This window comes from Triticum aestivum, chromosome 3B (genome assembly GCF_018294505.1).
Source record: "Triticum aestivum cultivar Chinese Spring chromosome 3B, IWGSC CS RefSeq v2.1, whole genome shotgun sequence".
NCBI lineage: Eukaryota > Viridiplantae > Streptophyta > Magnoliopsida > Poales > Poaceae > Triticum > Triticum aestivum.
Window position 1 is genome coordinate 557,866,841 of NC_057801.1, and position 71,898 is coordinate 557,938,738.

Genomic DNA, 71,898 nt, shown 5'->3' on the forward strand with positions numbered 1-71,898 from the left:
CATAGGGCCAAAGGTACGGTGGGGAGAGATTAGACAGTCCAAGATCTTCTGAGCCAACATACTAGGAAACCCCTCCACTAATAGCCAGGACGCATCAAATTGGAATCTTTGGCAGCCACTGGGACGAAATCCGTCGTCTAGGATAAGGGGAGCGTGATCAGAGCCAATAATGGGGAGGGCACGAAGTGAGCATCGAGGAAAGAAACCATCCCAAGCAGGGCAGATAAAAACTCTATCAAGAACCGAGCGAATCGGACACGCCTGTCGATTAGTCCAAGTGTAACGGGCCCCAACCCTCGGAATTTCATGAATAGCCGTATCCCTGATGAAGGCATTAAAGGCCGCAGCCAACACCCAAGAAAAATTGGCAGAGCTCTTATCAGAAGGGTATCTTAACAGGTTAAAGTCACCCCAATTGAGAGGGGGAGCTGACAGGAGTCTATTTTAGTAAAAATCTCATCCAAGAATATTTGAGACAGGGAATGATCAGCCGGACCATAGACCACCATAAGTTCGAGAAGGGTATTGTTGGAACGAAGGGAAACTACCACAATAGCCCAGTAAATGCCATGGTCAAAAGCCACAAAATCGAAAGTATCATTATTAGTGCCCAAGAGAAAGCCACCTGACTGGCCAACGGAGGCCACAGAATTCCACCTGAATTTATCAATCCCAGCAATAGCCGAAAGTTCAGAAGGAAAGAAGGATGGTTTAAGGGTCTCAACGAGGCCAATAAAATCAATTTTTTCGGCACGCACTAAATCCTTCAGTTGATCCCTGCGCCCCCTAGCGCAGAACCCTCTGATGTTCCAAAATAAAGCCTTCATCTGAAGGAGAGGTTTTTAATTCTAAGACTCGACCTGCACGGAGCCTTGCAGGTTTTAGCACGTTTCCCAGCACCGCGTTTCTGAACCGGAGGCACCTGACCCCTGTCAGCCTCCTCCGGTGCCCCTCCGGCCACAACCAGAGGGGCAGACACCCCAGCACCAGCCTCCTTGGCCTTTGCAATATCAGCCTGGGCACGCTCATTAGCATGGATCAGCTGCAACAAAGAGGAAGGGGAGCCCAAGCTAGCGTCTAAACAAATCCCCACATCATCTAATATCGTAATGAGGTGCTCATCGGATTGAGAGGGTAAAACTAGCCGCCAAAGGGGGGGGGCGGAGATGGGAGCGAGCCCGAACCTGAGGGAGGAAGATCGCGCGCCGCCGCACGCCGAGCCGCCCGATCCACCACACGTTCGCCACTGTTGGAGACACGGCCACTCTTGCGAGCGGTGGAGGCAGGGGAGCGAACAGGCACCGGGGGGGCCCGACCAGGAGAAGCAGCAGCCGAAGACGGGCCCGAGGCCGCCCCCAGATTCACCTCCAGCCGGCGACAGAGCCCAGCCGCGGACTGCCTGGAGTCCCCCGAGGTCCTACTCTTCGCGGAGAACTTCTTCACCGAGGACTTCTTCCTCTTTTTGGCCGCCGAAGGGCCCACCGGAGGTAGGTCTTCAATGCCGGAGAGCGAAGGGGAGGTGGGGCGAGCGGGCAGGTTGGAGCACGCTACCGACAGGGGGGTGCCCTTCGGTCCACCCGCAGCCGCCGGACCACCCTCCACACCAGGCCCCGAGCCCCGAACCCCACCACCCGCCGGAGCCGGAGCACAATCCTTCATCAGATCTTGCAGAGCAGGAGACAGCCCATCCCACGCAGACTGGGTGAAACGAGGATCCGTACCATTCAACGAGTCCTCAAGACCCCCACCACCCTCCTTGCTTTTATCATCATCACCCGAAGCCGGGGGGGAGGGGGAGGAGGAGGGGAGTCAGAGCCTGGGGCACCCTCCACCCGAACCCGAAGACGAAAACCACCAGCCGCCGGGAAAACATCAACAGTGCCACTAATGCATATCGGGTCCACACACCACACTCGAAGCCGAGCTGGTCCAAGAACAGATAGCGAAGCTAGGTCAACCTCAATTGGTTTCCCAATCAGCACCCCAAAAGCCATCAGGAAAGACGAGGTGCGCATGCTGGGAGGCACATCATCCACTAACACCCAAACATCAGATAGAGAGGAAATGGTCTTTGACCCATTGGAAGCAGCTTTGACCGAGACCACAAGTTGGTTCAGAGGAAGTGTGAAGTTGGTGCAGGAAGACATCATGCGAAGACTCTCTTTAGAAGGAAAAGTGGCCGCAAACTCGAAATCAGAGAGTTGGCAAATCTGCCAATCCCAACCACCTTCATCCCACAAACGGAGTTCGTCCAGGAGGGCTTGCGGAGAGATGCGCTTGTCCTGAACAGAAATGACACCAACATTGGACAGCGAGGGGTTGGGGGCAGCAACAGGAACTTCCTTGTCTAGGGCAAAGAACGAGCAGCCAGGGAGGCCGATACCGTAGTGGATGAAAGAGGGAGGCTTGACCCTACTTTGGCAGTCCACCGTGAGGTGACCGTCCTCCCTACAGATGAGACAGAACAGAGGATTCTCGCAACGGGATTGAAAGTGGCCAGGGCGATGACACGCGAAGCAGGTGAGGATGGGATTGGAAACCTGGGAGTGAGAGGAGTTGCGGCTCGCGCCACGAGAGGGCGGCGGGGGAAGGATGCCATCACCAGGAGGACCACCACCGGCCCCAGCGCCAGCGCCACGCCCCGCAGCCGCGCCGAACGGCCGCCGGATAGGGGCCCCCGAGCCGCCACGAGGGATGAAGCGGGAGGCCCGCCACCGCCCACCGCCGGCGCCCGCGGCGGCCCACCCGAGGGGGCAAGCGAGGAAGGAGACGAGGAAGGTCCCGAAGAACCCGCCCGGCTCCCCCGCGCCGCCTGTTCCCAGGGATCGGCCACAGGCACCGGAGCAAAGGGCGCCAGGGGCGGAGGTGCCGACGGCCCGGATCCAGACGCACGAGGGGACGCGGCGCCCGTCTCCGACCGCGAGGCCTGGAGCTTAGCGCGGAGCGATGCCTCATACTCCAGATCCGCAGCGGCGTTACCAGAACCGTCCCGCCCCCGCTTGAGACCAGAGACAGCCTCACTGGAGGACCCGCGGGAGCGATCCATCGCAGCCACCGACGCGAAGGGGAGAAGAAGGGGAGGAGGAGGCGTGGATCTGATGAAGCGGCGGATGGGGGAGCGGCGCCGGCGCAAGTCCGCGACAGAAGCAGGAAACCCTAGAAAAGGGGGAGCCGAACCCCTCCGGACCCATATAAAGCCAGTGCCAGACAGGCCGGGCTCACCCAGAGGGGCCGAAGGGAGAGAGGGACGCAATTGGGCCGGCCTTGGCCCAAGAGTCACGGAAACGAGGGGGGGGGGGAAATCGACCACGGAACCCAGTGGAGGGACAAGCACAGGCCCACACGACCCAGCACCAACCTGAGGAGCCCGACCCACGGCCCGGGGCACCAGCGCCAGCCCCGATCCCAGATCTAGGGTTAGCGCCGGCGCCGCCGCCGCCGGGGAGGGGAGGCCCACGGACGGCGGCGAGCCAGGGCGAACTGCCACCGGAGGGGAAGGAGCCGGCGAATCAAGGACAGCCACCCCAGGGCCCACCAGAGAGGGATCCGACGACCGCCCACGGCCAACACGGCACCAACCATCCGAACCCACACCCACCACGACCGGCCGACCCCCCGGAGCCAATTTACACCGGCGACCCGCCGCCATTAGAGACGACGACTCAGCCACCGAGGTCGGGCGGGGAAGGGGAGAAGGGACCTCGGAGTCGGATTCGGAGCCAGAATCAACCGAGCCCAAAGCCCAAAACCGGTTAGCCCGGGGCGCCTGCAGGGCCACCGGGCTGGGAGGGGGAGACACGGGAGGGAGGGGGTCGGGCCCCGCTGCCGGCGGGGAGCCCGGAGGGAGGCACGAGGGAGGAAGGGGGCTGGGGTTCACACGGAACTTGGACGCCGACGGAGGGGAGCCGCGAGCCGGCGGCGCCCCAAGGGGGGGAGCGCGAGAGGAGGGGAAGAGAGCGCCATCCAGGAAAAGAAGCCAGTCCTATTTTGTCCAGCTTTGATATTGTTTCCTCACCAGCAGCCTACATTTGAAAATCCATGCATCAAGGAGCAAACAATCCACAACCGCTAGAAAGAAAAATGAAGGAACAATATCATCTGTTGTGATCGTCCTTGGTGGCACCAATACCGATGAATTGAACGACACCCAGGGAGTGCATTGCCTCCCGGCGGTGCCACCCACCGTCGCGGTCATCACCAGCGTTGCTCCTGCCTCCCGGCTCCCCAGAAATACAATCGGATCTATTGACACACCAAAAACAATAGAAAGATCAACCAGTTACATTCACTAAGCACAAAGGAAAGAAAGGGAACATGATTGATAACTGTGCCAATTGTTCTTACAATTTCCAAGAAGGTAGCATGCTTCGAGGTTGCTGATGTCCACGCATAATCTGACAAGATTTTGGCCCGGACGGTGATGCACAACAGTGATGGTCTCCAGAACGACCCTACTTTGCCCAACTTCCTGAATTTCTTGCACCTGCACGCACATCCAAACAACTCCACATGAGAACTCCATCCCAGTGGCGAGCCAGAGGTAGCATGACAATGATGTTGGCATGGTGGTAGACGCCGAGCAGGGTGAGCAAGCGAGCATCAGAGGATGAGCAACCTGTCACCAAGCTCGTAGATCTTAGAGAGGTAACGCACGTGCGCCAAGAGGAAGACCGGCCCCGGCCTTTGCCATCACCTAACCAGCTGTCGGCGGCCCGGTGTACTCCCCAGAGCCCAGGGTGGTGTCAGCTGGAGGCGGTGTTGATGGTTCAAGATACCCGTTAGTTGCGCTTGAGAAGTCTCCAAGGACAAGAACTGCATCAAATAGTTTATTATATGTGAAATCAACTATATTCATAATAGCAATTTTGAGCTGATCCAAGTCAGGTGTGTTACCTAAAATGACTTCCCTAATCTCTTCCCCGCTGTAATAACTTTATAAATTCAAGGATCCTTATTAAGTATCTAATCTTTGGATCTACATCAAGTGTAGTAAATTTTAGCCAGATTCTTGAAATAGATGCATCACATTACAGAAGCTGGACACAGACATATATATAATATACAATCTCAGTACAGGTTAACACATACATGAGCAGCAAATAAATTGAGAAAATAATTGAACACTGGATGAGAAATTTTAATTTGTTAAATAGATTTTGCTGGACCGAAGATGATCCATATATTAGTTTAAGCATCTAGTAAATGCACACAGGAAAGGGGATAATCTGAAACTAACAGTAAAAAATTAGTAATGCAAACTATACTTCCTTCATCTAAGGAAAACAGTTCAAACAGCGCATTCGCCTATCAACGAAGAAGTACGTAATAGATAAATGTTTCTCTACCACAGCAGTGAAATATTGATAAGGAAACAATAGTAAAAATAGAGTAACACCAAACCATCATTCAATCTTATCCAACAAAAATCAAGCCCGAACTGTTAATGTAATCCTTGTTGCAATCCAGACACTGTATAGACCATGCTCGTGTGTAGTAGCACGCTGAGTTGACAGTAGGCTGCTGTGTGTGTCCCTGCACTGTAGTGACGTCTGTGTGTGCTGAGGATGTCTGAGCATGGCTACAGGCCGTACATGTGTGTGTGTGTGTGTTTGTGTAACTGCGCACAAAAGAAAGGGAGCCGGTGATGTTTCTGGCCAAAGCAAAAGAGAGAAAGGCATTCGTTGCCTGGAGAGAAAACTGAACCTGTGTGTGATATCTAGTTTTTCTCTAGCTTTCATTCCGTCGAACACCTCCTGACTGCACTGAGTGTTGGGAACCGAAGTAATTTCAAAAATTTCCTATGCACACAAAAGATCATGGTGATTCATGGCAACGAGAGGGGAGAGTGTTGTTCACGTACCCTCGTAGACCGAAAGCAGAAGCGTTAGCACAACACGGTTAATGTAGTCGTACGTCTTCACGATCCGACCGATCAAGTATCAAACGCACGGCACCTCCGAGTTCTGCACACGTTCAACTCGATGACGTTCCTCGAACTCCGATCCAAGCCGAGCTTTGAGGGAGAGTACCGTCAGCACGACGGCGTGGTGACGATTATGATGTTCTACCGACGCAGGGCTTCGCCTAGGCACCGCTACGATATTATCGAGGTGGATTATCGTGGAGGGGGGGGGGGGGGGCACCGCACACGGCTAAGAGATCCAAGGGATCAATTGTTGTGTCTCCAAGGGATGCCTCCCTCCCCGTATATAAAGGAGTGGAGGATGGGGAGGGGGGCGGAAACCCTAGGCGCGCCCCATGAGGAGTCCTACTCCCACTGGGAGTAGGACTCCCCCCTTCCAAGTGGGAGTAGGAGAGGAGAGGGAAGGAGAGAGAGGGGGAAAGGAAAGGGGGGCGCCGCCCCCCCTCCTTGTCCAATTCGGACTGGGGGGAAGGGGGCGCACGGCTGCCCTTGGTCGCCCCTCCTCTTCTCCACTATGGCCCAAAAGGCCCATTAATCTCCCCGGGGGGTTCCGGTAACCCCCCGGTACTCCGGTATATGTCCGATACTCCCCGAAACCATTCCGGTGTCCGAACATAGTCGTCCAATATATCGATCTTTATGTCTCCACCATTTACAGACTCCTCGTCATGTCCGTGATCACATCCGGGACTCCAAACTACCTTCGGTACATCAAGACACATAAACTCATAATATAACCGTCATCGAACTTTAAGCGTGCGGACCCTACGGGTTCGAGAACTATGTAGACATGACCGAGACACATCTACGGTCAATAACCAATAGCGTAACCTGGATGCTCATATTGGCTCCCACATATTCTACGAAGATCTTTATCGGTCAAACTGTATAACAACATACGTTGTTCCCTTTGTCATCGGTATGTTACTTGTCCGAGATTCGATCGTCAGTATCTCAATACCTAGTTCAATCTCGTTACCGGCAAGTCTCTTTAATCGTTATGTAATGTATCATCCCGCAACTAACTCATTAGTCACATTTCTTGCAAGGCTTGTAGTGATGTGCATTATCGAGAGGGCCCAGAGATACCTCTCCGACAATCGGAGTGACAAATCCTAATCTCGAAATACGCCAACTCAACAAGTACCTTCGGAGACACCTGTAGAGCACCTTTATAATTACCCAGTTACGTTGTGACGTTTGGTAGCACACAAAGTGTTCCTCCGGTAAACGGGAGTTGCATAATCTCATAGTCATAGGAACATGTATAAGTCATGAAGAAAGCAATAGCAACATACTAAAAGATCAAGTGCTAAGCTAACGGAATGTGTCAAGTCAATCACATCATTCTCCTAATGATGTGATCCCGTTAATCAAATGACAACTCATGCCTATGGTTAGAAAACTTAACCATCTTTGATTAACGAGCTAGTCAAGTAGAGGCATACTAACGACACTATGTTTGTCTATGTATTCACACATGTATTATGTTTCCGGTTAATACAATTCTGGCATGAATAATAAACATTTATCATGAAATAAGGAAATAAATAATAACTTTATTATTGCTTCTAGGGCATATTTCCTTCAGTCTCCCACTTGCACTAGAGTCAATAATCTAGTTCACATCACCATGTGATTTAACACTAATATTCACATTTGCATGTGATTAACACTCATAGTTCACATTGTCATGTGACCAACGCCCAAAGGGTTTACTAGAGTCAATAATCTAGTTCATATCGATATGTGATTAACACCCAACGAGTACTAAGGTGTGATCATGTTTTGCTCGTGAGAGAAGTTTAGTCAACGGATCTGTCACATTCAGAGCCGTATGTATTTTGCAAATATTCTATGTCTACAATGCTCTGCACGGAGCTACTCTACCTAATTGCTCCCACTTTCAATATGTATCCAGATTGAGACTTAGAGTCATCTGGATCGGTGTAAAAGCTTGCATCATTGTAACTCTTTACGACGAGATCTTTTATCACTTCCATTATCAAGAAATATTTCCTTAGTCCTCACTAAGGATATTCTTGACCGTTGTCCAGTGATCTACTCCTAGATCAAAATTGTACTCCCTTGCCAAACTCAGAGCAAGGTATACAATAGGTCTGGTGCACAGCATAGCATACTTTATAGAACCTATGACTGAGGCATAGGGAATGGCTTTTCATTCTTTTTCTATTTTCTACCATGGTCGGGTTTTGAGTCTTACTCAACTTCACACCTTGCAACACAGGCAAAAATTCCTTCTTTGACTGTTCCATTTTGAATTACTTCAAAATCTTATCAAGGTATGTACTCATTGAAAAATCTTATCAAGTGTCTTGATCTATCTCTATAGATCTTGATGCTCAATGTGTAAGCAGCTTCACCGAGGTCTTCCCTTGAAAAACTCTTTTCAAATACTCCTTTATGCTTTCCAGAAAATTCTACATTATTTCCGATCAACAATATGTTATTCATATATACTTATCAGAAATGCTGTAGTGCTCCCACTCACTTTCTTGTAAATACAGGCTTCACCGCAAGTCTGTATAAAACTATATGCTTTGATAAACTCATCAAAGCGTATATTCCAACTCCGAGATGCTTGCACCAGTCCATAGATGGATCACTGGAGCTTGCACACTTTCTTAGCACCTTTAGGATTGACAAAACCTTCTGGTTGCATCATATACAACTCTTCTTTAATAAATCCATTAAGGAATGCAGTTTTGGCATCCATTTGCCAAATTTCATAAAATGTGGCAATTGCTAATATGATTCAGACAGACTTAAGCATTGATACGAGTGAGAAAATCTCATCGTATTCAACACCTTGAACTTGTCGAAAACTTTTGCGACAAGTCGAGCATTGTAGATAGTAACACTACTATCAGCGTCTGCCTTCCTCTTGAAGATCCATTTATACAATATGGCTTGTCGAACATCGGGCAACTCCACCAAAGTCCACACTTTGTTCTCATACATGGATCCCCTCTCAGATTTCATGGCCTCAAGCCATTTCGCGGAATCTGGGCTCATCATCGCTTCCTCATAGTTCGTAGGTTCATCATGGTCTAGTAACATGACTTCCAGAACAGGATTACCATACCACTCTGGTGCGGACTGTACTTTGGAAGACCTACGAGGTTTTGTAGTAACTTAATCTGAAGATTCATGATCATCATCATCAGGTTCCTCACTAATTGGTGTAGGAATCGCTGGAACTGATTTCTGTGATGAACTACTTTCCAATTCGGGAGAAGGTACAATTACCTCATCAAGTTCTACTTTCCTCCCACTCACTTCTTTCGAGAGAAACTCCTTCTCTAGAAAGGATCCATTCTTAGCAACGGATATTTTGCCTTCGGATCTGTGATTAGAAGGTGTACCTGATACGTCTCCAACATATCTATAATTTTTGATTGCTCCATGCTACTTTATCTACTGTTTTAGGCAATATTGGGCTTTATTATCCACTTTTATATTACTTTTGGGACTAACCTATTAACCGGAGGCCCGGCCCAGATTTGCTGTTTTATGCCTATTTCAGTGTTTCGAGGAAAAGGAATATCAGACGGAGTCAAAACGGAACGAAATCAACTGGAGAAGTTAATTTTGGAAGGAAACCAACCTGATGGGCTTGGAGTGCATGCCAGGGGAGCCCGGGGCTGCCCATGAGGGTGGAGGGCGCCCCCCTACCTCGTGAGCCACCCGGAGGTCCACCGACGTTCCCCCTGCACCCATATATACCTACGTACCCTAAAACTTCCAGAACAGAAGATAGATCGGGACTTCCGCCGCCGCAAGCCTCTGTAGCCACCAAAAACCAATCGGGACCCTGTTCCGGCACCCTGCCGGAGGGGGATCCCATCACCAGTGGCTATCTTCATCATCCCGGCGCTATCCATGACGAGGAGGGAGTAGTTCACCCTCGGGGCTGAGGGTATGTACCAGTAGCTATGTGTTTGATCTCTCTCTCTCTCTCTCTCTCTCTCTCTCTCTCTCTCTCTCGTGTTCTCTCTCGTGTTCTTCTATGGCACGATCTTGATGTATCTTGAGCTTTGCTATTGTAGTTGGATCTTATGATGTTTCTCCCCCTCTACTCTCTTGTGATGAATTGAGTTTCCCCTTTGAAGTTATCTTATCGGATTGAGTCTTTTATGAACACTTGATGTTTGTCTTGCGTGGGATAACCATGGTGACAATGGGTTATTCTATTGATCCACTTGATGTATGTTTTGGTGATCAACTTGCGGGTTTCGTGACACTTGGGAACCTATGCATAGGGGTTGGCAACGTTCTTAACTCTCTGGTAGTAGCTTTGGGGCACTCTTTGAAGTACTTTTATGTTGGTTGGATGAATCTGAGATTGTGTGATGCATATCGTATAATCATGCCCACGGATACTTGAGGTGACAATGGAGTATCTAGGTGACATTAGGGTTTTGGTTGATTTGTGTCTTAAGGTGTTATTCTAGTACGAACTCTTTTATAGATCGATCCGAAAGAATAGCTTTGTGGTGGTTTCGTACCCGACCATGATCTCTATGTTTGTTCTCCGCTATTAGTGTCTTTGGAGTGACTCTTTTTTGCATGTTGAGGGCTTGTCATATGTTCTATCTATGTTATTATTGTTGAGAGAACTTACACTAGTGAAAGTATGAACCCTAGGCCTTGTTTCCTACCATTGCAATACTGTTTACGCTCACTTTTACCGCTCGTTACCTTGCTGTTTTTATTATTTCAGATTACAAAAACCTATATCTACTATCTATTTTGCACTTGTATCTTCATCTCTTCGCCGAACTAGTGCACCTATACAATTTACCATTGTATTGGGTGTGTTGGGGACACAAGAGACTCTTTGTTATTTGGTTGCAGGGTTGTTTGAGAGAGACCATCTTCATCCTACGCCTCCTACGGATTGATAAACCTTAGGTCATCCACTTGAGGGAAATTTGCCACTGTCCTACAAACCTGTGCACTTGCAGGCCCAACAACGTCTACAGTAAGAAGGTTGTGTAGTAGACATCAGTACCCAACAATCTCCTTTGGGTATCCTATAAAGATGCATTTCTCTGATTTGGGTTCGAGCTTATCAGGTTGAAACTTTTTTACATAAGCATCGCAACTCCAAACTTTAAGAAACGACAGCTTAGCTTTATTGCTAAATCATAGTTCATACGATGTCGTCTCAACGGATTTAGATGGTGCCCTATTTAACGTGAATGCAGCTGTCTCTAATGCATAACCCCAAAACGATAGTGGTAAACCGATAAGAGACATCATAGATCATACCATATCCAATAAGGTGCGGTTACGACGTTCGGACACACCATAACGCTGTGGTGTTCCAGGTGGCATGAGCTGTGATACTATTCCATATTGTTTTATATGAAGGCCAAACTCGTAACTCAAATATTCTCCTCCACGATCAGATCGTAGAAACTTTATTTTCTTGTTACGATGATTCTCCACTTCACTCTGAAATTCTTTGAACTTTTCAAATGTTTCAGACTTGTGTTTCATTAAGTAGATATACCCATATCTGCTCAAATCATCTGTGAAGGTCAGAAAATAATGATACTCGCCACGAGCATCAACACTCATTGGATCGCATACATCGGTATGTATTATTTCCAATAAGTTACTAGCTCGTTCGATTGTTCCGGAGAACGGAGTTTTAGTCATCTTGCCCATAAGGCACGGTTCGCAAGCATCAAATGATTCACAATCAAGTGATTCCAAAAATCCATCTTTATGGAGTTTCTTCATGCGTTTTACACCGATATGACCCAAACGGCAGTGCCGCAAATATGTTGCACTATCATTATCAACTTTGCATCTTTTGGCATCAATATTATGAATATGTGTATCACTACGATCGGGATCCAACAAACTAATTTTATTGGGTGTATGACCATCGAAGGTTTTCATGTAAATAGAACAACAATTATTCTCTGACTTTAAATGAATAACCGTATTGCAATAAACATGATCAAATCACATTCATGCTCAACGCAAATGCCAAATAACATTTATTTAGGTTTAACACTAATCCCGAAAGTATAGGGAGTGTGCGATGATCATCCTATCAATCTTGGAACCACTTCCAACATACATCGTCACTTCACCCTCAACTAGTCTCTGTTTATTCTGTAACTCCTGTTTCGAGTTACTAATTTTTAGCAACCGAACAAGTATCAAATACCTAGGGGCTACTATAAACACTAGTAAGGTACACATCAATAACATGTATATCAAATATACCCTTGTTCACTTTGCCATCCTTCTTATCCACCAAATATTCAGGGCATTTCCGCTTCCAGTGACCATTTCCTTTGCAGTAGAAGCACTCAGTTTCAGGCTTTAGTCTAGCTTTGGGCTTCTTCACAGAAGTGACAACTTGCTTGCCATTCTACATGAAGTTCCTTCTTTCCCTTCGCTTGAAACTAGTGGTCTTGTTAATCATCAACATTTGATGCTTTTTCTTGATTTCTACCTTCATCAATTTCATTATCGTGAAAAGCTCGGGAATCGTTTTCGTCATCCCTTGCATACTATAGTTCATCACGAAGTTCTAGTAACTTGGTGATGGTGACTAGAGAACTCTGTCAGTCACTATCTTATCTAGAAGATTAACTCCCACTTGATTCAAGCAATTGTAGTACCCAGACAACCTGAGTACATGCTCACTAGTTGAGCAATTCTCCTCCATCTTTTAGCAATAGAGCTTGTTGGAGACTTCATATCTCTCAACTCGGGTATTTGCTTGAAATATTAATTTCAACTCCTGGAACATCTCATATGGTCCATGACGTTCAAAACATCTTTGAAGTCCCGATTATAAGTCATTAAGCATGGTGCACTAAACTATCAAGTAGTCATCATATTGAGCTAGCCAAACGTTCATAACGTCTGCATCTGCTCCTGCAATAGGTCTGTCACCTAGCGGTGCATCAAGGACATAATTCTTCTGTGCAGCAATGAGGATAAACCTCAGATCACGAACCCAGTCCGCATCATTGCTACTATCATCTTTCAACTTAGTTTTCTCTAAGAACACATATAAAACATAGGGAAGTAACAACACGAGCTATTGATCTACAACATTATTTGCAAAATACTATCAGGACTAAGTTCATGATAAATTAAAGTTCAATTAATCATATTACTTAAGAACTCCCACTTAGATAGACATACCTCTAATCATCTAAGTGATCATGTGATCCAAATCAACTAACCATGTCCGATCATCAAGTGAGATGGAGTAGTTTTCAATGGTGAACATCACTATGTTGATCATATCTACTATATGATTCACGCTCGACCTTTCGGTCTCCAGTGTTACGAGGCCATATCTGCATATGCTAGGCTCGTCAAGTTTTGCCCAAGTATTCTGCGTGTGCAAAACTGGCTTGCACCCGTTGTAGATGGACGTAGAGCTTATCCACCCGATCATCACGTAGTGTTTCGGCAGGACGAACTTTGGCAACGGTGCATACTCAGGGAGAACACTTTTTTCTTGAAATTTAGTGAGGGATCATCTTATAATGCTACCGTCAATCAAAGCAAAATAAGATGCATAAAGGATAAACATCACATGCAATCAATATAAGTGATATGATATGGCCATCATCATCTTGTGCTTGTGATCTCCATCTCCGAAGCACCGTCATGATCACCATCGTCACCGGCGCGACACCTTGATCTCCATCATAGCATCATTGTCGTCTCGCCAATCTTATGCTTCTACGAGTATCGCTACCGCTTAGTGATAAAGTAAAGCATTACAGGGCGATTGCATTGCATACAATAAAGCGACAACCATATGGCTCCTGCCAGTTGCCGATAACTTCGGTTACAAAACATGATCATCTCATACAATAAAATATAGCATCACGTCTTGACCATATCACATCACAACATGCCCTGCAAAAACAAGTTAGACATCCTCTACTTTGTTGTTGCAAGTTTTACGTGGCTGCTATGGGCTGAGCAAGAACCGTTCTTACCTACGCATCAAAACCACAACGATAGTTCGTCAAGTTAATGTTGTTTTAACCTTCTCAAGGACTGGGCGTAGCAACACTCGGTTCAACTAAAGTTGGAGAAACTGACACCCGCCAACCACCTATGTGCAAAGCACGTCGGTAGAACCCAGTCTCGCGTAAGAGTACGCGTAATGTCGGTCTGGGCCGCTTCATCCAACAATACCGCCGAACCAAAGTATGACATGCTGGTAAGAAGTATGACTTGTATCGCCCACAACTCACTTGTGTTCTACTCGTGCATATAACATCTACGCATAAAACCAGGCTGGGATGCCACTGTTGGGGAACGTAGTAATTTCAAAAATTTCCTACGCACACGCAAGATCATGGTGATGCATAGCAACGAGAGGGGAGAGTGTTGTCCACGTACCCTCGTAGACCGAAAGCGGAAGCGTTAGCACAACGCGGTTGATGTAGTCGTATGTCTTCATGATCCGACCGATCAAGTACCGAACGCACGGCATCTCCGAGTTCTGCACACGTTCAACTCGATGACATCCCTCAAACTCCGATCCAGCCGAGCTTTGAGGGAGAGTTCCGTCAGCAAGACGGCATGGTGACGATGATGATGTTCTACCGCCGCAGGGCTTCGCCTAAGCACCGCTACGATATTATCGAGGTGGATTATCGTGGAGGGGGCACCGCACACGGCTAAGAGATCCAAGGGATCAATTGTTGTGTCTCCAAGGGGTGCCTCCCTCCTCGTATATAAAGGAGTGGAGGAGGGGGAGGCGACCGGCCACCCTAGGCGTGCCCCATGAGGAGTCCTACTCCCACCGGGAGTAGGACTCCTCCCTTCCAAGTGGGAGTAGGAGAGGAGAGGGAAGGAGAGAGAGGGGGAAAGGAAAGGGGGGCGCTGCCCCCCTCCTTGTCCAATTCGGACTGGGGGGGAAGGGGGCGCGCGGCTGCCCTTGGCCGCCCCTCCTCTTCTTCACTATGGCCCAAAAGGGGATAAATATGCCCTTACAATATCCCCCTTTTTGGTGGATTGATGACAATACGGGATTTGCACAATATGATAGATATAGGATAAGTGCAATAACACAACCGTCCTAAAATGTAGAAGGGCTCCCCCTGGATGTGTGCTACGATAAGTGCTTTGGACTGCATGACACAGATGCCAGGATCAATGCTCCCCCTACATTTTAGAGACCACCTACCTAAGCAAGATATATAAGAGCAACATATAGATAACAGGAAAAGCATGCAACTCATAAGCTAGATAGACATAGATAATGATACTAGAAAGGTAAGGTAGCATATGTCTCACACCATATGACTCGAGCTAAGGTCTCACTGACAGAACCAGAACTTAGGTCTCACTGACACAAACCAAATAAAGCAACAAGCGAAAGCACAAACACCGAAGACGGAAGACACAAGGCACAAATCCCTAAACTTTCTCCCCCTTTGGCATCGAGACACCAAAAAGGAGAGGGAGTGCTGCTACGGCTCCAGGTGAAGGCAAACGAGGGACACCCATCAGATCTCAGAGGGATCATCTACGCTACCATCGTCAGCCAGGAAGTGCTCAGCATCAGAATCAGTCCAAGGGCAGTGCTGCTGAATCCACTCCTCCTCCTCAGTAAGCTGATCCTCAGAACCACTAATCACAATAGCACCCATCTGATGCATGAGCTCCTTGTGGCGACCTCGGGCCTTCTTCTCAGCCACATGAGTCATGTACTGACCGTGAGACTCCATGCAAAACAGCTTCTTCACCTTGATCTTGAGCTTCTTGGCCCAAGAGGGCTCTGCCTCAGAAGGCATGTAGTCATCATCTTCATCCTCAGCCTCAGCCCCAATCTCCTCCCCAGTCTCCATGGCAGCAGAAGATGACGGAACTCCAGTCCTAGGGGCCTGAGTGCCTCAGTTATCCTTCTTCCTCAGACGCTTGACATCGTGAGAAACCAACTCTCCAATCTCCAGCACCACCTTGGGATAGACACAATCCCAGGCCTTCTCAATGAGCAGCATAATGAACGGACCATAAATCGGGCACTTGCGCTAGGAGATAGCAGAAACCAACTCAGACCACATAACATGAGAGATATCCAAGGACTCTCCAGTGTTCTGCCCCTTCTCCCGCTGACAGAAGAGAAGCATGTCCACGAGATAAGAGTGAACCTGGTCCAGATTCCCGATGCGAGGGAAAAGAGTCTCTTTGAAGATACAGTGAAGAATATCCAGATAGGCAGGCAGCTCATAGGTTTCCTTCTTCGTCTTAGGGTTGATCCTCAGAGTGTAGTAGGGCCACAGAGCTTGCTTGTGAGTGGCATTGGTGCGACGGTGGGGGCGAAAGCCGACAGTAGACTCAAGACCTAGATCTTCCACCCCAATCAACTGCATGAAAGCTTTCCACTTGACTGAAAGCAACTTGCCATTTGTCATCCAAGTCAGTGTCCTATCCTCATCAGTCCCAAGGTGAACTATGGCATAGAGTTGGGCCACAATATCAGCATCGTAGTCCTTGTTGAATTGCAAGATCCCGAGAATGTTCAGTTGAGTGCACATCTGAAGAGCTTCACCAAAGTAGTCAGGATCGTTCTCCATATGCTCGGTGTCGATGGAGTGCATGTTGACATAGAGATTCTTCTTGGGTTTGAGAACATCAAAGTAGATGGCAAACTGGAACCTGTTCCAGAACGGACGGTTGACCAAAGTGGGATCTTGGTCGACCTCATACGGGTTGCGGCGGCACCTTGCCTAGAACTCCTTGGGCGGCATTTCTGGCACGGTTTTGCCTGACTTTGGCTTGACCCCAGGCTTCTTCTGCAGTTGAGGAGGAGGTGGAGCACTAGAAGATCCTCCGGCAGGCTCAGTGGGCTCAGTGGTGCGGTAGCGCTTGGACGAGGCACGACCGAGGTTGACACGATGAGCCTGATGCTCAAGAACCTCATCACCTGGAACCACACACACAAACACGCAAACAACCAGAAAGAACGAGCGCAAGCCACAAACACGAACAAAGAGGATCACTAAGAGGTAGGAGTACGACGGAACCTGGTAGAAGGCAGTAGTACCGTGACCTTTGAGCGGTAGTACCGCTCAGAGCGGTAGTACCGCTCTGGGAGAGCGGTAGTACCGCTCGAGGCGGGGAAACAGTAGTTTCCTACTACCGTGGTCAGATCCGGTTCTACCGTCCTACCAAATTCAAAAATACTCCAACCAAACACTAATTCAAACAGTCTAGAAGCATTCTCCATCCTACTCAAGCCTAGATCTGGACAAAAATCTAGAGATGCAACTGCTATTGCCCTTAGAAAGCTAGATTTGAAATCTAGACAAAAGGAGACAGGGAACAGGGGCAATACCGGCATCCATGGCAAGAGGACAAGGTGGGGATCGATTCCACCGAAGGAAACGGAGAGGAGCGCCCCGGAGAGGGAGATCCGCCGGAGCCCTCCCGCGGCGCCGGTTGCTGAAGAGAGAGACGAACAGGGCGAAGGGGGCGAGCGAATGGGTATGGGGGAGAAGAAACTCCCCCTGCCCCCGATATAACTCCCAGCCCACGCCTCACAGCGGTAGTACCGCTCTGGAGGGCGGTAGTACCGCTAGGAGCGGTAGTACCGCGCTGGAGGGCGGTAGTACTGCTAAGAGCGGTAGTACCGCTCGCCACCAGCGGTAGTACTGCTTCAGCAACCACACGGCTTCTAGACCAACGGCTAATGCTCAAAAAGAAACAGAAAGCAAGGCCAAAAGAAGGAGAGGACCGACTCAGCAACACACACACACACACACACACACACACACACACACAACTGAACAGAGACAACTCAAACACAAACAACCACATGAAACAGAGCAAGCTCTGGCCTCTCTCAGGAGAGGGCGGTGGCCGGAGCCACCTATGTTTGAGTCAATTGGTATGGCACCGCGAAGAATTATCCTTGGGCCCATGACCAAAAGTCGTCTTTGAAGCACAAGTACCATAAAAAATGGCTAATGTGAAAGAGTTGATCGTTTTATGCATAATGGGGGGAGGGAGAGTTCATTGAGAGAACAACACTCCCCCTATGTCCATGCCTACATCTAAGCTAGACACCAAGTAGAGTGGGGTGGGGTGTGTAAGGGTTCAAGTCACATTGCTCGAATCAATGATATTTAGCTCATGCCTTAACTCACAAAATCTTGCTTCATCCAAGGGCTTCGTGAAAATATCTGCAAGGTTATCATGAGTGTTGACATACTTGAGCTCGATCTCTCCTCGCCTAATGTGATCCCGGATGAAGTGATACCGAATCTCAATGTGCTTCGTCTTGAAGTGTTGCACCGGGTTGAGAGAAATCCTGATGGCACTTTCGTTGTCACACCAAAGAGGCACTTTGTCACAAATGACACCGTATTTCTTTAAAGTTTGCCTCATCCATAGGAGTTGTGCACAACAACTACCGGCCGCCACATATTCCGCTTCGGTGGACGAGAGAGACACACAACTTTGCTTTTTGGAAGACCAACTCACCAAAGAGCACCCAAGAAACTAGCACCCTCCGGAAGTGGACTTCCTATCCACTTTGTCTCCCGCCCAATCGGAATCTGTAAACCCTTCAAGCTTGAAGTTTTCCCCTCTTGGGTACCATAAGCCAAAGTTTGGGGTATGAGCCAAATATCAAAAGATTCGCTTGACCGCCACATAGTGACTTTCCTTCGGTGCAGCTTGAAATCGTGCACACATCCCCACACTCAACATGATGTCCGGTCTAGATGCACAAAGGTAAAGCAAGGAGCCAATCATGGAGCGATATACCTTTTGATCCACCGCTTTACCATTGGGATCAATGTCAAGTTGGCACTTGGTGGGCATTGGAGTAGAGGCCGGCTTGACATCACTTAACTTGAATCTCTTGAGCATGTCTTGAGTGTATTTGGCTTGGTTGATGAAGGTACCTTCTCTTCTTTGTTTGATATCAAAACCAAGGAAGAACTTCAACTCTCCCATCAAAGACATCTTGAACTTAGAGGTCATGAGAGCGGCAAATTCTTCATTGAAAGCTTTGTTAGGGGAACCAAAGATAATGTCATCAACATATAGTTGGCATACAAACAACTCCCCTTTGACCTTCTTAGTAAAAAGAGTGGGATCGATTAGCCCCACTTCAAATCCACGATCTTGTAACAACTCGGTAAGGTGGTCATACCACGCACGTGGGGCTTGTTTAAGGCCATAGAGCACCTTATCGAGTTGATACACATGATCCGGGAAGAAGGGATCCTCGAACCCGGGGGGTTGCTTGACATAGACCAACTCATTAATAGGACCATTAAGAAAAGCACTTTTAACATCCATTTGTTGCAACTTAAAGTTGTGATGGGAAGCATAAGCAATCAACAAACAAATGGATTCAAGGCGAGCAACGGGAGCAAAGGTTTCACCGTAGTCGATACCCTCGACTTGGGAGTAGCCTTGTGCTACCAATCTTGCCTTGTTGCGAATGATGTTCCCATGAGCATCTTGCTTGTTCTTGAAGATCCACTTGGTTCCAATGATGTTATGGTTCCCGGAAGGCCTTGGCACCAACCTCCACACCTTGTTGTACTCGAAGTTATTGAGTTCTTCATGCATGGCATTTATCCAATCCGAGTCTTCAAGCGCCTCATAGACCTTATGGGGTTCAACACAAGAGACAAACGCGTGATGTTCAAAATAGTTTGCTAATTTTCTACGAGTGCTTACCCCCTTTCTTAAGATTCCAACCACATTCTCCATGAGATGACCTTTGGTGGTGAGTTTGGAGGCACTCTTCGCGGCACGACGCTCCAATTCCTCCTCGGATGTCGAAGGTGGAGGGTTCACTTGATCATCTTGAGCGTCGTCATGAGCTTGTTCTTGATCTTGAGCTTGCTCATGATCTTGAACTTGCTCGAAGGGAAGAACTTGACCTTGGGCATCATGTGGGGGTTCACCACCATCTTGTGATTGATCTTGCCCTTGGTCTTGTTCCCGAGGTTGAGGGCCTTCACTTTGTTCTTCGGAAGCGTGTGGGTCTTGAGTAGGTGAAGGCTCCACCGAGGTGGAGCATTGTCCTTCTCCTTCGGCCACAAGGGGTTCCTCAATGGGTAGGATATGACCAATACCCATTCTTCTTATGGCTTGGGGAGGAATTTCATCACCTACATCACAAGTACCACTTTGCTCCACTTGGGAGCCGTTATTTTCATCAAACTCTATGTTACACGTCTCCTCAATGAGTCCGTTGGACTTGTTGAGAACACGGTAAGCATGAGAGTTTGTAGCATAACCAACAAATATGCCCTCATGAGCTCTAGCCTCGAATTTAGACAAACGAACACCTTTCTTGAGAATGAAACACTTACACCCGAACTCCCGGAAGTACTTGAGATTGGGCTTGTTCCCAGTGAGTATCTCATACGGAGTCTTGTTCAAGCCTTTGCGGAGATAGAGACGATTGGATGCATGACAAGCTGTGTTGATGGCTTCGGCCCAAAAGTTGTATGGAGACTTGAACTCCGCCATCATGGTCCTTGCTGCATCCATCAACGTCCGGTTCTTCCTCTCCGCAACACCATTTTGTTGAGGGGTATATGGTGCAGAATATTGATGCTTGATCCCTTCATCACTAAGAAACTCATCCAAGGTGTAGTTCTTGAACTCGGTGCCGTTGTCACTTCTTATTGTCAGAATCTTTGCATTATGTTGACGTTGAGCTTCATTTGCAAAGTCGAAGATGGTTTGTTGAGTCTCACTCTTCCTCTTGAAGAAGTATACCCAAGTGTATCTTGAATAATCATCCACAATCACCAAGCAATACTTTCTACCCCCAAGACTGTCAAAGGATGGAGGCCCAAAGAGGTCCATGTGCAGGAGCTCCAAGGGTCTCTTCGAGTAGATGATAGTCGTGGGAGGGTGAGCCGTCTCATGAAGCTTTCCTTCGATACAAGCACTGCAAACACGATCTTTGGCAAAACTAACATTCGTTAGTCCATGAACATGGTCCCCCTTGAGAAGACTTTGCGAAGATCTCATATTGACGTGGGCTAAACGGCGATGCCAAAGCCATCCCACATTAACTTTATCCATTAGGCATGTCGCGGTCTTAGTGGTTGCTCCGAAAAATTAATCACATAGAGACCGTTCTCGACATGCCCAACAAAGGCTACTTTAAGAGTCTTGCTCCACAAGAGGGCCACAGTATCAATATCAAAGAAGGTGTGATGTAGGGCAGAACCCTAGGTGGATGATCTTTCACGTTTGGAGGGATCCCACGGGAGAAACACGAAGAACACGCGGAAGCACAAAGGGGAAATCACGGGGAGGACGAGAGAGAATCACGAAACCGACAAAGAATAGATCACACGAGTGCTAGATCACCGAACACAAAGAGATACATATGATCCACAATCAACAAAGGTAAGGATACAAAGGACAGTTCATCTCCTAACGGAGGTCTTGATGGTCTTCCCTAGAAAGGGGTCTTGAATCTGCTTGGGGGATCTTCTCCGAAGAGGTCCTGAACTCCGAGGAGAAGTATCCAAGTGGATGAGCAAAGGCTCTCTCACAAATATGAGCTAATCCAATGCTGCCCGTACAAGGAGGTGGGGGTGTCCTATTTATAGTCTTAGTGCAAATGGAAGTCAAAACGAAGGGGTACAAGGGCTCCAGCCCGCAGGTTTGGTCAATCAGGAGTCGGATGTCCGGAAGGCGTCGGACGTCCGGAGGCTCGTGACGGTCCGGTCGTCCGGGCGGGCTCGGACGTCCGTTGTTTCAGCTCGGGTGTAGGCGCGTCGGTCGTCCGTAGGGGTTCGGTCGTCCGGGGCTTCAGGAGGGTCCGGTCGTCCGGGCGTGCTCGGACGTCCGTAGTTTCGGTTCGGGTGCTTGGCGTCCGGTCGTCCGGTCCACTCCGGGCGTCCGTAGATTTGGTTCGGGTGACGAAGTGTCAGACGTCCGGAGGGGTCCGGTCGACCGTGTCCTGGGACTCGTCGGACGTCCGGACACTGTCGGTCGTCCGACGCCTGTAGCTTTGAGGCAGCTCTTCTTCTTGTTCATCATGATTGGGGTCCTCGCCGTCTTGGCTCTTGGGGGTATCTGTTCCGTGGCTCGTTTCCAGGCACCTGATAACACACAGAGTTTCTGAATGAGGTAGTAGCCATGTCTCGTGAGTAGGATTGGAAGTTCGGAGAGGAGCGAGTTCACCTTATCTTCAATGGCCTTAGCTCGGGCTCGTGTCATGGGTCCAAGTGGTGTTGAGGGAGATGTAGGCACGTCCATGGGGATGAGTGAGGGATGCTCCGCATCATCTCCCCCCCCCCTTGGGAGAGATCCGACCTCGGATCAAAAGGTGCATCACCATGGAAAGGTGCGAGGTCCTTGACGTTGAAGATGTCGCTCACGTTGTACTTGTCTCGTGGTAGGTCGATCTTGTAGGTGTTGTCGTTGTAGCGTGCTAGAACCTTGAAAGGTCCATCGGCGCGTGGTAGAAGTTTGGACTTGCGTTCGTTGGGGAAGCGGTCCTTGCGAAGATGTAGCCACACTAGATCCCCAATGTTGAATACCATGGGTTGCTTGTTGATGTTGAGCTTGGTCATTAGTCGTTGTACTTGGCGCTCGATGGTGTGCCTTGTATCTTCATGCATCTTCTTGATGTAGCGTGCACGAGCGCTTGCGTCGAGGTTGGTTCGCTCTTGTAGAGGAAGAGGTAGAATGTCCAATGGGGACAAAGGGTTGAAGCTGTAGACGACCTCGAAGGGGGACTTGCCGGTCGTGGAATGTCTTGCACGGTTGTAGGCGTACTCGGTGATGGGTAGACACGCCTCCCACTCCTTGATGTTCCTCTTGATCAACACGCAAAGTAGAGTGGAGAGTGTACGGTTTGTCACCTCCATTTGGCCGTCGGTTTGAGGATGGTATGCCGAAGAGAACAATAGCTTGATGCCGAGCTTGGCGCATAGTGTCTTCCAAAAGTAACTCAAGAACTTGACATCACGATCGGAGACAATCGTCTTTGGCAATCCATGAAGTCGCAAGATTTCCCTACAAAAGAGATTAGCAATATGTGAAGCATCGTCTATCTTGTTGCAAGGAATGAAATGTGCCATCTTAGAAAATCTGTCCACAACAACAAAGACGGAATCCTTGCCATTTTGAGTTCTAGGCAAACCAAGTACAAAATCCATGCTAATGTCTTCCCAAGGTTGGTAAGGAATAGGAAGTGGCATGTAAAGGCCATGGGATTGAGCTTTTGACTTAGCTTTGCGACATGTAGAGCAACGGTTGGTGAAGCGTGAGACATCACGAAACATCTTGGGCCAAAAGTAGTTCTTGGAGAGCGTGGCGAAAGTCTTGTCGCGTCCAAAGTGTCCCATGAGTCCGCCTCCATGAGCCTCTTGCAAAAGGAGCAAACGAAGAGAAGACTCGGGAATGCAAAGTTTGTTAGCTCTCATAAGATAATCATCATTTATGTAGTATCGTTCCCAAGACGTGTGTGTCAAACACTTAGTGTAAGGATTAGCAAAAGAAGGATCATGCTCATACAAGTCTTTTATATGCTCAAAACCAATAACATTCAACTCAAGTTGAGTGACAAGCATGCATATGCGTGAAAGTGCATCCGCAACAACATTTTCTTTACCCTTAATGTACTTGATCACATAAGGAAAAGATTCAATGAATTCACTCCATTTGGCATGACGCTTGTTCAATTTAGTTTGACCTTTTAGGTACTTAAGCGTTTCATGATTGGTATGGATGACAAACTCATGAGGTCTAAGATAATGTTCCCAAACATGTAGCACACGCACTAAAGCATACAATTCTTTGTCATAGATGGGATAATTAAGTTGAGCACCGGAGAGTTTTTCACTAAACTAAGCAATGGCTCATTTTTCTTGCATCGGAACGCCGCCAATTCCGGTACCACTTGCATCACAATGAACCTCAAAAGTTTTGTCAAAATTGGGCAAAGCAAGAATCGGGGCATGAGTAAGCAAAGACTTGAGTTCATCAAAAGCGGTGTATTGCAAAGATCCCCAAACAAAAGGAGCATTCTTCTTACTTAAAGCATGTAAAGGAGCGGCAATTGTGCTAAAGTTTTTCACAAATCGGCGATAAAATCCTGCTAGGCCAAGGAAACTACGCACTTGATGCAAATTGGTTGGTTGGGGCCAAGTTTTAATTGCCTCAATTTTAGTTTCGTCAACATGAACACCTTTTGAAGAGACAACAAATCCCAAGAAAACCACTTTGTCAACACCAAACATGCATTTTTTTAAGTTTGCATAAAGGCTTTCCTTGCGAAGGGTTTGCAAAACAGATTTAACATGATTAATATGGTCTTTCATTGCTTTGCTAAACACAAGAATATCATAAAAGTAAACCACAACAAATACTCCAATGTAAGGTCTAAGCACATGATGCATAAGACGCACGAAAGTACCGGGAGCTTCCGATAGACCCATAGGCATGACTAACCACTCATACAAGCCAAATTTAGTTTTGAAAGCAGTTTTCCATTCATCACCTTCTTGAATGCGAATTTGATAATAGCCACTTTTAAGGTCAATTTTTGAGAAAAAGTTGGCTCCGCTAAGTTCATCAAGCATATCATCTAAGCGAGGAATGGGATGCCTATAGCGACCGGTAATAGCATTTATAGGTCTACAATCGGAACACAAGCGGAAACTTCCATCGGGCTTAGGCACAAGTATAACGGGAACGGCACAAGGGCTTAAGCTTTCACGTACATGACCGTTGTTGATTAGTTGTTGTACTTGCCGTTGGATTTCCCTTGTCTCTTCGGGGTTGACACGGTATGGAGCTTTGTTTGGAAGTGGCGCTCCGGGGATGAGGTCGATTCGATGCTCAATGCCTCGAAGTGGAGGTAGACCCGTAGGTAGCTCATCGGGGAAAACATCTCGGAATTCCTGCAAAAGAGATTGAAACACTAAAGGTAGCTCGTGAGAAATGTTAGATTTTGGTTCTCCATCCTTGCACACAAGGACAAAGTGCATCACACTCGATGGGTTCTCACATACTTCTCTAATCTCACTTTTGGTGGCAAATAGGATGAGGTTTTTCTCTCTAGGCGAAGAGGCGCTCATATTTGTCTTGTGGCTCTCACTCACTTTTGGATGGGTCACTTTCTCACTTTTCTCTCCATGGTGGGTGGCTTGCTTGTCGGCTATCACTTGACTAGGAGACATAGGTTGTAGCACATACTCCTTCCCTTTCATCTTGAAGCTATAGTGATTGGTGCGCCCGTTGTGTATGACACCACGGTCGAATTGCCATGGTCGACCAAGAAGGAGGTGGCAAACGGTCATTGGGACCACATCACATTCCAAAGTGTCTTCATAAGCACCTATTTTGAAAGAGACTTGGACCGTATGCTCGACTCGTATAGTGCCGGAATCACTTAGCCATTGAACCTTGTAGGGGTGCGGGTGCTTCCTCTTGACCAATTGAAGCTTGGAGCATAGTTCTTCACTTGCCAAGTTGTGGCAACTACCTCCATCGATGATGACCTTGACGGACCTTCCATTGATGCCGGCCTTTGTGTGGAAGATGTGGCATCTTTGGTCTTCTTCTTGTTGATGTTGAAGTGTCAAGACTTTGGAGACAACGAGAGCGGGGCTCGAATCCTCATCACAAAAGACTTGATCATCTTCATCTTCGTTCACGCGCCGGTGCATGGCCACTTGCTCAAGGGCTTCCATCTCCTCTTCACTCATTGAGTCATATGTGCCGTCGTCGTTGAGGATCATGGTGCGCTTATTCGTGCATTCATAGGACTTGTGGCCTCGGCCGCTGCAAGTGAAACACTTGAAGGAGCTTGTTTTGACGGTCTCATCGGTCGGAGTAGATGATGAAGCATGCGGCTTGAAGTTGCTTGTAGTAGGAGGAAGACGACTTGAACTTGTCGGATTTTTCTTGTAACTTGACTTGTCGTCGTTGCTTGGAGAAGGTTTTGTTGACGTAGATGTTGGAGGAGTCGTTGAAGCTTGGATGTTGGAGAAGCCATAGGTCTTGGATGAGTACTTGGCGTACTTGAAGTCATCTTGCACTTGACGTTCCGCCTTGGTTGCTTGATGCACGAGCTCAATGAGGTTGGAATATGGTTGGAAGTCGGCGATCTTCTTGATGGGATGATTGAGTCCATTCAAGAAACGTGCCATTGTTTGCTCATCATCTTCCTTGACATTGGCTCGAATCATGGCAATCTCCATTTCCTTGTAGTATTCTTCAACACTCTTTGTTCCTTGCTTGAGGAGTTGTAGCTTCTTGAAGAGATCGCGGTTGTAGTAGGTTGGTACAAAGCGTGCCCGCATGACATCCTTCATTTGAGCCCAAGTGGTGATTGGAGGTTCAACTCTTGCTTCACGGCGTTCAAGGACTTGTTCCCACCATATGAGCACATAGTCTTGGAACTCAAGTGATGCCATAGCGATCTTCTTCTCTTCCTCATAGTTGTGCAAACGAAAGATTTTGTCGACCTTCAATGCCCATGAGAGGTACTCTTCCAGATCATTGCTTCCTTTGAACTTGGGCATTGTGAACTTGAGCTTGCCATAGCGTTGCTCTTCATTGTGTTGTTGGAGATGGTGATGATGACGTCCTTGACGTGGGGGATAGTCATCCTCATGTTGCTCTTGGCGCGGAGGAAGTCTATGATCAACTTGCTCTTGTTGAACTTGAGGTTGAAGTGGAGCTTGATGAGGTTGTGGAGGAATTTGTGGCGCTTGACGTTGCACTTGTGGTAGGTAGTTCCTTTCTTGGATTTCTTCTCGAAGAGCTTCCTCTTGATTGCGCCATTCGCGGTTGCGGTTGGCGATGGCTTGACTTGATTCTTGAAGGGCACGTTGCGCCTCAAGCGCTTGCACTTCACGTTGTTGTTGTTGAAGACGTTGAGCCTCGGCGTCTTGTTTTTCTTGTTTTAGACGCGCTCGTTCTTCTTCTTGGCGCCGTAGTCGTTGTCGTTCTTGAGCTTGAGCAAAAGCCACTTGGTTTGATTGAGGACGAGGGACTTGCTCATCGACTTGCTCTTGTGAATGCTTGTCTTGTAGTGGGTTCCGAGATGCATGACGGTCTTGATGCGCGGCTCGTCGAAGAATGGTCAATGACGGTGTACTTGAGCCGGAGAAGGTGTCATCGGAGTGTCGACTCGAGCGGCTCCGTCTTGAGGAGGAAGAAGTGGAATGATGCCGGTTCCTCATCAATGCGCGAATCTCCTCCATTCTTGCATCATTTTCTTGCTTGTGAGAGTTGAACTTGTCGTCGAAGTAGTCTCTTGTACATTGCTCGGAGAGTCGCAAGTCGGTGGCGAGGTTGTCAATGCGGTCGCTCATAGCTTGTTGCTCTTGGTGTAGCGCCCTTTGAGCACCAAAGAGGTGGCTCTTTGTGACGAATGATGACATGTCGTCACCGTGCTCGATGAGAGGTGGATTTGTATAAGAACTTGGCCTATCCATCATACCAAGTAAAATGTAAGTGGAAGAAGGAAAAGAACGTGTACCAAATGTACCTTGACCGATGTTGAAGATGAATCAAATTCACTCAAATGCGGACAATGAAATAGCACTGTTGGTACCAATTCTTGTCGGTTCTCACACCTACACAAGTAAAAGCTTTTGGTGGAGCTTGGTTAGGATGGTGGCACAAATTTGATGCAATAGTAAGTGAGCTTCAATAATGTTGGAAAAGATTCACAAATTTGCAAATGCAACAAGTAGACCAAGCAAGTATGGGTACACGGAAACACACACGCAAATAGATAAGTGGGATTGTGCAATCCAAAAGTGAGCCAAAATGTGGAGACCACGAAAATGCTCTTGTTGCACAATACTAGAGAGACACTAGCACGATTGCATAATAGGCGGATACGCAAACTTGTGCACAACCTACTAGGCAAAAATGCAACTATCTCTATCCCAAGTATGCTATATGTATGATATTTCGGTGCAATGATCCAAGATGATCCAATATGACAATCTTAATGTAGTATGATGCTATGGTTCTTGCTCATAAGCTCTTGCTTATCTTTCCTCTTTGCTTAAAAGCTTGGGTGGCTCTTTCACTTTTGAGCTCTTTTCTCATGCAACACTTCACGAACCAAGGTAGCAATTGCGTATGCGATGACAACTTTGTGACACACAAGTTGATCTCAAGATATGCACCACTATGGTATAATATGTATGCTATATGGAGTATGATCACTAATGTGCACAAGTCATGTTGCCAGCAATACTCAACGGCTAGTCTCGATGGGTAAGCTACGCAAAAGTAGGGACATGTGGGTATCAATGCGATTGCAAGGTATGACAAAGATGTCGTCGAAGTTACCGTCCTTGCGATGATGAGACCCTTGGGAAGATGAGCTGTGGTAGTGATGACGTCAACCGTACCTAGATAGCCGAAACACAAAAGGATACGGAATCCACAACTCAAAATCTCAAGGACCAAAATGTGTCAAAATCGTCATCGGCGGTATCGTGGAAGATGTTTGTGTATGTGGGTTTGGAAGATGTGGTGGAATTTGGGAATGTGGAGGTGGGGAACTGTCGAACTTCAGCTTCGTCAGGGTTTCACGGACGTCCGTGGTTTTACGGTCGTTCGGACTTCGTCGGACGTCCGGCCTTTTCCAGTCGTCCGGAGCCTGGGCGAAAATCGGGCTCGGGGAGAGGAACTGCAAAAAATTCCAGGGAAGAAGAAGATGGTGAGGTCGAAATTGAGCGGTTTGGTGGATGGAAAAGGGTGGGGAGGGTGGGAAAAGCTAGATCCACGCGCAACAACACAAATCCATGGACCAAATCCAACAAAATCTCTACTCACAAACAAATCACAAAAAAATTTGGGGCTATTTTTGGTGGGGAATTTTCGGAATTAGGACGAAAACAACAAAATCAAGCTAGAAAACACGGGGTAGGGGCTCCAAAAACGTGATCAACGTGGCTCATGATACCAAGATGATGTAGGGCAGAACCCTAGGTGGATGATCTTTCACGTTTGGAGGGATCCCACGGGAGAAACACGAAGAACACGCGGAAGCACAAAGGGGAAATCACGGGGAGGACGAGAGAGAATCACGAAACCGACAAAGAATAGATCACACGAGTGCTAGATTACCGAACACAAAGAGATACATATGATCCACAATCAACAAAGGTAAGGATACAAAGGACAGTTCATCTCCTAACGGAGGTCTTGATGGTCTTCCCTAGAAAGGGGTCTTGAATCCGCTTGGGGGATCTTCTCCGAAGAGGTCCTGAACTCCAAGGAGAAGTATCCAAGTGGATGAGCAAAGGCTCTCTCACAAATATGAGCTAATCCAATGCTGCCCGTACAAGGAGGTGGGGTGGTCCTATTTATAGTCTTAGTGCAAATGGAAGTCAAAACGAAGGGGTACAAGGGCTCCAGCCCGCAGGTTTGGTCAATCAGGAGTCGGACGTCCGGAAGGCGTCGGACGTCCGGAGGCTCGTGACGGTCCGGTCGTCCGGGCGGGCTCGGACGTCCGTTGTTTCAGCTCGGGTGTAGGTGCGTCGGTCGTCCGGAGGGGTTCGGTCGTCCGGGGCTTCAGGAGGGTCCGGTCGTTCGGGCGCGCTCGGACGTCCATAGTTTCGGTTCGGGTGCTTGGCGTCCGGTCGTCCGGTCCACTCCGGGCGTCCGTAGATTTGGTTCGGGTGACGAAGTGTTGGACGTCCGGACATTGTCGGTCGTCCGACGCCTGTAGCTTTGAGGCAGCTCTTCTTCTTGTTCATCATGATTGGGGTCCTCGCCGTCTTGCCTCTTGGGGGTAGCTGTTCCGTGGCTCGTTTCCAGGCACCTGATAACACACAGAGTTTCTGAATGAGGTAGTAGCCATGTCTCGTGAGTAGGAATAGGAAGTTCGGAGAGGAGCGAGTTCACCTTATCTTCAATGGCCTTAGCTCGGGCTCGTGTCATGGGTCCAAGTGGTGTTGAGGGAGATGTAGGCACGTCCATGGGGATGAGTGAGGGATGCTCCGCATCATCTCCCCCCCCCCTTGGGAGAGATCCGACCTCAGATCAAAAGGTGCATCACCATGGAAAGGTGCGAGGTCCTTGACGTTGAAGATGTCGCTCACGTTGTACTTGTCTCGTGGTAGGTCGATCTTGTAGGTGTTGTCGTTGTAGCGTGCTAGAACCTTGAAAGGTCCATCGGCGCGTGGTAGAAGTTTGGACTTGCGTTGTTTCAGCTCGGGTGTAGGCGCGTCGGTCGTCCGTAGGGGTTCGGTCGTCCGGGGCTTCAGGAGGGTCCGGTCGTCCGGGCGCGCTCGGACATCCGTAGTTTCGGTTTGGGTGCTTGGCGTCCGGTCGTACGGTCCACTCCGGGCGTCCGTAGATTTGGTTCGGGTGACGAAGTGTCGGACGTCCAGAGGGGTCCGGTCGTCCGTGTCCTGGGACTCGTCGGACATCCGGACACTGTAGGTCGTCCGACGCCTATAGCTTTGAGGCAGCTCTTCTTCTTGTTCATCATGATTGGGGTCCTCGCCGTCTTGGCTCTTGGGGGTATCTGTTCCATGGCTCGTTTCCAGGCACCTGATAACACACAGAGTTTCTGAATGAGGTAGTAGCCATGTCTCGTGAGTAGGAATAGGAAGTTCGGAGAGGAGCGAGTTCACCTTATCTTCAATGGCCTTAGCTCAGGCTCGTGTCATGGGTCCAAGTGGTGTTGAGGGAGATGTAGGCACGTCCATGGGGATGAGTGAGGGATGCTCCGCATCAAGGTGGAAAAGCCCATGAGTGCGAGTTGACGAACGGAAAGTAAATTGAACGCAAGGGACTCAACAAGCATGATTTTCTCGATCGTTAGATCATGAGAAATGACAACCTTGCCAAGACCCAATACCTTATAATGTGAGGCATCACCCCATTCGACATTGGTAGGCATAGATGGGATCTTGTGCACGTCCACCACCAAGTCCTTGCTCCCGGTCATATGATTTGTTGCTCCACTATCAAGCAACCATGATCCCCCACCGGAAGCAAACACCTACAAGAGATGAATGCTTGGTTTTAGGTACCCATTGAGTAATGGGTCCTTTGATGTTAGTAACAAGGGTCTTAGGAACCCAAATAGACCATTCAATGTACTCATAAGGAGAACCAACAAATTTAGCATAAACATGCCCATCACTAGCACGTCACAACACATAAGATGGGTTAAAGTCGTCGGCTTTGTTGGGAGAGATGGCTTTGCGCTCTTTGGCATCACCACTCTTCCCATTGTTCTTCTTCTCCTTAGGGGCACCTTCTCCCTCCTTCACAAAGGTTTGCGTGAGCGGAGAAGGTCGATTGGTCTTGCTCTTCTTCTCCTTGTTCTTCTTCTTGTTCTTGGACTTGGGTGAGAACCCAACTCCCTCCTTGCCCACAACTTCCTTTTGATTGCTCAAAAGGTCATTTATGTTCTTCTCGCCTTGTATGCATGACACAAGACCTTTCTCGAGTTGTTCCTTCAACTTGGCATTCTCCTCCACAAGATGCACATGCTCACAACATGGGTTAGTAGCATTTGCATTATCAATTAAGACCATGTGAGGAAATGTGGCCTTTTCCTTGGTTAGCTTAACTTGGAGTTGAGCATGAGACTCCTTGAGGGTAGCATGAGCACCTTTCAAGACCTTGTGGGCCTTGTCAAGTACATCAAACTCCTCCGTGAGTCTAACATGATCAACCCCAAGTTTAGCCTTCTCGGAAGCTAGAACACGAGACACAACAAGAGCATGATCAAGATCTTTCTTTAGTTTAGCATGACCATCGTTGTGTGACTCCTCAAGAGCCAAACGATGCTCACGCTCTTCCTCAAGAGCATTAGAGAGATCCGATATCTCATCGGCATAGTCACGACTATGACTTTCCATCTTATAGATGGTTTCTTCGTGAGCCTCGATCATGTCATTGGCTTCACCAAGTTGTTCCAAGAGAGCAACAAAGTGCTTCTTGGATTTGCCCTTGAGCTTACTCATGAAGGACTCAAATTCATTGATCTCCTCATTAGACCCCTTACCATTATCAAAGTCATCCGTTGAAGGAGGGTTAGGAATAATGGTGGTTTTGATGTTGGAGGTTACCTTGTTGGTGGCCTTAGCCATGAGGCACTTGGCGGTGATGTTCTCGTTAGGTGCATCGAAGAGAGACGCCCGGGGAGTTATCACAATGGCAACGGATGCCATGGCCATTGTTTCACCATCTTCATCATCATCGTCATCCTCACGGTATTCTTCTTGAACCACCAACCCGCGAGAGGGAGTCTTCTTGGTGAAGTTGTTCTTGTTGGGGAAGGACTTGGCTTTGTCTTTTCGGATGAACTTGCCACCATTGTCTTCCCGCTTCTCGTAGGGACAATCCGCAACGAAATGGCTAACATTGCCACAGTTGAAACAAGTTCTAACTCGTTGCTTCCCCTTGAGGCCACTTGAGTTGTTCTTGTTGAAGTTGGGTCTTGTATTCTTCTTACTCCAAAACTGTCTTGAGGCAAGAGCCATGTGCTCATGATAATCATACTTCGTGTCCTCGGGGTTGCTCTCCTCATCTTCCTCTTCTTCTTCTTCTTCCACACTAACCTTGGCCTTCAAGGCAAGATTGGGCTTCTTTGCCCTTTGAGAACGGAGCACCGCATTGTCCGCGGTCTTGTCCAAGATGCTCATTGCAACAAACTCATCCAACACTTCACCAGAGGTCATGGAGTGCAAGTCCGGTCTTTGGCGAATGACGGAGGACATGGCCTTGTTGTAGGGCATCATGGCCTTGAGGAACTTGAGCTTGATCCAGTTGTCATCCGTGTCCTTGCTCCCATGATCTCGGAGTGCGACCGCGAGTTTTGCCACTCTTCGAAAGAGCTCACGAGGTTCCTCATCCTCTTTCATTGCAAACTCACCGGCTTCATCTTGCACCACTTCATAGTTGGAGCGTTGAATGCTCGCACTTCCTTGATAGAGACGCTCGACACATTTACATGCTTCTTTAGCCATGGCATGAGGTCGAAGATAAGGGAGATCTTCGGGAAGGATTGCATCTTGGATGATGAAGAGAGCACTCTCATTGAATTGATTGTCCACTTCTTCTCGAGGGGTGAAGTTGCTTGGATCATGAGGATAGAAACCTTCTTCAATAATTCTCCAAAGGTTAGTGTTCACATGTTTTAAGTGACGCTTGAAGCGATAAAGCCAAGCGTCAAAATCTTCATTTTTCACATATTTAGGAGGAGGACCGGCATGATTCAAATGAGTAGAGGGGATCGGTCCTCTATACACTGGGGGTTCCACATTGGCAAAGATGTCGGTGCCATTTCTACCACTAGTAGACGGACTCTTTTCACTGTTAGCTTCCCCCTTGTCGGAGGTAGCATCCGTCACCTTGTTAGTGGGATCACCCACTTTCATCGGTGAGGTAGATAGTTTAAGTCCGTCTAAGAAATCAGAAAACATGCTTTTAACCTCGGCCGTCATGGAGGTTTTCAATGTGTCTAAAGCCACATTGAATTCCTCACGAGAGACCGAGGCTCCCCCTTCGGCCGAGGATGAGATGGGATTCACACCGGAGTGCTCCTCCGCACCGTCGTGGGTGTCAACCATACTCTTCGGACGGCAAAGTCCTTAATAAAGAGACGGGGCTCTGATACCAATTGAAAGGATCGATATGGTTGACTAGAGAGGGGGGGGGGTGAATAGGCAACTAACAATTTTTAGACTTTTCTTTTACAATTTAAACCTTGCAATGAAATAGGTTGTCTAGATGTGCAACTACGTGGACAACCTATATGATGCAAAGACAATACGCACACAAGCAAGCAATGGATATAACTTAAGTAAGCTTGCAAAAGTAAAGGGACAAGATAACCAAGAGTGGAGCCGGTGGAGACGAGGATGTGTTACCGAAGTTCCTTCCTTTTAAGGGGAAGTACGTCTCCGTTAGAGCGGTGCGGAGGCACAATGCTCCCCAAGAAGCCACTAGGGCCACCGTAATCTCCTCACGCCCTCACACAATGCGAGATGCCGTGATTCCACTATTGGAGCCCTTGAAGGCGGCAACCGGACCTTTACAAACAAGATTGGGGCTATCTCCACAACACTTGGAGGCTCCCAACAACACCACGAAGCTTCACCACAATGGAGTATGGCTTCGAGGTGACCTCAACCGTCTAGGGTGCTCAACACCCAAGAGTAACAAGATCCGCTAGGGATAAGTGGGGGGAATCAAATTTCTCTTGGTGGAAGTGTAGATCTGGGCCTTCTCAACCAATCCCGAGCAAATCAACAAGTTTGATTGGCTAGGGAGAGAGATCGGGCGAAAATGGAGCTTGGAGCAACAATGGAGCTTTGGGGGAAAGAGGTCAGTCAACTTTGGGGAAGAAGACCCCTTTATATAGTGGGGGGAACAATCCAACCGTTATCCCACTCACCAGCCCTGCACAGAGCGGTACTACCGCTAGGGAAGGGCGATACTACCGCTCCGGGCGGTACTACCGCTCAACCCAGCGGTACTGCCGCGCTGCCAGACCCCAGGGCGGTACTACCGCTAAGGAAGAGCGGTACTACCGCTTAGGGCGGTACTACCGCTCCTACTGCCGCCCTTAGTGCCGCAAAACCCGACACGAAGAACTTCGTTCGAGAATCGAAGCGGAAGTAGCCCAGGCGCTCAGCGGTACTACGGCCGAAAATCCCAAGCGGTACTACCGCTCTGAGAGCGGTACTTCCACTGGGGAGCTTCGGCGGTACTACCGCTGAGGTCGCGGTACTACCGCTGGGGCAGAGCAATGCATAGCAAGGGGAAAACGGCAGCTCCAGAGATGCGGAAGGAAAGACGACGGGTGTGATAAGGATGTGTACGTGTGATTCCACCCAAGTCTTACCAAAGCGGATCCCCTCTTGATAGTACGGTGACTCCTACGAAACTAGACCACCAACAACGAAAAGAAGGAGCTACACCGTCTTGAATACAACACCGAGGGGAGGAAATCGTCTCATGCCAATGGATGAATCTCTGAAAGAACTAAACGCACACGATTAGTCCGCACAAGCATTGTCATCAATCACCAAAACATCTTGGGGATAAATATGCCCTTACACCCCCTTTCCTTCTCCCTCTCCCTCTCCTTCCCCCTTTCCCCCTCCAGTAGAAGGAAGGGGGGCGAGTAGGACTAGGAGTCCAAGTGGGATTCCTCCCTACTTGGCGCGCCCTAGGCCGGCCTCCTCCCCTGTCCCTCCTTTATATACCGGGGGGTGGGGGCGCCCGTAGGAGACACAACAATTGCTCTTAGCCGTGTGCAGCGCCCCCTCCACAGTTTACACCTCCGGTCATATTATCGTGGTGCTTACGTGAAGCCCTGCGTGGATCACATCACCATCACTGTCACCACGCCGGCGTGCTGACGGAACCCATCTACTGCTTCAACCCTCTACTGGATCAAGAGCTCGAGGGACGTCATCACGCTGAACGTGTGCAGAACTCGGAGGTGACGTACGTTCGATACTCTACCGGTCGGAACGGGAAGACATTCGACTACATCAACCGCGTTGAGCAACCGCTTCCGCTTTCGGTCTACGAGGGTATGTGGACACACTCTCCCCCTCTCGTTGCTATGAATCTCCTAGATAGATCTTGCGTGAGCGTAGGATTTTTTTTGAAATCGTATGCTACGTTTCCCAATAGCCCCATCTCCTTCGCCGTTGCCGCAGACGCCATCTCTCCATTCTTCCGCCGCTTGCCGCTCTGGTTGCTTTCGGAGGTTGGTTCCTCACGACGGGGGTAGCAGGGGAGAGGAGGAGCGACGCGCGGCGGCGATGGGAACATGGAGGAGTTCTGTGGTGGCTGGGGGAGGGGTGGAGTCGGAGACGTGATGTTTTTTTTCTCAACTGAGATGTGATGTTGGTTTGGGGGTACGACGTCGTGGATTAGTGGGCATACGTGGGACCGTACGTTGGTGGCAGACTGGCAGAATATTTAATCTCGTCCATTCGTTTCGATGACAAACCACCGAAGTAATACGGGCTCTTAGATATAATTAAGTGGGTTACATCCAAGGGTGCTAATTTTCTTGTGTACACTAAGTTTGGTGGGTTTAGACTAATTCATGTTTGCTCTTTTAATAGTAGTATATAGAGTATAGATATAGATTTTTATTACTTCGCCTGTTACGAAAAAGCAAAAATAAAAAGAATTTCGTGTATGTTGGGCCAGCCCAGTAGCGACCGCAGTCAACAATCCCGGGATTCCATCTGCCACGCCGACAATTTCTGTTTGGAAACACTATCAGGGTTTAAAATACATCGGGATTAAAGAGTTCGATGTGCTGATTTCCGAAATTGCAAGTTCAGGATTTGATTTAGCTTTCGTCTATAACTTTAAAGTTTGTTTTAGACTTTTTCCTTTCTTTCATCATGTCATGCAACAATCACATCCCTGTATGCGCAACTTCGATGGGCGAAATCCAATGGTAGGCATTAAATCACGCTGGAAAACCATAACAAGAACGTTCGTATTGTAGATTTTCTGTTTTTTCATATTAAAAACACGTTCAAATAAGGTCATTTCCAATTTCCAAACCGTCGCGCCATCGCGGACAGTTCCATTTGCTGATTTGCGATCGTTATCGAACTGTTTATAAACAACAAGAAGAAATCAATGAAAAAACCGGTGGAATCAATGGACGTCTAGAAGCTAGTAGTGTTATCACGCACGCGTCACGCTCGGCTCTCGAATGCCTCGTTCCCCACCTTGATGGCACCAAAACCACCGCCGCGCGCGGCCACTCCGCCCACCGCCGCGCCGCGACTCCTCTGCTCTGGCCGTTTCAGCGCGCAGGCGCCAAACTCGCACGGCCCGTCCTCAGCGATGGTCACCATCGTCGCCGAGCGCTTCCTCCGCGCCGGGACGGCCGCAGTTGCCAGGCTAACGTGCACCTTCTTCTTCGCTGCCCCGACGTCCGCTGGCTCGGGCGCGACGCGGCGCTGTTTCGACGCGGCGCGGACAAGGTCGTCGGCGCGATCCGAGTTCGCCCGCAGGTGCATGGTCGTGGCCGGCCTGCCGAAGCCGCCGGGGCCGCGTCCACCCACGACCGCCCCCGCTGGTATCCGGCGCGCGCATCCGGACATGCAGCTCACGTAGAGGTCGCACGCTCTCGACAGCGCGCGCATCGGCGCGCCGAGGCAGAAGAAGCACCCGCTCGCTTTCCTGCCACCCTTCTTCATCCTTCTGCCTGCGTCCCGGAACTGTGTTCACTTCGCACAGAGAAAAGCACAAGATCGAGCACTATAGCTTGCCTTGGAACTCGATGGCTGGCTGCGTTATGAGAGTGTACAATGGCACCTCGACCACCTCGTGATATATATACGCTTCCATTAATTCCATCGACGTTCCGTCCGCGTAAACAGCCGCTTGGTGTTGACCTTTTTTGCGTTTACGTTCATATCCGTGGGGTCGCCAGGTTTCTGTACCGGCGGATAAGAGGGAAATGGTCAGAATCTGTAACTATTTTGATGGATTCGTAGGAATTTGTCCACGGGTTTGGAGGATAGGGTCGAGCGACAAGTTGATCGGCTGGCCAACTCGCACGCGCTGCGTCTGTTGATCCAGTGAATCATTGCGTATGTGCATACCACCATGCATGCATGTTGGCCGTTTTTTGCGTGCGTGTGTTGCAATTCGGCCGGCAAATATACAATAAAAAATTTCTACCGTTGCTTGTTTCAGCGCACGTAAACCATTGGAAGACAGCGACGTCTACTGTTTCGATTGTCTGCTATAGTAAGCCATGTCTCCTGAGAGAAGCTGCCATCACTTTTCCTTTTAATTTTATATTTTCTGGTTTGTAACTTGCCCCTTAATTTTGGCATATGGAGGACCAAAGAGAAAGCAGACGACACGGACACGGGTTCGGCTCCTCTACAATTATGTTATTACTGTACCCGTGCAGTTACCTGTACAATCCGCCGTTCATTTCAATCGAAGGGCTCTCCTTTCTCCAGGCATCTCTGTCACAGCAACGCCTTCCTCCTTCAGCCGCCTCCGACCTCCACTTCCTCAACCCGCTCTCCGGCGCGCGAGTGCCCTCCCGTCGGCCGCCACGCCGGCCTTCGTCCACCCCAGCCACGCCGCAAATGAACACCAAACATCCAAATTATGATGTTGCTTATAACTCCTTATGAAGAAGATGGCGTGGTCGCGATCATCCCACCGGCCAGGCTCCGGTACGAGCTCCACGAGAAGGTCATACTCATGTCCACGCTGCCCAGGCGCCGAAGAAGCAGACCGTGGCGCCGGAGTCAGGCCCTTAGAGCGGCTACTCGCTGGCATGCTCATCTGCCAGCCACTGTCCCTCATCGTCATCGACCCCAAGCCGCCCACACGAGGTGGATGTTGCTTCAGCTGTGCTGCCGTTTGGTCCTCCTCTATCATGGTCGGCGCTGCTTTGGTCGCGTCACCCTGCTACTGTGGCTCGCGGCATGCGTGCTCCATATCAGCGAAGGTATGGTCGGCAGGGACGAGATACCTCATGAACCTCTCGTCGCTCGGGGCAGCGGCTAGCTGCGCATATTATCAAATCCCGAACGGCCAAGTGCAAAGCATATACTAGCATCGTAGAGATCCGCATGCACAATTGTATCTGTACGTGCAGGCGCACATTTTATCCCAAGAATTAGACGAGGACGTACATACCTAGCTATTGATACAAATAGAAGCCCCAGCTGGAGCATGCCAAGGCCGAGTTCTTTGAGTTCATCAGTGGACGGTGAACGCCGGCGGACAGCAAGAACGCTCGCTTCCTCATGAAGAAGACGTCGCTGTGACGAGAAGGATGGAGAGAAAGGAGAGCCCTTCGATTGAAATAAACGGTAAATTGTAGAAGTAACTGCACAGGTACAGTAGTAACATAACTGTAGAGGAGCCGAACCCCACGGACACACCACCATTACATTACGTTTACATATCAACCTTAAGCAAAGCAATTAGGGACGGAAGCGTTAACATATGGAGACGTGGTCTTTGGAGGAGTGTAATTGTTCATGTTTCTCGGGGTCAACTTTAAAATTAACCTTTCTTCCTTTTCTTCTTTTTGAAAATGAATCTTTCTAAAAAAACTTTTAAAAATAACCACATCGTGGCCGTCGATTTTTCTTCTACTCGACGGATATGCACACCCGTTTGCGAGCCAAAGCACTACTAGTCCTCCGATCCGCCGGCTGCCAGTCCATATCCCTACCGCCTACCACACGTCACTTGACCAGCCAGCCGCCCCACTCCACCCTCCACTACGACACGAGCTTCCGGCGATGTCGTGGCTCACGCGCTCCATTGCGGCCACCCTATCCTCCGCCCCCTCCGATGACGAAGACTACCACTCCGAGGCAGCCTCCGACCAGTGCTTTAGTCGTTGCGACGATGGATCTCCCCAAGGAAAAAGGCGTGCCCTTCCCTATTCTTCAGCCACCAACTTTCTTCCTCCATCAACGGAGTGAGAACAATGTGAGCTAGGGATTTGAGTGAGAGCGAGGAGAGAATTGGGGATTTTTACCCCTAACATTTGTTTACAAAAGATGGAACTCCTCAGAGAAAAAGATGTGCCCTTCCCTATTCTTCGTGACCAATTCTCTTCCTCCATCTCAAGCAAGGGATGTTTTTTTGCGGGGGCTCAAGCAAGGGATTTGACAGCGGAGTGAGAGTGATGTGAGCTAGGGATTTGAGTGATAGCGGGGAGAGAATTGAGGATTTTTACCCCTAATGTCTATTTATAAAAGACCACCCCTCGGGTTAAACTTAAGGGTTGTATTGTAAAAAGTAAAGCCTTCCCATGTGTTGTCCGTGAACCTTTTTCCCGCAAACATCGACGACTATGGCCCCACGCCAACTCACCAAGCTGTGTTGGCCTCGTTACGATGAGAAATGGCAGAATGACCAATGTGCTCATGAAACAAGTAAAGCGACCGACTCATCACATTTTGAGAGAAAATTACAAATCGGCTCAACTCGTGAGAGCATCTACAGTCGGACTTGGCAAGTCCAACCCCCTATACGTCCGCGGACTCGTCCGAGCACACCCGCGGGTGCATCCACACGATTCCTCATATTTCCGTCCTGGCATCCACATATCTTAAATACGGACTCTCAAATACATGAAAAATACATGCACGTCGATCATATAAGACAATGTCGCACGTAAATAGCAAGTGTTGGTACGAAGCATAGATAGCGTTTACATAAAATTTATTTTAAGTGCCAAACTCAAGCATTGTCTCCTTGGTTGCCATTGTGGGTCCACATATGCTCCACAAGATCATTGAGTACTTGCGTGTGCACCTGTCGATCTCGAAGATTTTGATGCATCTACAGAAAGTTCATCAGCCGAGCCGCATCTTGATATTCTAGGATTTCAACTTGTTCTCCAGGTGTTTCGAAATCATGGGTTTGGGCTACATCATCACCCTCATCCTCGACAATCATATTGTGCAGAACTCAACATGTCATCACCTGCCACAAAGTTCTTGATTTCCAAATCATTGCAGTGCTCCACGCAATTCCCCAACGAGCCTGAAGCACACCAAATGCCCTCTTCACATCCTTCCTAGTCGCTTCCTGCATTGTTGCAAAGTGGCTCTGTTTATTGCGAGGCGGCTCGAATATGGTCTTCACAAACACCGCCCACCAAGGATAGATACCATCGGCAAGATAGTATCCCATGTTGAACTCTCGGCCGTTGACGGTGTAGTTGCACAGCGGTAATTCCCCATTGCAAAGCCTCCTGAACACCGGAGATCATTGAAGCACGTTGATGTCGTTGTGAGAACCCGACATTCTGATATAGACCGAAACTCGTGGCGAGATCCGATCCGTTGTTGCGGCCCGACCTTTCACGACACTCCACCATCACCAGTAGCAACCTCTCGCACGCGCACACGATGTACACGAAATAGAGGGTTTGAACCTTGCGGCCCAGCACGAGAAAACCAATCTCGACGAAGGTACTCATGCGCAAAACAATTTCCACGAAGGAAAACCAATCTCAACGAAGTAGCCAACTTGAAACACACGCACGCCTAAAAGGTTTCCAAAAGACACACGCACACATATTTCCTAATTTGTAAACTCTTTCTTGGTTTAAACTAACTCCAGGATCGGCAAGCTTGGTGGGCCCCATCCAATCTCTTTTAAACATGTAAAAATCCACGTGAGAAACTTCCTGATGCTTGTGATCTTTTCTGGTGGTCGACCCCAACAGAAGTAGTAGTAATTTCAATTTCTATTTTTACCAACTGATGCAATCTTTGATTTCCTTCTGGTTAATATATATGTGTTTGCTTCCCAAATTTCTTGACGCATCTGCGCTGGTGCTCTCGGGATCTCAGAAAAGGAATTAGCTTCATCACTTAATGATTCATATTTGTAGGAGTTTTGTATATATTGCCTTCCTAATAATTTGTTTCCCTGGCAAACTGGCATGCATGCATGTAGCCGACCTTTCTTTGTTTAATACGTACCATGCAACCACTACTCCCTCCGTTCTTAAATAGTTGTCTTTTTAGAGATTCCAAATAAACTACCACATACTATGTATATAGACATATTTTAGAGTGTAGATTCACTCATTTTGTTCCGTATGTAGTCACTTATTGAAATCTCTAGAAAGACAAATATTTAGGAACGGAGGGAGTAGAATGCATGCACATGACTTCAACTAGGGCTGCAACCTTCTCCTGGTAGTTCTCACGAAAACTATTGTATTTTGGTACGTATAAATCTCTGCGCTCTAATTCTACTAACCTGTGGAAATTTTTTATAAACATTGAGAACACTGACATTAGTCGTGGCCACATCACATTCCAAAGAAAGCATGTCAAATCCATAAGCCATGTGATGCCACCGCTTCTAGTATGATGGTGGCCTCTCTGGTGTGACCTTGATACATTCCCCGCAGATCTTTGGGGCAGTTCTTCCATTGCTAATGCATGCAATCAATTGATCCGAGCATTTCTGGAAACCCCCTTGCCTCTCCAATAGCCAACAACTTCTTCGTGTCCTACGCATTTGGTTCTCTGAGATACTCAGGTCCAAACACCTCCGTCACGGCGCGGGCAAACCTGACAGTAGTTTTCAGGCACGTGCTCTCCCCCATACTGACCATCTCACCAACGACATCTGCAGCGGTACCAAGTGCAATCATCCTCAGAGCAGCCGTGAACTTCTGCTTGGCTGAGATAGAGAGTTGGCCGCAGCAATCCCTTGTGAGTTTGAAGTAGTTGTTGTGTGCCTCCACCCTCTTCATAATGAGCAAGAACAATGGTTTCCGCATGCGAAAATGATGACGAAACCATGAATCATCTGGAAAAATAGGTTTGGGAGCAGTGGCGAATCTACCCGTGAGGCTTTGATAGACTCGAGCCTACCCTGCAAAATCGCGAAATTGTTTTTTACTAGTATGCATCGGCAGGCCCAGCCCAGAAGAAGCTGGCCAGCCAGCCCATGCGGCCTATTTAAGCAAATTAGGCAGAACAGCCACACCCGCACGAGCAGACAACACCCCTGCTAATTTCTCTCTGGACTCTGTCTAATTTCTTGCTTTCTTTTTATGCTTGTTCAGCGCGTGTGCTGCTCCGTTGTCAAATGTTGATAATTTATTTGCTGTAGGCTTTAGCTAGTTTAGTCCCAGTGAGTAGCTACTAGCTAGCTCTATTATAATTAATTCACGAACTAATTTCTATCCTTGTTTCATTATTGTCTGTTTGACACATATTGTCAACTTAAATAGGTAAAACCATTTTTTCAAAATTTGATATTCTTCAAAAAATACAGAAAAAATACAGTAAATGCACATGTTTCCAATAGTGCTCGGATTTTTAGCTTATTTGGGCAATATGATTAGGAGATAATGTCTGTTATAGTGAACAGAGTTAAAATTTGGTTCAAAATTTGATATTTTCCAGAAAATCCAGAAATATTCTAGTGAATAGTACATGTTTCCAGTAGTAATCTGGGAAACTTTGTGCTTATTTGGACGAATGGATTTGGAGATAATGGTTATCTCACTAAAAAGCTTAAAAATTCTGTTCAAAATTTGATATTTAAAAATAAAACAAAAGATTCTAGTAAATAACATGTTTCCAGTAGTAATCCGGGAAAAAAATCAGTTTATTTGCACAAAATGATTAGGAAATAATCCATTTTTTTCTTCAAAAGCGCGTCAAGTTTTCTCGGCATAAACTTTGAGCCCACCCTCCATTTTTTTTCTAGATTCGCCACTATTTGGGAGCAAAGTAGTCCCTATGTAGTAGTTTTGCTCTGGACACCCTGTCCGAGTTGATCACTCTTCTTCCTTTGATTGAGCCCTTGAAGTTGAGAATATGCTCCACTTGACTGTTCATTTCCTCTTTCATGCTCATGAGCATACTCAAGTCCACTTCTTCGTTCGAATCTGACGAGTCGAAGAACTCATCTAGAATCATTTGGTCAAGCTCTGTCGGTCCATACTCCTCGTCCGACGAAGCATCGGAATCCATCGTTTTACCTAACAAAATCACAAAATATCCGGTCGGACAATGTGTCAAACACATCAAGCACAAGGCGGAGACAGAGAGTTGTCGGACGTACCACGGTGGCGTTCGGGCTGGCGACCACGTCCCCCGTGGTGAGGACGGAAGGGCTCTTTCGGAGCTGGCAGCGGAGAGCCTGGGAATGGCTGCGGAGCGGGCGCGGCGGCGGAGCACGAGATGGACGTCGTGGAGGAGGAAGAAGAGAGGAGATAGCAAATGAATCCGACTGGTCTTCGGGGTGGATTTGTTGCAATTTGGGATGGGATCGAGCTGTCGGGTAGGACGTGACGGGCGTGCCCGGGCACCTCCATATCCGCCTCATATTTGGGTTGGATATGAACGGTGCCGGTCAGTCCAGGCATTTGAGGACCGTTTAAGAGGCCCGTCTGAGTCAAAAAATCGTGACCGGATAATGACCAGGCGTATGAGGCGGGTTTGAGGCGCCCGTCTCTAGATGCTTTGCTTCCAGAGTTCAGTTCTCTTCAACCAACGATGTAAGGTCATTTCCAGTTTCAAACCGTTGCTCCATCACCGCAACGCCGTGACCAGCTAGCATTTATACGACGCGTCCTGCGAGAGACTGGAGACAGTTCTATTTGCGTCAGTAAGGGGTCGTTTGGTGGTTTGGAAATTTCAATGTAATTTTTATAATAGATCTGGTCCTTTAAAAAAAAAATCTGTCAATAAGAAATCATCAAGAGGGAGAGAGAACTTGGGGAATCAATGAATGGACATCTAGCTAGAAGAAAGAAGCTAAGTTTTATCACGCGCGTGTATTGTACGCACGCGTCACGGTCGGCTCTCGAATGCCTTGCTCCCCACCTTGATGGCACCAAAACCACCGCCGCGCGCGGCCAGTCCGCCCACCGCCGCGCCGCGACTCCTCTGCTCTGGACGTTTCAGCGGGCAGGCGCCGAACTCGCACGGCCCGTCCTCAGCGATGGTCACCATCGTCGCCGGGGGCTTCCTCCGCGACAGGACGGCCGCCGGCGCCTGGCTAAGGTGGACCTTCCTCTTCGCTGCCCCGACGTCCACCGGCTCGGGCGCGACGCGGCGCTGTTTCGACGCGGCACGGACAGGGTCGTCGGCGCGATCCGAGCTCGCCCGCAGGTGCATGGTCGTGGCCGGCCCGCCGAAGCCGCGGCCACCCACCACAGCCCCCGCCGGCATGCGGCGCGCGCAGCCGGACATGCAGCTCACGTAGAGGTCGCACGCCCTCGACAGCGCGCGAATCGGCGCGCCGAGGCAGAAGAAGCACCTGCTCGTTTTCCTGCCACCCTTCTTCATCCTTCTGTCTGCGTGCCGGAGCTGCGTTGGCTTCTCGCAGAGAAACACAAGATCCTTTAAACTCGATGGCCGGCTGCGTTATGAGAGTGTACAATGGCAACTCGATCACCTCGTGAAATATATACGCTTCCATTTCGTCGACGTTGCCCGTTCCGTCCGCGTAAACCGCCGCTTGGTGTTGACCTTTTTGCGTTGGCGTTCATATCCGTGGGGTCGGCAGATTTCTGTACCGGCGGATAAGAGGGAAATGGTCAGAATCGGCAATTATTTTGATGGATTCGCAGGAATTTGTCCACGGGTTTGGAGGATAGGGCGGAGCAACAGGTGGTATAAATCGGCTGGCCAACTCGCACGCGCTGGGTCTGCTGATCCAGCAAATCATTGCGTATGTGCATACCGTACGTGCATGTTAGCCGTTTTTTGCGTGTCTGTTACGGAGTACTGTACTACCGGCAAATATACTCCCTCCGTCTAGGTGTGTAAGTCATCTTACGAAAACCAAATAATCCCAAAACACTTAGACGCGGTGCATTAAATTCTATCTCATTTTTTGTTTCTTGACATATCAACCAATAAGAGAAGTAAGGTGTGCATGCTTTTAATAACTTGAGACTATCAAACACGACATGCAGTGGTTAGTTCATTGCATGCAATGCTATTAATTAGCAAATAAACATTAAGTTTTTTTGTTTTTTCCTCCTCCTTGGTCACGGTGCACAACCTAAAATGACTTACTCACCTAGACGGAGGAAGTACAATAGTAAAACTTTTCTACTGTTGCTTGTTTCAGCGCACGTAAGCCATTGAAACACAGCGACCTCTATTGTTTCGATTGTCCAGTAAACCATGTCTCCTGAGGAAGCTACCATCACTTTTCCTTTTCATTTTTAAATTAAATTTCTGATTGGCCACTTGCCCCTTGATTTTGGCATAGAGAGGACCAAAGAGAAAGCAGAAGACACGGACACACCACCATTATGCATTTACATCATTCTTAAGAAAGCAATTAGGGACGGAAGCGTTAACATACAGAGATGTGGACTTTGGAGCAGAGCGGAGCAATTATTCATGTTTCTCGGGGTCAACTTTGAAAATTAACCTGTCTAAAAAAAACATTGAAAATTAACCAGATCGCGGCCGTCGATTTTTCTTCTACTGGACGGATATGCGCACCCGTTTGCGACCCGAAGCACTGGTCCTCCGATCCGCTGGCCGGCCAGTCCATATCCCCTCTACCGCCTACCGCACGTCACTTGACCAGCCAGCCGCCCCACTCCACCCTCCACTGCGGCACGAGCTCCCGGCGATGTCGTGGCTCGCGCGCTCCATTGCGGCCACCCTCTCCTCCGCCCCCGACGACGACGAAGACGACCACTCCGAGGCGGCCTCCGGCGACAAAAGCCCGGATCACGCCGCCAGCGCCGACGACGAGGAGGACGAGCAGCCGGACACCCCCGGCCGTGGGGTCAAGGGCGACATCTCCGAGCTGACCGAGTCTCTCACCCGACGCTTCTGGGGCGTCGCCTCCTTCCTCGCGCCACCGCCGCCGGCCGGGGCCGAGGCCGCCGAGACGTCGACGGCCGCGGCTGAGGCGGAGGCGGAGGGAGAGTATGGGCCCCAGTCCCCGCGGGTCGCCGGGATCCGGAACGACCTGGCCGAGATCGGGGGCAGGGTGCGGAGTGGCATCTCGATGCTGTCCAACGCCAACGCCGTGGTGGAGATCTCCAAGATCGCCTCGTCGTTCCTGCCTTTCGTGCCGGAGGAAGAGGAGGAGGAGGTGGATGCGGTGGGCGTGACGGAGGAGGTGGTGGTGTTCGTCAGGCACATCTCGACCTCTCCCGAGACGTGGCTCGATTTCCCCCTCTTCGTCAACGACCGGCACGCCGATGGTAAGACCCAGTTGCTTCAGACTTTTCTGCTCAAGTTTTATCTGCAGTAGATTATTATTTTTTGTCTACTTTGCACTTGTGTGGTTATGATATGCAAGTGCAGCAGAAGACTCTGAATTCTGAAACTGAGATTATTAGAGTGGAATCAGGTGTTTTAATCTAGGTCTTTGCAGTTTTGCTCAAACTATGTTTATACTGCCTATGCTGTGGTTACTAGAATGGTGTATTTGCTAAGTGTGGAGGCATGAGGATGTAGCTTCAGGCCAAATCAACCACATCATGTTCAAACTGACTGTTTCTCCACATTTTTTAAGGTTTGCCAAGGAATTGCGTTGAATTAATTAATATGTTAGCACTCCGTCTGATTACATTTGCTGATGTCCAGTTCGACAGAGTGGGTACCTGAAATGAGTTACTGTGTCTAGTCTCATTAGGGCTTTAATCGAGTTTGTTTGTTTAATTGAAGTGATAATTAGTGAGGAAGTTTTGGAGTACAGATTGCGGATTTTAATAATGAGAGAGAATGATAGTCCATGTAGTGTGTTCCAGCTCTCAATATGCACCTTCTCATAAATGCTTATGATGAAAATTTTGTCACTTGCCATGTATTATTAGTATTGAATTGTCACGAAGCCGCAATTTCTGCAAAATCATCAGGATTAACTATGCCATTTACTGATCTACAAGACCTTCCAAAGCTAGAGATGAATTAGAAAACATCAAAACACTCAAGTGACAAAGCTAGATGCAGACTCAAAGCACATATACCAGCACCGTAACTTAACCTGATGATTCACGTAAACGACATCAAATAAGGTTGTTATAAAAATTGCTTGCTTGTAACATTAAAGTTTTACTTATTAAGATGTACAAATGAAGTCCCTACAAATAAATGAGTTGTGTCAATTGCCCGCACACCTTCAATCAAATAACTCAAAAGAAGCACTTGACCTTGACTGCTTTCTATACTTAGTGGAAGTTAGGCTTGTTTTCAAGGAATCATGGTTCCTGATGATATCAGTACATGTACACAATATAATTGAATCAAGTACATTTATCCAGCAATTTTGTTTTGTAGATTTTAGCTTTTGTACATAGACTTATTGCCAATCTTCCTGTTGTTTATGGCGTAATCATAATTTTTCCTACCTACCAAACTTGCGGACCATGGAACTATAATTGACTACTGTTCTTCTTTGCACTAACTTGGCATAGTAATCAGTCACAAATGTGTTTTTAGAATGATCATGAATGCTTATTACTATATGTTTAACATCATGCTCTCCTTCTCTTCATTATGTGGGAGTAGTGTTTACTTGCCATTCATGCATCTTGTTCCATCATGTCAGTTGTATGTTACATATCACGCCTGACTGTTGCTCAATTCCTTCGCTTATATCTGCTATGCTTTTGTGTTCAGATTTTGAACTGTCAGATGCACAATATGAACATGCATTGGCTATAGAGCGTATAGTACCAAGCTTATCATATCTCAGAACCGAACTTTGTTCGACCAATATGAGTGAAGCATGCTTTTGGAAGATATATTTTGTGCTTCTTCACTCAAAGCTCAACAAGGAAGATGCTGAACTTCTTTCAACGACACAAGTACACTCCCTTCTCTTTGTCCTATTATTTCTGTTGTGTTTTCCAAACATTCTTAGTTACTATAGATTATCATGCCATCTTGCTGCAATGCATGCAAACCTACAAATAGCTTTGTAAACAGAAACACGTGCCCATGCATTTGATTGTGTTTACCTGTTTCCGAATGGGGCCTCTCATTTCCAAATTCACCTGTTAAGAGTCAATTTTGGAGTTGTAGCTGTATTGGTGAAGTTTTTTTTATCAGGAATTCATCTTTTGATCCCTTCTATATCTGCAATACGTCATATTGCATGTTCACAAGAAAGAAGACATCAATCTGCATTCTCATTAAGCTTGAGATAGTGAAATTCCCTGATACTTTATTCTATGCAACTGTATGGAATTGGATCTGGATTGTTTATCCATAGTTGAAAAAGGGATTGAACCTATGGTCTCATAATATTGCGAGACTTGTCTGAAACGTGTAAGCTGGGAAATCAGGTCAATTTATCTGAGTACTGAAAACCAGCTTCAGAATATCTAGAACTTAAGAGTGGCCCTTGTTGGCTTTATGAACAAGGATTGAGTGTTACATCCACTTCCAGCCAAATATCAATTATGATAAATCCACCATGTACCATCATCATTGAAACAGTCTTGCTTAAGTTTATATTAGCTCTGAATGCTAAGTTGAGGATATTGTTAACTTTAAGGTCGCGAGCATAACAAAGCCCAGAAGTGGCATCTAACTATATATGATCTCCCTTAAATCTTTATGCATATCCAAGCTCCACATTGTATTCTCATTGCAGATACGCTAAGTCACTCGTCATGTTGAATCTATCGGCTCATCAAGTTGAATATACTCAGCGTTGTTATTTTTTTCAACATTCTTGTGGTGGAAACAAATAGGATTGCTTAAAACTAAGGTCTTCCAAATGGAAATATCATTGTAAAATATAGCGTACTCCCTAGTCCCTACAGCAACCTGAACAGCAGGAGGATATGTTAATGGGCCGTTAGAATTTGGATTGTGAACTAAGATTATCTTATTTTTTCTAGTATGCATATAATCCATGGACAATTTCCCGTCAATATAGTTACAGAATGGTGACCATCATGCATGTGGAATGTTGTGGATCATATTATGATGTCATCGGTAGCATGTATACTAGGGAAACTTACATTGACAACAACAAGAATTAAGAAATGTCAGACATTCTAGTAATGTTGGAAAGGGGTTCTGGCGATGATCTTTTGCTAAATATCACCTTATTGAGATATTTCTTTCATGCAGATACTGGAAGCAAGAGAAGAGTTATTGCAGAGCTCTCCAAGGATGAAAAATGTTGCGTCTGAGGGTCCTGGGGGCTCATCAGAATGCAGCAATGTTCTATCTACCCAAGCTGAAGGTAGAGAGTTGTCACCCTCAAGCATCCAAGACAAGAGTGGAATGTCTGAAGCAACTTCTTTCCAAGAACCAACTCCTGATCCTCTGCCAGGGGCTGAGGCTGACAAGCATCCCATTTCAACCAGCGAGCCGGAAATTATTGACAAGTCTGTAATTGAAGAGGAGCTGGTGGTGAATACTGAAATCAAGAATCCGGGTGACAAACCCAACCTGTACACCCCGGAGGATGACGACGACAAAGAAGTGGAGGATTGGCTAGAGGACATGGACCATGCCGACAACAAAACAGGCAATATCACCTCGGTTGGGCAGGACGAAGACGTGTCATTCAGCGACCTGGAGGATGACGATGATGATTAAGGGTTGCCTGCTGGTATATACCGAGCCCAGTGCCTGATACATATGCTGCGGCTTCAAGACATACGGATACGGTCGCTGTTAAACGAAGGATCGTGTCTCCGTAGCCACTACAAAGCGAACAGAGCGGAAGCAGAATCACGACAAGTTGATAAGTGTATGTCTCTGGGGCTTTGCTTTCTGGATTCTAGTTGCACGTTTACTTGTGTGCCGTCATGGTCTGTACATAGAAACACTAGCCGTGCGTGTGCAACTACCGCTTCTAAGCCGCGTCGATGCAAGATTCTGAATGTAGATATCAGAACATGTTTTTTTTAGTGAACGCACAATACGACAGGAACTAAAGCTGTCAGATATCGTGTAACCGTTCAAGTTCAAGTAAAACTCGTTTTGTTTCCGTATTCTACTTCTTAGAGTTTGGGGAGCAGCCTGCTTTTTACTCTCCAGACAGACTTTCAAATCTGAGTTGGCCGTCGAAAGCAAACTCGAAGTAGCAATATCTCCAGCACAATGCATGTCCTGTTGCTCGCATTCCTGTGCTTAGAGTTTTTTTTGAGAAACTGTTTAGAGTTTGTCTAGTCCTTGATAGCCTGCGGTCTAAGAGCAACTCAAGCCGACCAACGCACATCAAAACAAAAAATACTGAGTCTCTTAAACAAGACATTCTAAAACTTAGGTAATTTATAGTCATTAGGATTTTAGTTCTATATGAAGTAAGGACTATTCGATAATTTCTTATAAACATAGGTTTTCATTGGAATTCACTCAATCAGTTAATTATGGAACAAGAGAGCTGTTTCATCTTTGTTTTAAAGAAATATAAAAATGAATTATGAATAGAAAGTAAAATGATTCAACTTTTTTTTATAAATATCTTTATTTAGGTAATAAAATAACTTCGTTACCTAGTTATTTTATTAACGGTCCGTTTGGTGTCCATGTGGACGCATTTCTCTCCCAAATTTGCATCCGGTTTGCGTTCATATGGACAGGAAACGGAAACGCCGCGCGTCCGCTCTGTGTTTGCTGCAGCCCCACTTGTCACCTACCTCAGGCCCGCCTGGCGGTGGTTTCCGGGTCCTTTTTAATGTGAGCGTGCGTGTGTGTGGGTGGTGTGTGTGTGTGGAGGGGGGGAGGGGTCTGGTTCACGATGGCGACGATGGAAAGGGAAAGGCCAAGGGGGAGGGGGGGGGGGGCTCATCCACTTCCATCTCATGTCGACATCTAGCCTAGCTTGCCCCCTCGTTGGCGACAGCCAAACCCTAGCTCGTCATGGGGTTCTTCAGCGCCAAGGGCAAGGGGAAGTTTTGCCCCGACGCGAGCTCGTGCCGCGCACCTCTTTCTCCTCTGCCGCTGGCTCATCGACGTGGCGGGCCGCCACGGGAGCGGGATAGGCTGTACATCCCAATCCATCAGGCACGGTGGCACTGGCAGTACTGCCGGCCCCTCCTGTACCTAGATGTCAGCCTGCCGCAAGGCTGACATCTGGACCCGCAGCGTATCTCGATTCTGGCGGTGCCGTGCTCGCTGCGGGCGCACGCCGAGGAGGTTCGTCGGTGCCGCAAGCTCTTTACGCTGGAGCAGTGCCTTCTCTGTATGTACGCGCCGGACTATCCCAGTTGGGAGGTATGGTTCGCGTTGGAGCATGAGGAGGAGCGCCGCCGCGGTGTGCAGGTCAACCCCGACATCCCCTCGCCGCTCTCAGAGGTCTTGCCGGAGGAGAAGGTCGCGTACCAGGCCGCGCTCAAGGCGGCCCTGTTGTGCGCACTGGAGGAAAGCCAGCGCGAGGAGGACACACAATGGGAAGGCCTGGAGCAGGCCCTCGCCCTGTCGGCGGTGGGGGACTTCGTCCATGCTCCCCTCAACACCTCACCGCCGCCGCAACCCGTCCTCGAGTCCAAGGACGAGCCCAAGCCCATGCATAGCGTAAGCACTCGCTGCCGCCACCTACTTGGCACGAGGAGATGTACTCGTGTATCGGTGTGGTCTGCGAGTGGGTGAGCGCGCCTCTAGTCGACTTCGACACAACGGTGGAGAAGGAGGCAACCCACCTGGAGTGCTGGAAACAACACTAGCTCGCGGAGGAGCGGGCTGACGGCGAGCAACAGATGTTGTGGGAGCGCAAGCAGTAGGCGGAGGAGCATGCCTGCCGCCGCGCAATGCAGCCGCCGCCGCAGACGCCGGAGGAGGCGGCGTTGGCGGCGTGGCAGAGCGCTTTCCCTTGGGTTGGGCCGCCGCCACACTTCATCGACTTCACCGGCGACGCCGAAGATGGAAAGGGAAAGGGCAAGGACGAGGCCTAGGGCAGCGTGCGGGCGCAGTTTTTTGAATATTTTATTAATGTTTAAGTGGACTTTGGCCAGGGGTTGACCGGTCATTAATGTTTAATTATGTTTATTTCGGCCGCATGTTTTCAAAATTGCATTTTTTTGGACGAGGGAAAAATGGATCGGCCATCCATTGGGTGCACCGGCCGACCTAAACCAAAAAGCGGACGCGCTCGTTCACTCGGCCGACCCAAACGAATAAAAAGCGAACAAAACACATGTCTGCTTTGGGTCTGTGCGTCAGAGTTGCCTGATGAAAGCACGCGTACGGACGCTAAAAGTGAAGGAAATATGCCCTAGAGGCAATAATAAAGTTATTATTTATTTCCTTATATCATGATAAATGTTTATTATTCATGCTAGAATTGTATTAACCGGAAACATGATACATGTGTGAATACATAGACAAACGTATTGTCACTAGTATGCCTCTACTTGACTAGCTCATTAATCAAAGATGGTTATGTTTCCTAACCATAGACATGTGTTGTCATTTGATTAACGAGATCACATCATTAGGAGAATGATGTGATTGACTTGACCCATTCCGTTAGCTTAGCACACGATCGTTTAGTATATTGCTATTGCTTTCTTCATGACTTATACATGTTCCTGTAACTATGAGATTATGCAACTCCCGTTTACCGGAGGAACACTTTGTGTGCTACCAAACGTCACAACGTAACTGGGTGATTATAAAGGAGCTCTACAGGTGTCTCCGAAGGTACATGTTGGGTTGGCGTATTTCGAGATTAGGTTTTGTCACTCCGATTGTCGGAGAGGTATCTCTGGGCCCTCTCGGTAATGCACATCACTATAAGCCTTGCAAGCAATGTAGCTAATGAGTTAGTTACGGAATGATGCATTACGTAACGAGTAAAGAGACTTGCCGGTAACGAGATTGAACTAGGTATTGAATACCGACGATCGAATCTCGGGCAAGTAACATACCGATAACAAAGGGAACAATGTATGTGCTTTGCCCTCTTCCCCCCTTCTCCTAGTTGGACTAGGAAAGAAGGAGTCCTACTCCCGGTGGGAGTAGGACTCCCCTTGGCGCGCCCTCCTCCTAGGGCCGGCCTCCTCCTCCCTTGCTCCTTTATATACGGGGGCAGGGGGGCACCCCATGACACACAAGTTGATCTTCGTGATCGTTCCTTAGCCGTGTGCGGTGCCCCCCTCCACCATATTCCACCTCGGTCATATCGTTGCGGTGCTTAGGCGAAGCCCTGCGTCGGTAGAGCATCATCATCGTCACCACGCCATCGTGCTGACGGAACTCATCCCCGACACTTTGTTGGATCGGAGTCCGGGGATCGTCATCGAGCTGAACGTGTGCTGAACTCGAAGGTGCCGTGCGTTCGGTACTTGGATCGGTCGGATCGTGAAGACGTACGACTACATCAACCGCGTTGTCATAACGCTTCCGCTTACGGTCTACAAGGGTACGTGGACAATACTCTCCCCTCTCATTGCTATGCATCACCATGATCTTGCGTGTGCGTAGGAATTTTTTTGAAATTACTACGTTCCCCAACAGTGGTATCAGAGCCTAGGTTTTATGCGTTGATGTTATATGCATGAGTAGAACACAAGTGGGTTGTGGGCGATACAAGTCATACTGCTTACCAGCATGTCATACTTTGGTTCAGCGGTATTGTTGGATGAAGCGACCCGGACCGACATTACGCGTACGCTTACGCGAGACTGGTTTTACCGCCGTGCTTTGCACACAGGTGACTAGCGGGTGTCTGTTTCTCCAACTTTAGTTGAACCGAGCGTGGCTACGCCCGGTCCTTGCGAAGGTTAAAACAGCACTAACTTGACGAACTATCGTTGTGGTTTTGATGCGTAGGTAAGAACGATTCTTGCTCAGCCCGTAGCAGCCACGTAAAATTTGCAACAACAAAGTAGAGGACGTCTAACTTGTTTTTGCAGGGCATGTTGTGATGTGATATGGTCAAGACGTGATGCTATATTTTATTGTATGAGATGATCATGTTTTGTAACCAAAGTTATCGGCAACTAGCAGGAGCCATATGGTTGTCGCTTTATTGTATGAAATGCAAACGCCCTGTAATTGCTTTACTTTATCACTAAGCGGTAGCGATAGTCGTAGAAGCAATAGATGGAGTAACGACAACGATGCTACGATGGAGATCAAGGTGTCGCGCCGGTGACAATGGTGATCACGACGGTGCTTCGGAGATGGAGATCACAAGCACAAGATGATGATGGCCATATCATATCACTTATATTGATTGCATGTGATGTTTATCCTTTATGCATCTTATCTTGCTTTGATTGACGGTAGCATTTTAATATGATCTCTCACTAAAAATTATCAAGAAGTGTTCTCCCTGAGTATGCACCGTTGCGAAAGTTCTTCGTGCTGAGACACCACGTGATGATCGGGTGTGATAGGCTCTACGTTCAAATACAACGGGTGCAAAACAGTTGCACACGCAGAATACGCAGGTTAAACTTGACAAGCCTAGCATATAACAGATATGGCCTCGGAACACGGAGACCGAAAGGTCGAACGTGAATCATATAGTAGATATGATCAACATAGTGATGTTCACCATTCCATCTCACGTGATGATCGGACATGGTTTAGTTGATTTGGATCACGTGATCACTTAGATGACTAGAGAGATGTCTGTCTAAGTGGGAGTTCTTAAGTAATATGATTAATTGAACTTAAATTTATCATGAACTTAGTCTTGGTAGTATTTTGCAAATTATGTTGTAGATCAATAGCTCGCGTTATTGCTTTCATATGTTTATTTTGATATGTTCCTAGAGAAAACTGTGTTGAAAGATGTTAGTAGCAATGATGCGGATTGGATCCGTGATCTGAGGTTTATCCTCATTGCTGCACAGAAGAATTATGTCTTTAATGCACCGCTTGGTGATGGACCTATTGCAGGAGCAGATGCAGACGTTATGAACATTTGGCTAGCTCAATATGATGACTACTTGATAGTTTAGTGCACCATGCTTAACGACTTAGAATCGGGACTTCAAGGACGTTTTGAACGTCATGGACCATATGAGATGTTCCAGGAATTGAAGTTAATATTTCAAGCAAATACCCGAGTTGAGAGATATGAAGTCTCCAACAAGTTCTATAGCTAAAAGATGGAGGAGAATCGCTCAACTAGTGAGCATGTGCTCAGATTGTCTGTGTACTTCAATCGCTTGAATCAAGTGGGAGTTAATCTTCCAGATAAGATAGTGATTGACATAATTCTCTAGTCACCATCACTAAGTTACTAGAACTTCGTGATGAACTATAGTATACAAGGGATGACGTAAACGATTCCCGAGCTCTTCGTGATGTTGAAATCGACGAAGGTAGAAATCAAGAAAGAGCATCAAGTGTTGATGATTGACAAAGATCACTAGTTTCAAGAAAAGGGCAAAGGGAAAGAAAGGGAAACTTCAAGTAGAATGGCAAACAAGTTGTCACTCCCGTGAAGAAGCCCAAAGCTGAACCAAAGCCTGAAACTGAGTGCTTACACTGCAAAGGAAATGGTCACTAGAAGCGGAAATGCCCTGAATATTTGGTGGATAAGAAGGATGGCAAAGTGAACAAGGGTATATTTGATATACAGGTGTTTGATGTGTGCCTTACTAGTGTTTATAGTAGCCCCTGAGTATTTGATACTTGTTCGGTTGCTAAGATTAGTAACTCGAAACAGGAGTTACATAATAAACAGAGACTAGTTGAGGGGAAGTGACGATGAGTGTTGGAAATAGTTCCAATATTGATATGATCATCATCACACACTCCCTATATTTTCGAGATTAGTGTTAAAACTAAATAAATGTTATTTAGCGTTTGCGTTGAGCATGAATATGATTTGATCATGTTTATTGCGATAGGGTTATTCATTTGAAGTTAAAGAATAATTGTTATTCTGTTTACATGAATAAGACCTTCGATGGTCATACACCCAATGAAAATAGTTTGTTGGATCTCGATCATAGTGATACACATATTCATAATATTGATGCCAAAAGATGCAAAGTTAATAATGATAGTGCAACTTATTTGTGGCACTGCCGTTTAGGTCATATCGGTGTAAAGCGCATGAAGAAACTCCATACTGATGGACTTTTGGAATCACTTGATTATGAATCACTTGGTACTTGCGAACCGTGCCTTTTGGGCAAGATGACTAAAACTCCGTTCTCCAGAACAATGGAACAAGCTACTGACTTATTGGAAATAATACATACCGATGTATGCGATCCAATGAGTGTTGATGCTCGTGGCAAGTATCGTTATTTTCTGACCTTCACAAGATGATTTGCGCAGATATGGGTATATCTACTTGATGAAACATAAGTCTGAAATAGTTGAAAGGTTCAAAGAATTTCAGAGTGAAGTGGAAAATCATTGTAACAAGAAAAATAAAGTTTCTACGATCTGATCGTGGAGACGAATATTTGAGTTACGAGTTTGGTCTTCAATTAAAACAATATGGAATAGTTTCACAGCTCACGCCACCTGGAACACCACAACGTTATGGTGTGTCCGAACGTCGTAACCGCACTTTATTGGATATGGTGCGATCTATGATGTCTCTTACTGATTTACCACTATTGTTTTGGGGTTATGCATTAGAGACAGCTGCATTCACGTTAAAAGGGCACCATCTAAATCCGTTGAGACGACACCGTATGAACTATGGTTTAGCAGTAAACCTAAGCTGTCGTTTCTTAAAGTTTGGAGTTGCAATGCTTATGTGAAAAAGGTTTCAACCTGATAAGCTCGAACCCAAATCGGAGAAGTGCGTCTTCATAGAATACCCAAAGGAAACTGTTGGGTACACCTTCTATCACAGATCCGAAGGCAAAACATTCGTTGCTAAGAATGGATCCTTTCTAGAGAAGGAGTTTCTCTCGAAAGAAGTGAGTGGGAGGAAAGTAGAGCTTGATAAGGTAATTTGTACCTTCTCCCGAATTGGAAAGTAGTTCATCACAGAAATTAGTTCCAGTGATTCCTACACCAATTAGTGAGGAAGCTAATGATGATGATCATGAAACTTCAGATCAAGTTACTACAGAACCTCGTAGGTCTTCCAGAGTACGGTCCGCACCAGGGTGGTACAGTAATCCTGTTCTGAAAGTCATGTTACTTGACCATGATGAACCTACGAACTATGAGGAAGCGATGATGAGCCCAGATTCCGCAAAATGGCTGGAGGCCATGAAATCTGAGATAGGATCCATGTATGAGAACAAAGTGTGGACTTTGGTGGACTTGCTCGATGATCGGCAAACCATAGAAAATAAATGGATCTTCAAGAGGAAGACGGACGTTGATAGTAGTGTTACTATCTACAAAGCTCGACTTATCACAAAAAGGTTTTTGACAAGTTCAAGGTGTTGACTACGATGAGATTTTCTCACTCGTAACAATGCTTAAGTCTGTCTGGATCATGTTAGCAATTGCCACATTTTATGAAATCTGGCAAATGGATGTCAAAAACTGTATTCCTGAATGGATTTCTGGAAGAAGAGTTGTATATGATGCAACCAGAAGGTTTTGTCGATCCGAAAGGTGCTAACGAAATGTGCATGCTCCAGCGATCCATCAATGGACTGGTGCAAGCATCTCGGAGTTGGAATATACGCTTTGATGAGTTGATCAAAGCATATGGTTTTATACAGACTTTTGGAAAGGCCTGTATTTACAAGAAAGTGAGTGGGAGCACTACAACCTTTCTGATAAGTATATGTGAATGACATATTATTGATCGGAAATGATGTAGAATTTTCTGGAAAGCATAAAGGAGTGTTTGAAAGGAGTTTTTCAAAGAAAGACCTCAGTGAAGCTGCTTACACATTGAGCATCAAGATCTATAGAGATAGACCAAGGCGCTTGATAAGATTTTTCAATGAGTACATACCTTGATAAGATTTTGAAGTAGTTTAAAGTGGAACAGTCAAAGAAGGAGTTCTTTCCTGTGTTGCAAGGTGTGAAGTTGAGTAAGACTCAAAACCCGACCATGGCAGGAAATAGAAAGAGAATGAAAAGTCATTCCCTATGCCGTGTACTAGACCTATTGTATACCTTGCTTTGAGTTTGGCAAAGGAATACAATTTTGATCTAAGAGTAGATCACTGGATAGCGGTCAAGAATATCCTTAGTGGGGACTAAGGAGATGTTTCTCGATTATGGAGGTGATAAAAAGAGTTCGTTGTAAAGAGTTACATCGATGCAAGCTTTTACACTGATCCAGATGACTCTAAGTCTCAATCTGGATAAATATTGAAAGTGGGAGCAATTAGCTAGAGTAGCTCCGTGCAGAGCATTGTAGACATAGAATATTTGCAAAATACATACGTCTCTGAATGTGACAGACCCGTTGACTAAGCTTCTCTCACGATCAAAACATGATCACACCTTAGTACTCTTTGGGTGTTAATCACATAGCGATGTGAACTAGATTATTGACTCTAGTAAACCCTTTGGGTGTTGGTCACATGACGATGAGAACTATGGGTGTTAATCATATACATATATGAATATTGGTGTTAAATCACATATCGATGTGAACTAGATTATTGACTCTAGTGCAAGTGGGAGACTGAAGGAAATATGGCCTAGAGGCAATAATAAAGTTATTATTTATTTCCTTATATCATGATAAATGTTTATTATTCATGCTAGAATTGTATTAACCGGAAACATGATACATGTGTGAATACATAGACAAACGTATTGTCACTAGTATGCCTCTACTTGACTAGCTCATTAATCAAAGATGGTTATGTTTCCTAACCATAGACATGTGTTGTCATTTGATTAACGAGATCACATCATTAGGAGAATGATGTGATTGACTTGACCCATTCCGTTAGCTTAGCACACGATCGTTTAGTATATTGCTATTGCTTTCTTCATGACTTATACATGTTCCTGTAACTATGAGATTATGCAACTCCCGTTTACCGGAGGAACACTTTGTGTGCTACCAAACGTCACAACGTAACTGGGTGATTATAAAGGAGCTCTACAGGTGTCTCCGAAGGTACATGTTGGGTTGGCATATTTCGAGATTAGGTTTTGTCACTCCGATTGTCGGAGAGGTATCTCTGGGCCCTCTCGATAATGCACATCACTATAAGCCTTGCAAGTAATGTAGCTAATGAGTTAGTTACGGAATGATGCATTACGTAACGAGTAAAGAGACTTGCCGGTAACGATATTGAACTAGGTATTGGATACCGACGATCGAATCTCGGGCAAGTAACATACCGATGACAAAGGGAACAACGTATGTTGTTATGCGGTTTGACCGATAAAGATCTTCGTAGAATATGTAGGAGCCAATATGAGCATCCAGGTTCCGCTATTGGTTATTGACCGAGAATAGTTCTAGGTCATGTCTATATAGTTCTTGAACCCGTAGGGTCCGCACGCTTAAGGTTTCGATGACAGTTTTATTATGAGTTTATGAGTTTTGATGTACCGAAGGAGTTCGGAGTCCCGGATGAGATCGGGAACATGACGAGGAGTCTCAAAATGGTCGAGACGTAAAGATCGATATATTGGACGACTATATTCGGACATCGGAAATGTTCCGAGTGATTCAGGCATTTTTCGAAGTAGCGGGGAGTTACGGAAATACGGGGAAGAGTATTAGGCCTTAATGGGCCTTAGTGGGAAGGAGCCAGGAGGTGGCGCGCAGCCCTCCCAAGCCCAGTTCGAATTGGACAAAGGGTTTGGGGCGCGGCCCCCCTCTCCCTTCCTTCTCCACTTCCCCCCTTTCCCCCCTTCTCCTAGTTGGACTAGGAAAGAAGGAGTCCTACTCCCGGTGGGAGTAGGACTCCCCTTGGCGCGCCCTCCTCCTAGGGCCGGCCTCCTCCTCCCTTGCTCCTTTATGTACGGGGGCAGGGGGGCACCCCATGACACACAAGTTGATCTTCGTGATCGTTCCTTAGCCGTGTGCGGTGCCCCCCTCCACCATATTCCACCTCGGTCATATCGTTGCAGTGCTTAGGCGAAGCCCTGCGTCGGTAGAGCATCATCATCGTCACCACGCCGTCGTGCTGACGGAACTCATCCCCGACACTTTGCTGGATCGCAGTCCGGGGATCGTCATCGAGCTGAACGTGTGCTGAACTCGGAGGTGCCGTGCGTTCGGTACTTGGATCGGTCGGATCGTGAAGACGTACGACTACATCAACCACGTTGTCATAACGCTTCCGCTTACGGTCTACAAGGGTACGTGGACAATACTCTCCCCTCTCGTTGCTATGCATCACCATGATCTTGCGTGTGCGTAGGAATTTTTTTAAAATTACTACGTTCCCCAACAAAAAGGCCCAGCCAAAGCCCTACCGATCAGTGGAGCAGGGTGCATGGAAGGACCACACATCAATATTACTTTTACTAAATGACCCCTGAATGATCTTATGTCGCCCACCAACCCCCAAAAAACTTATTTCGTTGCCTGACCCTCCCCTTTCATGCCTGACTGATAGGCATCTCACTTGCACGTCGCCCGCGAAGGCGCCCTTGACCGGTCATGGTCCACGGTCGCCGGTCACGCCACCAGTGTGGTGCCGGTCTGACGCGCCCGATGAAACGACGCTATACGTTGCTAGAATATCTAGCTTTATTGCAATGCCGAGCATCCTGGCATCAATACATCAGATGTCCTAGTTGGATGTTCTGATGTACAACTGAAATGCCTAGGTGATAGGCGTCAAAACTTGGAAGTGAACACGACCATCCGTTTGGCGTGTTTCACTTATGATTCTCCTTAGGGTTTGGCGTTTCGAAAAAAGTACGCCCTTCTGTTTGGCCTGGCTGTCTGCCAATTAGGTGTGGTAAATCCTCCACCCGCCTGTCAACTTGGCGTGTCAGGCCATCGACCATGCTGCCTGCAAATTTGGCATGTCATGGCCTCGACCGTGTCGCCTGGCAATTAGGCATGGTAGGTCATCGACGCATATGTGACGTGTCCTTTGTTGTTTGTCCGCGCGTATGTCATAGGTGTGTCGTGTCTGTCTATAAAAAAAATTAAGCCATTTGGTTCTCGTTTTTAGGATTGGGCGTGGTGGAATTTGTCCATTTGAGCTCGACCCCGCCCCCCAACCACCTTCCCCCGAAACAAGTCATCCCCTCCCTCTCCATAGAGCCACACTTGCAGGTCACCCACCTCGTCGGCTCCTCCTTGTGTTCCCCACAGACCCGGTGGCCCATTCCAGGAAGGCTTGGTACCGGCGCTCGCCCCTCTTCCCTACGGTCCCTCGCCGCATACCATCCTCCTACCAACCTTGACCCCAACCCCAAATCCCCAGTCGTCGTAGAGTCCAAGGGTGCAGACGACACAGGAGCAGCCAGATCTGGCGAAACCAGCATGTAATCTTCTTATGAATCAACTTCAGAGGATGTATATCAGTTTTATATATGACATATCATTAGGTAATAGGAGGGTGCCAACCAGTGCATATCATTTTTACATATGACGGTACACCGAACCTGTCACGTGTGAATTGGGTCAATGTTGGCTATATTGCCTTTTTATGTAGGATGGCGTACGGTAACGTAGTGCATCTACATCATGGCGGCGCTCTTAACATCCAACCTAGCAGCACCGGTGTGGAGTTTGTGAACACCCACTTGTAGTCACCGTAGGAATTAGTTGCTGAAGTTAATCAAACACCATTCCCAGTTTGCTCGCCCAAACCAAAGATTCTCAGCAATAAATTGTTGCACAGAAGAGCTCCATCTCAATCAGAACCCAGTGAGCGTACTTGGCCAGAATTCCTATCATTAGCTTCCAGTGAATGGCTTGCAAAGATTTTGGCTAGCTAGCTTTTGCTGCCGGTGCCATGCATGTATGCATGTGCGCGTGCTGAGTAGTTCATTCACATTTCGGTAGACCTGCAAAGAAATTAAGCGTCCCACTGCGTGTTGCCAAAGAGGGTATAGCTCCTTGGCGGACGCAACTTCGCGGCAGTTTCCCTTTGTCATTGCCATGGGATAGACACCGTCACATGCTTGCTTGTTTACATGCCGAACCGCACCAGACTCTCCTCCTCACTGTGTGTGTGTGTGTGTGTGTGTGTGTGTGTGTGTGTGTGTGTGTGTGTGTGTGTGTGTGTGTGTGTGCAGCTCTGAGTGAGGCTGCTCGACACGTAGTCGGTGTGTGTGTGTGTGCACCAGACCCTTCTCTCTCTCCACTTAAACAGCCCCGGCCGGCCTCCACCACCGTCGTTGTGCTCTACAATTGCAGCTCGAGCCTCTTCAGGAAAGAAGCACGCCAGGCGACGAACCTCGCTTGCATCCAACCAGCTACGGTGAGTCCCCTCCATCTCCGGTCACCTTGCTAATGTGCTTTTCTTCTTCCTTCCTTTCTGTTGAATGGCGACATGAAATTAGAGAAGGGGAACTAACCTACGCTGTTGCTGAGTTTGGACAGCCATGGACGCCGGCAAGACGCCTCATCCGCTGCCTCTGAGCGCGGCCCAAAACCAGATCCGGGATGATGTCCCACTGGTCTGCGCATGGGCGCTCGTCAACGCCTTCGCCATCGCCGGCAGCCAAGCATCCCTCTACATAGCTGGCTACACCCACCTCGCGTGCATCCAGATCCAGGTAACTAACTACCCCTTGGATGCTTGACATCGCGACCGATTCATCATGCGCCAAGTTGATATGGTGTCCTCTGCAGTCATCATCCATTCTGCCCTGCCTCTGGGTCGGGATGCTGTGCTGCGCCGCAACCCAGTCGGCCGCGGCGGCGCTGGCGCTGCTGCTCCCATGCCACCGTCGCCGGGCCCGCCGTGCCCTCGCCTACCTCGCGCTCGCGGTCACTGTCCTCTTCCATTGCATGTACGCCATCCACTTCCGGATCTCCCTCGCCGCCTACCCAGGAGGATACATCTTCGGCTGGATCGTTTACACCGTGGTCCTCTGCTACATGGTGGTGCGCGACCTGACCTGCCTGACCGACCTCCTTCGAGGTGATGGTTGGGGCAAGCAGTAGTGCAGTACGCGGTCTATTGGTTCAGCTAGCTTAGCAGCAAGCTGCAAGGGATCATGTCCGTGGATCAGCTTATGAGGTACTGATGAGAGCCTAGTTCTAGGGAATAATTTAGGGCAGTATGCATTAATTCCGCAGTGACGATTGATGGAGTAGTGCCGTATTTGCGAATCTAGTAGCTGGTCTAGTGTTAATATCCAGATCGACTCTAGTACTACCTCCGTCCCGGTGTATAAGTCATTCGCGTAGTTCTAGGTCGATAATTTAACTATCTAAATATGTATTATATGTGACAAAAAATATATATTTAGAAACTACATCCGTGTGGAAATCTAGTGGTATACTTTTCATGACATATAACACATATTTAATTCCTCAAATCGATGACCTAGAACTACGCGAATGACTTATACACCCGGACGGAGGGAGTATTTGGGCTATGCTTTGCTTGCTATATAATTAGACTGGATGGATTGTGGCTATCTTCGATGTATTCGACCTTAATTTTCTCTATATGTGATCGTCAGACATGAGTTATATGCTTATTTAGCACCAGCTTCGGTATAATCGATGCTGCTGAAATTGCTGCCGTGTATATCCATGTTGCTGCTTTGTATAATTCGACCTTTAAGTTTCACAGTCTTCCCAACCAAACAACTTCAGAAGGGAAAATGTGTAGACCCTTTTAAGTTATTTGCTCGAAAAAAAGAGAGTAAATACATGGAGCTAACTTTGCAGTGTATGTGAGCGCCCCATTACAAATACGTGGGCAATCCCAAATATGTAGGCACGAGTTGAGTCCAACTGACAAGTGTAATTCCCACATAAATACAGTTTACATAGAGCTATTGATGGATGACCCCACCGATGTATACATGCAGATATTGTGCACCCATGTAGGCTAATGGTCTAGACATAATTAGCTCCCCTTCCCACCCGATGACTCTGATTCGCTCCAAGGATGGGAGTAGGTGACCTCTCGGATGGTCGGGAGGCCAACATTTTCGTCGTTGTTCGTGAAGTAGATTGGTTCGCCGATATTGCTTTCCTCGTCGTTCGTGAAGTAGATTGGTTCTCCGATACAGCTTTCGTCGTCAGAGATCGACACGACATCGACTACGTTTGTACTGTCGCTGGTGGTGAAGCTGGTGACGATGCAGTCCTCTGGCGTGTGGCCGATGAGGCAGTTGCCGCAGACAATCGCGACGAGCTGAGAGGTTTGCGCGGGCCGCTCTGGGCATATGAAGCCGGAGCAACCCCGAGCCCCCGTTATCCGGGGAGAGGGCTCCGCCCACTTGTTGCCGTTGTAAGGTTCCGACGCCCATGGCGAGAGAGTTTGGGGGCCAGATTGTATGGAGGTTGGTGGCGTGGACGTTAAAGCCGTGGGCGACATCATGATCTGTTGGTCTTGGGGCCTCCTCGGGAGAATGCATTTGTTGCCGGTGATCATGGCAATTGTTGGGTTCACCTTGGTCGTGGTGTTTGGGTGGGCCGCTGGGTTGACATTGACCCGGCCTGCTCCGTCAACGATGAAGGTGAGAGAGCCTAAGAGGCTAAGATTAGGCTTTCTCACGGCGAGAGGCCGCCGAGACACGAAGAAGATCCGATCTAAGACCAGTCTCCAGCCGACACCACCCGTGCCTGGCGCGCCAACTGACGGTGCAAAATACCGGCAGATCCCTCGATAGAGGTCCAAGCGCAGCTGGAAGTCTTAGATCGGGAGATCACACAAGGGTTTTACCTAGGTTCAGGCCTCCGAGGAGTAATACCCTACATCCTGCTTGTTTTGATTATTCATGGTGGAGGAATACCTTGTGCGAGGGGTTACAATGGTGTATGAGATTGCTACCGAAGGTTTCTATCTGAAAATAGATCGAAAATGAGGGTTCCCTAGCCTCCCCTTGTATAGGCGGTGGAGGACTAGGGTTGACGGAGTGGTAGATGCGATCACCTTCGCTGCTGCCCTTGTCTTGAAGGATAAGAAGCTCTCCAGAGCCCTCCTTAGGGTTTCTCCCTTGTCTTGGGCCTTATGGGCCCCTGGTCAAGCCTGGTCGGGCTCCCTTGGGTGAGCCACCCCCGGTGTATGACATCTTCAGAAAGGTATTGTAAGCCATAAATACTTGCACGATCTTCATATGCCCATCACAATCAAAAACACAAAAGAGAAAGTAAAGAGCGATTGTATGCCTAATAATATCAGGTAGGAAAACTTTAAAGCGAGAGGCCACCATCTTTTGTTCTTGATTACGGATAATATTTTAGTGGCTTACATGTGCTTCCATACAATCAAGAACAAAAGAGAAAGTAAAGGGCGATTGTGTGCTATAAAACTAGATATTCACAAAGCTTATGGCCGAGTTGAGTGGCCTTTTCTGAAGGATATTATACCGAGTCTTGGTTTCCGTGAAAATTTGGTAAATTTTATATGCAACGCATCTCAACAGTTGAATGCCAAGTTTAGTTTAATGCAGAGGAAAGTGAAATTTTTATGCCTATAAGGGGGTTAAGGCAGGGTGACCCGTTGTCACCTTACCTATTCTTATTGTGCACGAAGGGGATGACTGCTTTTCTCACACTCGCGGAGGAAAATGAAAATATTTCAGGAGTGAAAGTCTGCAGAAAAGCCCCACCTATTATAATTTTTTCTCATTGCCGATGACTCACTCGTTCTTAGAAAAATTAACCTGCGCGGTGCGGAGGCTCTAAAATCAGCTCGAGAATCATATTGTGCGGCTTCGAGGCAATTGGTTAGTGTTGATAAATCCAACATCTTTTTTAGCTCTATTACAAAGATGGAGATCAGAGAACAAATATGTACCATGCGGAATATAATGACTGATGCCCTTAATGATAGATATTTTGGTCTTGCCAGCCAATGTGGGATTAGATAAAATCATAAAACCGATTGCTTCCAATACTTAATTGAATGTATTATTATGAAAATCAATGGTTGGAAGGAAAAATTACTTTCTGCCAAAGGAATGGAGATCCTTCTCAAGTCTATTTTTCAAGCCACCTACCTATGCAATGTAGGTCTTTAAAATTCCTAATTTTTTTGTGAAGGAACTATTTATGTAATGGCACATTTCTCGTGGGGAGATGAGAAGAACGAGAGGAGGATGCATGGGATGGCATGGTAGAAAAAGTGTGTCCCTAAAAAGTGTGTACTACCTGTAATGAGCTTGTATTGATGTAAATTCTTACAACAATTTCTTAATTTTATCCGCATGTGAGAAACATACCGTCAATACTTAACAATATTTTCACTATTGTCCTATGATCAACAATTTGATCATTCTGATAACTTTACTCACAACTAACTTGGAGTACTCGACATATCTGGTTGTTTACATAACATGGAATACAAGTGTGACTGAAATCATATATTTCGCTCATAAGTATTCCAGGAACCGATTCTCGCTAAAACTCTTTCCATGTAACTTTGAAAATAAACTCTTCTTGATGTTTTTCATAATACATTGTTTTAGTATCTTGTCAATATGTATTTTGGATAAGCCCGATTAGACACTACTATCCCCATAGATCACTATGCCTGATTCCAATGCTCTATTGCCTAAGTACTTTATTGAAAAACTAGTTTCAATAAACTTTTAATTCAAGTCAAGAAATTTATATAATTTCCAATTAACAATTTTTCATGCACACACAATATTTAGAAATATTATCACACTCCACTTACTTTCTTGTAAATACAAGAATCTTTGCATTCCTCGACGAAATCAAATTATTCGAATACTCCATCAAAACAAAGATTCAATTCCGTTATGATTTATTCATTCCATTATAGGATCTCTTGAAGTTTGCACACTTACTAGCATCCTCTGGATCGAAAAACTACCTTGGACTGTATCACATATACAACCTTGGTTCTATTTCCATCTCATGGAAATCATTTTGACATCCATCTATTATATCTCATAATTGAAATTTTTAACAATTGCAAGTTTAACCCTAACTGGCTTTAAGTTTTGCTATGATGAGATAATTTCGTTATAGTTAAGTTCCTGATCTTCTCATAAGCTATTAGTAACAAGTCAAGCTTTATAAATCATTTTTTATTTTATTTTTCAGTTTGTAGATCCATTACTTTTCATCAGACTCCAAGTCTTCTGGCGGGTTTACCAAGTTCTAAACTTGAATTATACAAATGGATAATATCTCGGATAACTTTGGCATATAGCCAATTTGCGGAGTTAGGGACCATCAACACTTATTTTTGTATTATATATTCATTGTTTGTTCAACAATATTTCGTCTACACACCACAAAGGTCTATATGAATTTTGCCCAACCTATATAGCTTAGCTGCAGGTTCGACCGAAGTCTCTACATCTCATGTAAAGACTTTTATATCAGTCGCAGTAGGAAATTCTAGAATCACTTCTAGCGTTTCTTTTCTTTGACCTGATCACGAAGATTCTGCAACCTTGTCGAGGTACATTGTCCTCCCACTCACTCTTTTGCACAAAACGTTTTCTTCAAAATTTCAGCACTATGTGGGAAAACACTTTGCCTCGGTGTAGTGATAGAGGAATACCCAACAATTTGGGATAACCTCCAAAGTAGCACTTATTTCAAAAAATTTGATAGCGCACCCGCGCAATGACACTAAAGTAAAAAAGTAAAAAAAAAATCTGAAACTTCATGGAATTTTTTATGAGCAAATGTTTTACAAATTGCAATGTTTGGTCCCCAAATAACATCGAATGCTCTCCATATGAAATGAAATACAATCTCTTGCTCTGCACCCACATTTTAGATTTTATATTTTAGCACAAACTTTGTTATTTTATACAAAGCTCTAGGATTTCATTTGGCCATAAAATTTTGCAAGCACCTAAAACATTTGCTCATAACCGGATCCGCAAAGTTTCAGATTTTTTTGATTTGTTTTGCTAAGTTTTAGATCATGGGTGTACCGGGAATGCATTGTCCACGGGTGTAGTGTTGGGGAACGTAGCATGCAATTTCAAAAAAATTTCTACGACCACGCAAGATCTATCTAGGAGATGCATAGCAACGAGAGGGGGAGAGTGTGTCCACATACCCTCATAGACCAAAAGCGGAAGTGTTAGATTAACTTGGTTTATGTAGTCGAACGTCTTTTGCAAGCACCAAACGTATGACACCTCAGAGTTCTGCACACGTTCAGCTCGATGACGTCCCTCAAACTCTTGATCCAGCAAAATGTCGAGGGAGAGTTTCGTCATCATGACGGCGTGGTGACGGTGATGGTGATGTGATCTACGAATTTTGCGCAGGGCTTTGCCTAAGCACTACGATGATATGACCGGAGGAGTAAACTATGGAGGGGGGCACCGCACACAGCTAAGAACAATTGATGTGCTTTGGGGTGCCCCATGCCCCCGTGTATAAAGGAGGAGGGAGGCCGCTGGCCCTAGGGGGCGTGCCATGGGGGGGAACCGACTAGGACTCCTAGACCAAGTCGGTCCCCCCTCCTTCTCTTGGAGGTGCAAAGGGGGAAGGAGAGGGAGAGGGGGAAGGAAAGGGGGGCCGCACCTCCTTCCCCTTGTCCAATTCGTACAGCCCATGGGGGGGCGCGCCACCCCTTGTGGGCTCGCCTCTCTCTCCCCTATGGCCCATTGATACATCTCCAACGTATCTATAATTTTTGATTGTTCCATGCTATTATATTATCCATCTAGGATGCTTTATATGCATTTATATGCTATTTTATATGATTTTTGGGACTAACCTATTAACCTAGAGCCTAGTGCTAGTTTCTGCTTTTTCCTTGTTTTTCAGTTTTACAGAAAAGGAATACCAAACGGAGTCCAATTGACGTGCCAATTTTTGACCATTTTTTATGGAACAAAAGAAGACCCTGGAGTAAAAGAGTTGGGCCAGAAGAGTTCCATGCTGTCCACGAGGGTGGGGGGCGCACCCACCCCCCCGAACGCGCCGCCCTATCTCGTGGACGACTCGGGCACCTCCCTGACTTGTTCCCGACGCCAAAAATTCCTATAAATACTGAAACCTCCAGAAAATAACCCAGATCAGGAGTTCCGCTGCCGCAAGCCTCTGTAGCCACCAAAAACCAATCGTGACCCTGTTCTGGCACCCTACCAGAGGGGGGATCCCTCACCGGTGGCCATCTTCATCATCCCGACGCTCTCCATGACGAGGAGGGAGTAGTTCACCCTCGGGGCTGAGGGTATGTACCAGTAGCTATGTGTTTGATCTCTCTCTCTCTCGTGTTCTTGATATGGCACGATCTTGATGTATCACGAGCTTTGCTATTATAGTTGGATCTTATGATGTTTCTCCCCCTCTATCTCTTGTAATGGATTGAGTTTTCCCTTTGAAGTTATCTTATCGGATTGAGTGTTTAAGGATTTGAGAACACTTGATGTATGTCTTGCGTGGGATACCCGTGGTGACAATGAGGTATTCTATTGATTCACTTGATGTATGTTTTGGTGATCAACTTGCGGGTTCCGTGACCTTGGGAATCTATGCATAGGGGTTGGCACACGTTTTCGTCTTGACTCTCCGATAGAAACTTTGGGGCACTCTTTGAAGTTCTGTGTGTTGGTTGAATAGATGAATCTGAGATTGTGTGATGCATATCGTATAATCATACCCACGGATACTTGAGGTGACATTGGAGTATCTAGGTGACATTAGGGTTTGGGTTGATTTGTGTCTTAAGGTGTTATTCTAGTACGAAGCCTATGATAGATCGAACGAAAAGAATAGCTTTGTGTTATTTTACTACGGACTCTTGAATAAATCGATCAGAAATGATAACTTTGAGGTGGTTTCGTACCCTACAATAATCTTTTCGTTTGTTCTCCGCTATTAGTGACTTTGGAGTGACTCTTTGTTGCATGTTGAGGGATAGTTATATGATCCAGTTATGTTATTATTGTTGAGAGAACTTGCACTAGTGGAAGTATGAACCCTAGGCCTTGTTTACTAGCATTGCAATACTGTTTACGCTCACTTTTATCGCTTGTTACCTTGCTCTTTTTATAATTTAAGATTACAAAAACCTATATCTACCATCCTTATTGCACTTGTATCACCATCTCTTCGCCGAACTAGTGCACCTATACAATTTACCATTGTATTAGGTGTGTTGGGGACACAAGAGACTCTTTGTTATTTGGTTGCAGGGTTGTTTGAGAGAGACCATCTTCAACCTATGCCTCCCACGGATTGATAAACCTTAGGTCATCCACTTGAGGGAAATTTGCTACTGTCCTACAAACCTATGCACTTGGAGGCCCAACAATGCCTACAAGAAAAAGGTTGCGTAGTAGACATCAAGCAGTTTCTGGCGCTGTTGCCGGGGAGGTTAGTGCTTGAAGGTATAGCTTTAGATCTTGCAATCGAATCTTTTAGTTTTTTGTTTTATCACTATTTTATTTTATAAGAGAAAAATACAAAAAAATTGGAATTAAGGTTGCCTCATATGCTTCATCTTTTTAATGTCTTTCATGAAAATGATGGAAAGGAAAATTGTGCTCAAGTACTATAGGAAGAATTACATAGAATGCTAGGCATAAAATATGTGAATGATGAGCATGATTGCAATGTTGTTAGTATGAATTCTATGAATATCCATGATGCTAATGATATGCAAAGCCACAAGCTTGGCGATGCTATGTTTGATGAAGATGATATGTTTTGTCCCCTAAGTTTTAATGAGCAAATTTATTATGATGATAGCATGCCTCCTATTTATGATGATTATATTGATGAAAGTGGGTTTGAAAGAGTGTCAACTTTAGGAATTAATGATCCCACTATTTTGGAGGATGTTTAATCTTATTGTGATAATTATGAAAGTGGATTTGGAGAGGTCATGACTTTATTTAGTGATGATTCCACTATTTCGGAAGAGGTTCCAATTGATTATGAGAATAAAGTTGCTATCTATGAAGATTATCGTGATGACATGTATGTTATAAATATTAATTATAACCATGAAACTTGTCATAATGATTTTTGTTTTCAATTGGATTATGCCTCACATGATAATTATTTTGTTGAGTTTGCTCCCACTATTATTTATGAGAAGAAATTTGCTTATGTGGAGAGTAATAAAAATTCTATGCTTGTAGATCATGAAAAGAATGCTTTATATGATGGTTAGATTGTTGAATTCATTCATTATGTTACTGAAAATAATTATGAGGGAGGAACATATGCTTGTAGGAATTGCAATAATATCAAGTTTCCTCTCTATGTGCTTAAAATCTTGAAGCTATGCTTGTTTTGCTTTCCTATGCTAGTTGATTATTGTTCCCATAAGTTGTTTGCTCACAAAATCCCTATGCATAGGAAGTGGGTTAGACTTAAATGTGCTAGTCATATTCTTCATGATGCTCTCTTTATGTTTCAATACTTATCTTTTATGTGAGCATCATTGAAATCATCATGCCTAGCTAGGGGCGTTCAGCGTTAGCGCTTGTTGGGAGGCAACCCAGTTTTTATATTTGTTCCTTGCTTTTTGTTCCTGTTTAGTAATAAATAATTCATATATACTCTGTTTTGATGTGTTTTAATGTTTT

At 47.0% G+C, this 71,898-nt stretch overlaps 4 protein-coding genes across 4 annotated transcripts; 2 read left to right on the top strand and 2 right to left on the bottom strand.

Annotated features, from left to right (window-relative positions):
* Positions 1-36,482: 36,482 nt before the first annotated feature.
* LOC123065715 (uncharacterized) lies at positions 36,483-37,215 on the bottom strand. Its single transcript, XM_044488945.1, has one exon. It carries the CDS (start codon positions 37,129-37,131, stop codon positions 36,625-36,627), a length of 507 nt encoding a protein of 168 aa, XP_044344880.1. The 5' UTR covers positions 37,132-37,215; the 3' UTR covers positions 36,483-36,624.
* A 6,869-nt stretch (positions 37,216-44,084) lies between these two features.
* Positions 44,085-44,817, bottom strand: LOC123065716 (uncharacterized). Its single transcript, XM_044488946.1, has one exon. It carries the CDS (start codon positions 44,749-44,751, stop codon positions 44,254-44,256), a length of 498 nt encoding a protein of 165 aa, XP_044344881.1. The 5' UTR covers positions 44,752-44,817; the 3' UTR covers positions 44,085-44,253.
* Positions 44,818-45,966: 1,149 nt separating this feature from the next.
* On the top strand, positions 45,967-50,401 carry LOC123070892 (uncharacterized). Its single transcript, XM_044494288.1, has 3 exons — positions 45,967-46,640; positions 48,061-48,248; positions 49,525-50,401. The coding sequence occupies exons 1-3, from the start codon at positions 46,058-46,060 to the stop codon at positions 49,996-49,998; spliced, it is 1,245 nt and encodes a 414-aa protein (XP_044350223.1). The 5' UTR covers positions 45,967-46,057; the 3' UTR covers positions 49,999-50,401.
* Positions 50,402-62,416: 12,015 nt separating this feature from the next.
* LOC123065717 (uncharacterized) lies at positions 62,417-63,932 on the top strand. The gene is made up of 3 exons (XM_044488947.1): positions 62,417-62,651; positions 62,774-62,949; positions 63,026-63,932. The coding sequence occupies exons 2-3, from the start codon at positions 62,776-62,778 to the stop codon at positions 63,338-63,340; spliced, it is 489 nt and encodes a 162-aa protein (XP_044344882.1). The 5' UTR covers positions 62,417-62,651; positions 62,774-62,775; the 3' UTR covers positions 63,341-63,932.
* The last annotated feature ends 7,966 nt before the right edge of the window (positions 63,933-71,898 follow it).

Excerpts from the sequence above, each read along its gene's own strand:
- LOC123070892 (XM_044494288.1), top strand. The coding sequence starts at position 46,058 with ATGTCGTGGCTCGCGCGCTCCATTGCGGCCACCCTCTCCTCCGCCCCC. Across the intron at positions 46,641-48,060 it reads CAACGACCGGCACGCCGATG|ATTTTGAACTGTCAGATGCA; the intron begins GTAAGACCCAGT and ends TTTTGTGTTCAG. Across the intron at positions 48,249-49,524 it reads AACTTCTTTCAACGACACAA|ATACTGGAAGCAAGAGAAGA; the intron begins GTACACTCCCTT and ends TCTTTCATGCAG.
- LOC123065717 (XM_044488947.1), top strand. The coding sequence starts at position 62,776 with ATGGACGCCGGCAAGACGCCTCATCCGCTGCCTCTGAGCGCGGCCCAA. Across the intron at positions 62,950-63,025 it reads TCGCGTGCATCCAGATCCAG|TCATCATCCATTCTGCCCTG; the intron begins GTAACTAACTAC and ends TGTCCTCTGCAG.
- LOC123065715 (XM_044488945.1), bottom strand. The coding sequence starts at position 37,131 with ATGAAGAAGGGTGGCAGGAAAGCGAGCGGGTGCTTCTTCTGCCTCGGC.
- LOC123065716 (XM_044488946.1), bottom strand. The coding sequence starts at position 44,751 with ATGAAGAAGGGTGGCAGGAAAACGAGCAGGTGCTTCTTCTGCCTCGGC.